The following is a 71282-nucleotide window of genomic DNA, read 5'->3' on the forward strand; positions in this document are numbered from 1 at the left end:
AGCCACACTGACAATTGTTGTTGTTCAGTCGTTCAGTCGTGTCCGACTCTTCGTGACCCCATGGACCAGAGTACGCCAGGCACGCCTATCCTTCACTGCCTCTCGCAGTTTGGCCAAACTCATGTTAGTCGCTTCGAGAACACTGTCCAACCATCTCATCCTCTGTCGTCCCCTTCTCCTTGTGCCCTCCATCTTTCCCAACATCAGGGTCTTTTCCAGGGAGTCTTCTCTTCTCATGAGGTGGCCAAAGTACTGGAGCCTCAACTTCAGGATCTGTCCTTCTAGTGAGTACTCAGGGCTGATTTCTTTGAGAATGGATAGGTTTGATCTTCTTGCAGTCCATGGGACTCTCAAGAGTCTCCTCCAGCACCATAATTCAAAAGCATCAATTCTTCGGCGATCAGCCTTCTTGATGGTCCAGCTCTCACTTCCGTGCATTACTACTGGGAAAACCATAGCTTTAACTATACGGACCTTTGTCGGCAAGGTGATGTCTTTGCTTTTTAAGATGCTGTCTAGGTTTGTCATTGCTTTTCTCCCAAGAAGCAGGCGTCTTCTGATTTCGTGACTGCTGTCACCATCTGCAGTGATCATGGAACCCAAGAAAGTGAAATCTCTCACTGCCTCCATTTCTTCCCCTTCTATTTGCCAGGAGGTGATGGGACCAGTGGCCATGATCTTAGTTTTTTTGATGTTGAGCTTCAGACCATATTTTGCGCTCTCTTCTTTCACCCTCATTAAAAGGTTCTTCAATTCTTCCTCACTTTCTGCCATCAAGGTAGTATCATCAGCATATCTGAGGTTGTTGATATTTTTTCCGGCAATCTTAATTCCGGTTGGGGATTCATCCAGTCCAGCCTTTCGCATGATGTATTCTGCATATAAGTTAAATAAGCAGGGAGACAATATACAGCCTTGTCGTACTCCTTTCCCAATTTTGAACCAATCAGTTGTTCCATATCCAGTTCTAACTGTAGCTTCTTGTCCCACATACAGATTTCTCAGGAGGCAAATGAGGTGATCCGGCACTCCCATTTCTTTAAGAACTTGCCATAGTTTGCTGTGGTCGACACAGTCAAATGCTTTTGCATAATCAATGAAGCAGAAGTAGATGTTTTTCTGGAACTCTCTGGCTTTCTCCATAATCCAGCGCATGTTTGCAATTTGGTCTCTGGTTCCTCTGCCCCTTCGAAATCCAGCTTGCACTTCTGGGAGTTCTCGGTCCACATACTGACAATATCATAATACAAAAAGTATACATAGATATTTCCTCAGAGGCAAAGCCTATATATGCTTTAAAACATCAAAGTGCTGATTCAAAGTGCAATATACAAAGTGCAATATAAGGTTAAATATGGTTATGCAAAAGTCTATAAGACGTATGGGTCTATCTTCCCAATGTTGAGTACATGAATCTTTATTAAGCCTTTTTATTGTATAATTGAACTCATATCTCTAGTAAAGTTGATGGTTTGTACTGTTGTTATCAAAGATAAAGTCCAGACCTTGACGAAACTGCTGGTGAAATGGGAAGATTTGAAGCTGGCCACCCATTTTGAGGACATACCCACATGTCTGAATGGCGCTCTTTCGCCCAGGAGGCAGTGCATGTCCCCCGCTTGGATGGCTTTAAAAGAGGGTGAGAAAGGTTCCTGGGGGAGAGGGCTATTGAGAGCTACTAGCCATGAGGTCTATGCTTTGCCTCCTGAGTTTCTGGAAACTGCAGAAGGGCGGGGAGGTCTTGTGAATTTCCCACAGGCATCTTTATGGCCCCTGTGAGAACACGATGCTGGACTCCATATTCCCATGGCCTGATCCAGCCAGGCTCTTCTGTTGTTCTTATATTCTTACGAAGCTAAGTTTAATAAACATTCCTCATGCTGAGTAAGAGGGCAAGGCAGGACAAAGAATAATGAAAGGAGGGGAGTGTTGTGTATTAAGGGAGGAGGTTCAGTCTTGCTCAGTTGGCTTCAAACCAAGTACTGCAATAACAATTCCAGGAAATCAGTTCCATTCCAGGAAATCCAGGAAATTTAGGAGCAGCTGCTGCCAACGAGCCTGTATAAGGAAATTTGGCGCCAGCTAAAAACATTTTTTTATATAAGTCTACCAGTAGCTCAGAAAGATTAAATAATTATAATCTGCTTTATTGTTTTAACTTTTATATGTTTTAAATGAGGGCTGTTTCCCGCACCCTGGTTTTATTATTTTATCTTTTTGTAAACTGCTCCGAGGGTTGTTGTTTTTTTTTACAATCAAACAGTGTTCAACCCCTCTGTGTTTTGCTTCCACACTTTTGGGACATTGGGAGACCTGGTCCCGACCCCCTAAAAATATTTAGGGGGCCCAAAAGGGTTTGGCTCCCAGGAGCAGCACTCATGCCAAGCCAGAGGAGAGGGGAGGAGGGAAATTCCACCCCTTTTTGTTCTGGCTTGCCCTGTTGGTTTCAAAGAAACGAGCAGCAGTTCCAGGAAATCAGAATACAGTCATACCTCTGGTTGTGAACGGGATCCGTTCCGGAGCCCCGTTCGCAACATGAGCAGCGCGTATCCTAAAGCACCGTGTCTGCGATGCGCTTCTCCGCTTCTGTGCATGCGCAAAGCGCGATTCGGCGCTTCTGCGCATGTGCAAACTGCCGAACCCGGAAGTAACCATTTCCGTACTTCCGGGTTCAGTGCTTTCGTATCTGGTGACGAACGCAACCTGAAGCAATCGTAACCAGAGGTATGACTGTAAACATTTTGCTTGCTGCAAGCAGGGCCGGATTCAGGTTTGATGAGCCCCTAAGCTACTGAAGGTAATGAATGGGGCATAAGGCACATATGCCACGAGGCATAAGGCATATATGCCACGAGCATAAGGCATATATGCCACGAGGCATAAGGCACATATGCCACGAGGCATAAGGCATATATGCCACGAGGCATAAGGCATATATGCCATAAGCAGGGCCGGATTTGGTTTGATGAGGTCCTAAGCTACTGAAGGTAACAGGGCCCTTTATATGTCCAGCTGTCCTTTGTTCAACAACAATTTGTCACACTTTTTCTTGTTGAATATATGCTATATGGTAATTTATGGACCTAATAGGTATCTAAAGCCATTTGTACATAACAAAATATTATCTTATTAAAGTACATCCAGGTTTTTCCTTTTAATTTTTTGGGGGGCCCCCAAGAGAGTGGGGCCTTAAGCCAAAGCCCTAATGCCGCGGTGAGTGCCGCCTGGCATTTTGTCACTCCCCTCAGTGGTGACACCCGGGGCATCCTGCACCCACCACACACCCCTTACTCCACCCCTGCTAGTAGGCTGGAAATTAGGCTGTACTAAAATGCTAAGAGTTTTGAAGAGACCAAGGACTCAACGTTTTGAATGCGTTGTAAACATGCAACACCAGATGGTGCCAGAGAGCAAAAAGAATTTCTATGCGATTTTTACATAGCGGTTTTGTTTTGTTTTTGGGAGAAAAGGCAATTAAGAATAGACGTTAGAGATGTTTATAAAATTAAAGTCTTTGTGCCAAGTTTGAACGATTAGCATTAATAATTGTATTATAAATTGGTATTGTTATAATGAGGCTATTATTGGTCTGTAATTGAAAACTAATAAAAATTTATAATTAAAAATAATAATCACATTATGGATTCAAAACTACATGATGCGTTCATAAGGCTGCTGAGAAACTAGTCCTACTTATCGTAATCAGTTATAAGACTGGTTTCTCAGTATTACTAGATGGTGGTATCATTATCACACAATGATCGGAATCAGGAAGGGAGTTAATGTCAGGAGGGGTGTTAAATGTTAATCAGGAAGGGTGAGCAATATTTTCCCTTCATTATCCCCCCAGCAACATGGGGTTGGGGGATGGTTGGTTGAGTATTCATTCTCTCCTGTGTCTTACATATGATGCATTAACAAACTGAGTGTATTGATACAAAGCTGGTTTATGTTTCCATGTTAGCGTTGGCAAGACTACCCACATCAAAATTAAACAGATGTCTGACAACAAAGAGATCAAAACTAATATTGATGTAGTCCAGGTGGTGCATATAATCTGCTCAGCCCAGCTGAAAGAGAAGGATGAAAATGGAAACATGATTTCAGAACCAGTTTATGCAGTGATGTGTGATTTCCTTCCTGGGCTTGGATTGCAGGTGTTGAGCTGCAAAAACCCAGACGCATTCGGGGCATCCCCCTCCCCCTCCTGCATCTCTGTCCCCCTCCCCCTCCCTGCCCCACCTAACCTACCTTTCTCCAATTATCCTCCTTCACAGGCCTCTTGGAGTGTCGGAAGAAGCAGTACGGCATGGTCTCCACCTGGCAGAAGCGGCACAGGCTGGGCAATTTGGTGGCTTGGCGCTTGGTGCTGGTGGTGGGGTGGCGCCGTGGTGGCACTGGCGGTGGTGTTGTTGCAGACCCCATTGTGGCACTTCCGGGTGGCGCATGAAGGAGGCAGAGATTGTCTGACCCTGAAGAGCACCTGCCCTGTCCCACCCTTCAGTGGCATGTGTGCCCCTCAAAAGAACCCATATATCCACCCAGACGGGCAGGTTGGGCCCCCCAAAAGAAGACATGTCCAGGAAATCCAGGACATATGGCAACCCTAACCTATGTCTGAAAAGAATAAATAATAATAACTTATTATTTATACCCCGCCCATCTGGCTGGGTTTCTCCAGCCACTCTGGGCGGCTCCCAACAGAATACTAAAAACACAATAAAATATCAAACATTAAAAACTTCCCTAAACAGGGCTGCCTCCAGATGCCAACTAAAAGTCAGAAAGTGGATTATTTCCTTGACATATGATGGGAGGGCATTCCACAGGGCGGGCACCACTAAGACAGGATGTTGTCCTATGGAAAGAAATGGTGTCTTTGAATGGAGAAAGGAAGCAGAGCAGGAAGAAGAGGAGCCTACCTGTCCCAACCCTACCATTAGGCAGAGTGGTAGGAGGTCCATCTTGAACCTCTTGGAGAGCTGGGATTTGGTGTTTCCCAGAACCAGGTGGTTCCTGGATAAATCAATTAAATTTATGTACCGCACTCTATCTGCAGGTCTCAGGGTAGTTCACAGGATAAAATCACGATATAAGAACACAGAATATATAATCAAAATTAAAAATAACAACTCAATAACCCCCACCCATCATCATCATCTGCTCACTCATTCTATGTAAACTTCTGTTCCTTCTTAATAATACAGAATGAGTCAAATTTCCTTCATTTATTCATTGTTTCCCTTCTGAGGAAGAACAACTTATCCCAACTGCCTCATAAACCATTGCAGAAAAACCATGAAAAATGGTGCGATCCCATGAAGTGGGGGGTCTAATCGGTGGCCCACCCAATCCAAGGTGACCCTCCAAGTGTTCCTATTTTCCATGGACGTTCCTGATTAAGAGAAGCTGATTCAATCCTGGAATATCCCACTTTTCCTTTGGATGTCCCTATTTTCATTGGAGAAATATTGGAGGGTATGCAGTTATCCGACCCCCGAGGCATCTGAAGGCAATCCTGTATAGGGAGGGGTTTTTTTAATGTTTAATGTTTCATTGTGGGTTTCTTGTTTTTGTTTTGTTTTTTTATGTTGGAAGCTGCCCAGAGTGGCTGGGGCAACTCAGTAAGATGTGTGGGTTATAAACAGTAAAATTCTCATTATGGAATGGGGTGTCCCTATTTTCATCGGAGAAATGTTGGAGGGTATGGAAACCCCCCCCCCAAATTTGGTTGTAGTTAAAAAATAAAAACAAATTGCCCAGAAAGTAGCAGAGTTGAGTGTCACTGCTGCAGAGAGGTCTCAGCCAATCTGAAGACCAGAGAGGTCTCAGCCCACCTGTAACCCAATCTGAAGAGCAAGGGAAGGGACTTAAGTCCCTTCTTTTTAAAATACCGTAGATATTTTTCCTTCTGCATGTACCCCATGCCCCCCCTCCAAATCAGCTCTGGGGTGTCAAGAGAACACCTAGAGCATTGTGCATGGGGGAGGAGAGGGGAGATATTTACATCTGGGGAGAAAATTCCATCTGAAAATGTTTGTGCTGATGGAATAATCACCTTGACACATACCAAATTCTACCCACTGTGATTCACCTGTTCAGGGCAGTGCTGAGCCAGAATAACTACTCGGGTGCTACTCAAGCAAAAATGCTGTTGAGTAAGTACGCTTATGAGGGATGCGGGTGGCGCTGTGGTCTAAACCACTGAGCCTTGGGCTTGCCGATTGGAAGGTTGGCGGTTCAAATCCCCGTGACAGAGTGAGCTCCTGTTACTCGGTCCTGCCAACCTAGCAGTTCGAAAGCACGTCAAAGTGCAAGTAGATAAATAGGTACCGCTCTGGCGGGAAGGTAAATGGCGTTTCCGTGTGCTGCTCTGGTTTCGCCGAAAGCGGCTTAGTCATGCTGGCCACATGACCCTGAAAAACTGCCTGCAGACAAACGTCGGCACCCTCGGCCAATAAAGCAAGATGAGTACCGCAACCCGAGAGTTGTTCACAACTGGGCTTAACTGCCAGGGGTCATTTACCTTTTAAGTATGCTTATGAGCAGTGCTTTGTTTCTTTAAAAAATGTTCAAGGGTACTCTCACTTTCCTACTCATATTGAAATACTGCCCCGCAATGAGGCCAAACTTAGATTCACAAAATGTTTAGGGGTATGCGTACCCCTGCGTCTTGGGCCATCTTAGGGAGATCAGCCGCCGTGGCGCGGCGATCCCTCCGGCGCCCCCCGCATGCCGCCTCTCCGCTGCCCCCGCGCTTGCCGCCCCTCAGGGGTGGGCGAGAGGGAGGTGGGCGAGAGGGGGGTGAGGGGTGTGGCGCTGGAGCGCTGTGGGGCTCTGCGCGCCCTTCCAGTGCACCCGGGACGGGAGGAGAGGGCGGCCGGCTCGCAGCCAAAGCCCGGGACTGGCATGGGCGGCAGCGGCTGCGCTGCCGGTGCGCGAGCTCCCGGCGGGTTGGGGAGGGGGGCGCCAGGTATGCTGGTGGGCTCGCGGGGGCGCCCCTGGGGGGCGGCGCCCTGGCGCGGCGCGCCACTAGCCCCTATGGATGAGCCGGCCCTGCCTGTGTCCCCCCAGGGGAAAAAAACACTGCTTATGAGTGTCCTGGAGAGTTTCCTGCATGGAAAAACCCTAGCAGTTTTATACTGACTTAAACTGTATTTTGGGTTCAAACCTTGATGTTTACTGGTCAAATATTTGCTAAGATTATCAATTTCAAAATAGCATTTTCAGGCTCCTGGCCAAGTTGATCTTTAGGCTTTTTGTTCCATGTTGAGGCAGAACTCAAGGATTCCACTCAGCAGAATGAGCAGAAGCAATAAGATAGTACACACTGCCATTTAAGAGTTGTTGTTGTTGTTGTTCAGTCGTTCAGTCGTGTCCGACTCTTCATGACCCCATGGACCAGAGCATGCCAGGCATGTCTATCCTTCACTGCCTCTCGCAGTTTGGCCAAACTCATATTAGTCGTCCCCTTCTCCTTGTGCCCTCCATCTTTCCCAACATCAGGGTCTTTTCTAGGGAGTCTTCTCTTCTCATGAGGTGGCCAAAGTACTGGAGCCTCAACTTCAGGATCTGTCCTTCTAGTGAGCACTCAGGGCTGATTTCTTTGAGAATGGATAGGTTTGATCTTCTTGCAGTCCATGGGACTCTCAAGAGTCTCCTCCAGCACCACAATTCAAAAGCATCAATTCTTCGGCGATCAGCCTTCTTTATGGTCCAGCTCTCACTTCCATACATTACTACTGGGAAAACCATAGCTTTAACTATACGGACCTTTGTCGGCAAGGTGATGTCTTTGCATTTTAAGATGCTGTCTAAGTTTGTCATTGCTTCAAGTCCAAAGGCAATAATCTCCTAACTGCATCACTGTTCTACCTTTTACGATCTTCCGTGTTCTTGTTAATGTTCAGTCTTATCAGCTCACCTTCAGACTGTGAAGGAAATAGATGACTGATTGTTGTAGGGTCAGTTCCCCTTGTGGGTGGGGAGGTGATAGCAGAGAAGCAGGAGGAGGATGGAGGTGAACGCAGCGACCGCAAGGCTTCAATGGCCAGCTCCTCCTCCTGCGCCATCATGGCCGGGAGGCTGCTTTCCCCCTCCTTCCCCTCCATGGCAGGAAGAAGAGAAGGAGAGCCAGCCAGAGAGCAAAAATAATTTCTATGCAATTTTTGCATAGCTTCATTTTCTTTTGAAGAAAAGGCAAGTAAGAATAGACATAAGAGGTGTTCATAAAATTACAGTCTTTGTGCCAAACCAGAGGGGAAGGCAGGAGAAAGAAGAATGAAAGGCGAGAGGAGGAGGGAGGAGGGAACTGCCACTCCATTTTGTTCTGACTTGCCCTGTTGGCTTCAAACCAGCTAACAGCAGTTCCAGAAAATCGGTTTTAGTAGCAGCTGCTGACAGTAGGTCTGTGTAAACAAGTCCGGCGCCTGCTCTTGTGTAGATAAGCCTTGTTGTTGTTCAGTCGTTCAGTCGTGTCCGACTCTTCGTGACCCCATGGACCAGAGCACGCCAGGCACGCCTATCCTCCACTGCCTCCCGCAGCTTGGCCAAACTCATGCCCGTCGCTTCGAGAATACTGTCCAACCATCTCATCCTTTGTCGTCCCCTTCTCCTTGTGCCCTCCATCTTTCCCAACATCAGGGTCTACCAGTAGATAAGCCTACCAGTTGCTTAGAAAGTTGAGGTAATTATAATCTGCTTTAATATTTTTCCTTTTGTATGTTTTAAATTAGGGTTGTGTTTTTTCTCAATTTTATTTTTTTATCTTTTTGTAAACCGCTCTGGGGTTTTTTTTACAATCTAATGGTGTACGAATTATATGTTTCCCAGGTTGCGGGAGGCAGAAACAGGGACTATCCTGTAAATGAGTAGGTTAGGTTTGTTACTAAAAAGAAAAAAGAAAAAAAGAATTCTTACTGCATTCTGCTACTTAACCATTTTTTATGAAGCAGATTTTGGGCACCTAAACGCTTGCCATCTTTTGCAAGACCTTGCATTGGCTGCCTCGAAAATATCAAGATCTTTCATTACTTTTTAAATCTCATTGTCTTTTGCATTCCTCCCTCAAGAGGCTCCATAAAATTATAGAAACCAATGCTCTTTTCAGCTTTCCGCAGGCATTTTCCTGCCACCACTAGAACACTTTTTATTTTCTTTTACTACAATACCTACTTTGCTTCAAGTAGGCCTGTCATTTGTTAGTCTCCTACTCAGCAATAGCCAAGTTGCCAACTGGCATCAGGACTTCAGCAGCTGTTTCTCCTTCTGCACATTGAGGGTGATCACATTCCCCACTGGGGGGTTCTGCCCTTTGTTTGTGGGGGTTGAATCATGCTAAAAATTCTTTTACACTTTGTGCCCAAGAATGCCTTCAGCCCCTGACAGGGTTGCGCTGTTCTCTGAAGCAAGGCAGAAGACCTTGGGGAATTGAAACCATCTCTAGATTCAGGCTGGGAGGAGGTGACATAAAAGGCTGGGTGGAGCTGGACTCAGAAACTGTTTACCAGGACTTTGCTGACGAGAATGGGGAAGCGGGGAAGGGGGGGGGGAGCGAGAGATACGGTAAATAGCAGCGTGGTGAGCCGCAGATACTTGTTCCTGCACTGCAGAACATAGCTGCTAGATTGATTCTGCCAGAAGGTAAAAATAATTCTACAATATATTGGGGGAGGGAGAAATATTGGGAGGGGGAAGAAAGGGAGAGGGTGAGATGGGGAGGGAGACTGGGAAAAGGAGAAGGAGAGGAGGAAGGGGGAGAGGGTTCTGGACTGAAGAAAAAACCTTTCTAAAATAATTTAAGCAGTGCTCTTTTTCTAAAAATATATTTACGGGGACTCATTTTGACTCAAGAAAATCACCAATTTATTGTTCAAATCGAGAAAAATAAATACAGTAACTGGAAAGGGCACAGAAGACTTATTCCAAAAGGTGGCTTTTAATTTAATTTAATTTAATTTTTAAAGGAGACACAGAGGGGAAAACACAAATCCTCAGATCAAAATTTGTGGTTCTGCCAAAAAAGAAAAAAAAATTCTACAATGTATAGGAGGGAGGGAGGGAATATGGGGAGGGGAGGAAAGGGAGAGGGTGAGGTGGGGAGAGGGAGATTGGGCAAAGGAGGAGGGGAGGAGGAAGAGTTGATGGCCGAAGAAAAAACATTTCTAAAATATTATAAGGACAGCTTTGTTTGATTGAGGAAACTCCTAGGCTACATTTGGGGATCGTGAGGGAGGAGAGGGGGAGAATGTTCCCTTGTGCAAGGAGAAACCCTTCTGCTGACAGAATGTTCTCTTGGCACTGCTAGGAACACAACCCAAAGTTCTCACCCCCTCATTCAATACAATGGGGAATCTAAGAATGGCTATACTGTTGTTCAGGCTTCAGAGAAAAGTGGAAGAAATTTGCAGAAATATCAGCCTCTCTGGATTAAGCCTGCCAAATTTTAGGCAGATCCATTCAGAGGTTTTTTGTGCCTGACACCTTTATTAAAGTGGGTCAGACCTCACCTGGAGTAGTGTCTCCATTTCTGGGCACCACCATTTACGGAGGATGTTGACAAGCTGGAACGTGTGCAGAGGAGAGAGACTTTTCTTCATAAGGCTTGGAAAAATGAGGAGGAGGAGCTGGGTATGTTTAGCCTGGGAAAGAGGAGACTGAGGGGAGATAGGACAGCCATCTTCAAATATCTCAGGGGCTGCTCTCTTTCACTTTTTCTCAATGCCAGGCCAGTAGGGTGGTCCTATATTTCCATTTTCTTGTTCAGTCGTTCAGTCGTGTCCGACTCTTCGTGACCCCATGGACCAGAGCATGCCAGGCACGCCTATCTTTCACTGCCTCCCGCATTTCGGTAGTAGTTTCCCAATTAGATATTGTTGTAAGTTTAGCAGAGGAGATTGGGGGGGGGGGTAGGCTGCATGCCAGAGACCCTGCTAATTCCTAGATACAGCAAGGGCTAAAATCTTGGTAAAGGTAAAGGTACCCCTGACCGTTAGGTCCAGTCGCGAATGACTCTGGGTTTGCGGTGCTCATCTTGCTCTATAGGCTGAGGGAGCTGGCGTTTGTCTGCAGACAGCTTCTGGGTCATGTGGCCAGCATGACTAAGCCGCTTCTGGCGAACCAGAGCAGCACACGGAAACACCGTTTACCTTCCCGCTGGAGTGGTACCTATTTATCTACCTGCACTTTGACGTGCTTTCGAACTGTTAGCTTGGCAGGAATTGCATAGTAGTTTCCCAATTAGATATTGTTGTGAGTTTAGCGGGGGACTGGGATTGGACATCATGTATTAAATCAGAACATAGGAGCTCAGAATCCTTAGTCCAGACTCAAGTTCAGGTAAACACAGACCCCTGAATGCATAACATGCCTGATTTCTGCTGGGATCCAAGGCTGTGGCTATGGGAGAAGCAGGTCCTTCTTGGGGTGTTAATGATGAGAGCCCCTCCATTGTTGACTCAGGTTGTATATCTGTGTAAATAAACGAGATATCCTAAAGACACCAGAGTCTCCACTGTTCCTCATTCAGAAGAAGCCGATTTCTGGATAAGCCCCTGGACCCCTTAGAATCTCATTCTGCTTAGAGATTGCGGCAGCCTGCAACAATATTAAAATGTTTAAACATAAATTCAGAGTTTTCTGTAACATAAGTACATTGTGTGTGTGTGTGTGTGTGTGTGTGTGTGTGTGTTCTGTAGGTGGGGTTGTTGTGTTGGGTGTTTCCTTGCTTGCTTTTTGTTTTGTTTTTGAAACACTCTCATTTTCATATCTGACTTTGGGAACGAACTGTTCCTTCCCAGAACAAATATTTGGCTTGCTACAAGAGATTTTTTAATAAAATAACAGTCTTTGTGCCAAGCCAGAGGGGAAGGTAGAAGGAGGGAACTACCACTCCTTTTAGTTCTGACTTGCCCTGTTGCTTTCAAACCAACTAACTGCAGTTCCAGACAAACGGTTGTAGTTGCAGCTGCTGACAATAGGTCTATATAAACAAGTTTGGCACCAGCTAAAAACATTCTTGTGTAGATAAGCCTACCAGTTGCTTAGAAAGTTGAGGTAATTATAATCTGCTTTAGTATTTTTCCTTTTGTATGTTTTAAATTAGGGTTGTGGTTTGTTTCTCAATTTTATTTTTTTAATCTTTTTGCAAATCTCTCTGAGGCTTTTTTTTTTTTACAATCAAATGGTGTATGAATTATATGTTTCCCAGGTTGCGGGAGGCAGAAACAGAGACTCTCCTGTACATGAGTAGGTTAGGTTTGTTACTTTCAAAAAAATATATGAATTCTTACTGCATTCTGGTACTTAACCATTTTTATGAAGTAGATTTTGGGCACCTAAACACTCGCCATCTTTTGTGAGACCTTGCATCGGCTGCCTCGAAAATATCATTTCATTACTTTTTAAATCTCATTGTCTTTTGCATTCCTCCCTCAAGAGGCTCCATAAAATTATAGAAACCAATGCTCTTTTCAACTTCCCACAGGCATTTTCCTGGCACTATAACACTTATAATTTTCTTTTGCTATAATACCTACCTTGCTTCAAGTAAGCTTGTCATTTGTTAGTCTCCTACTCAGCAATAGCCAAGTTGCCAACTGGCACCAGGACTTCAGCAGCTGTTTCTCCTTCTCCACATTGAGGGTGATCACATTCCCCACTGGGACATTCTGCCCTCTGTTTGTGGGTTTGATTTTAAATCATGCTACAAATAAATTTACACTTGGTGCCCAAGAATGCCTACAGCCTCTGACAGGGTTGCAAAATAATTGGGCAATTGATGGTTGGGCAATTGAAACCATCTCTAGATTCAGGCCAGGAGGAGGTGACATTAAAAGCTGGGGGGAGCTGGAGTCAGAAACTGTTGACTAGGACTTTGCTGGCGAGAAGGAGGAGGCGGGGAAAGGGGAGTAAGATGAAGAGGAGGATATAAAAAGCTGGAAGTAATGAAACTCTTTGTGTTCTGCTTCTTGAGGGCTTGGTCAGCTTTAGATACTTGTTTCTGCACTGCAGAAGCTGGCGCTGGATTGATTCAGCCAGGAGGTAAAAAGAAGAATTCTACAATATATAGGAGGAGGGAGAAATAGGGGGAGGGGGAGGAAAGGGAGAGGAACAGTTGGGGAGAGAGAGATTGGGCAAAGGAGAAGGGGGAGAGGAAGGGGGAGAGGGTTGAGGACTGAAGAAAAAAACATTTCTAAAATATTATAAGGACGGCTTTCTTTGATTGGCGGAACGCCTAGAATCCCTTTGGGGGTCGTGAGGGAGGAGGAGGGGGAGAATGTTCCCTTGTGCAAGGAGAAACCCTTGTGCTGACAGAACTTTCTCCTCGCACTGCTAGGAACACAACCCAAAGTTCTCACCCCCTCATTCAATACAATGGGGAATCTAAGAATGGCTATACTGTTGTTCAGGCTTCAGAGAAAAGTGGAAGAAATTTGCAGAAATATCAGCCTCTCTGGATTAAGCCTGCCAAATTTTAGGCAGATCCATTCAGAGGTTTTTTGTGCCTGACACCTTTATTAAAGTGGGTCAGACCTCACCTGGAGTAGTGTCTCCATTTCTGGGCACCACCATTTACGGAGGATGTTGACAAGCTGGAACGTGTGCAGAGGAGAGAGACTTTTCTTCATAAGGCTTGGAAAAATGAGGAGGAGGAGCTGGGTATGTTTAGCCTGGGAAAGAGGAGACTGAGGGGAGATAGGACAGCCATCTTCAAATATCTCAGGGGCTGCTCTCTTTCACTTTTTCTCAATGCCAAGCCAGTGGGGTGGTCCTATATTTTCATAGTAGTTTCCCAATTAGATATTGTTGTAAGTTTAGCGGAGGAGATGGGGGGGTAGGCTGCATGCCTGAGACCCTGCTAATTCCTAGATCCAGCAAGGGCTAAAATCTTGGTAAAGGTAAAGGTACCCCTGACCGTTCGGTCCAGTCATGGACGACTCTGGGGTTGCGGCACTCATCTCGCTTTAGATTCGAACCGGCAACCTTCCAATCGGCAAGCCCTAGGCTCTGTGGTTTAGACCACAGCGCCACCCGCATCTTGGTAATGTTGGTAATCTTGGTAATGGCCCCTTAGGTATGGGTCAGGAGAGTGGAGGAGACAGAGGAGGAAGGAGATGGAAGAAAGACAAGCTCTGAATCTGAATCTGACAGTCTGCAGGAGGAAGCAGACCCAGCCCCCCCTTTCCTACCAAGATCATGGGTTACTGAGAAAGTTAGAGCAAGCACAGACAGTTTCCAAAGAGGGGGCATAGATGCTAGACAACCAGATAGGCAGAGGATTTATAGCTCTTCTCTGGAAACGTAGAATTTCCCAACCCTCAATTCTGAAGAGCTGAAATGGTGAGATTGCAAAGGAAGTGTAAAGGGGGGAAACAGGTTTTCCTGTTGTGACCTCAATGATGACTCCGAGTAACCAACTGTGTCCATTTCTGGACACCATAATTTAAGGAGGATGTTGGCAAATGGGGATGTTTGCAGAGGAGAGTGACATTTCCTCATAAGGCTTGAAAACCAAGCTTCATGAGGAGGAGGAGCTGGTTAAGAGGAGACTGAGGGGAAATATACAGTGGTTAAGAACTTAATTAATTCGTTCTGGAGGTCCGTTCTTAACCTGAAACTGTTCTTAACCTGAAGCACCACTTTAGCACTGCCGCTGCACGATTTCTGTTGTCATCCTGAAGCAAAGTTCTTAATCTGAGGTACTATTTCTGGGTTAGCAGAGTCTGTAACCTGAAGCGCCTGTAACCTGAGGTACCACTGTAATACAATAGCCATCTTCAACTGAAGGGCTGCTCCTTTCTCAATGCTTTCATTTCATCAAGTAGATGTAGAAATATTACTGTAATCATTTAGACTAAAAAAGAAGCAATATTTCATATATGAATTTTCCAGCTCTGTAAATTAGTATATGTAAGACCACCTTTAGGGCTTTTTGGGGGGGGGGAACTATACTAGTATGGAAGCAAAACTGCACCTTTTAAAGACTTCAAGAAGAGATAATTTATTTCTCTGCTCTGTAATTTTGTCTCCACAGAGAAATCCTCGGACATCGATGCTATGGCAAAAACTGATGTTGTGATGAATTTTTTTCTGGCAAAAGCACAGAATTGATGCTTCAGACTCTGAAGAGGCTTTTGTTTCATTGGGAATAAAAGGAGTCACGAAGAAAAAACAGGGAAGTGGAAAACATATTAAGTACAGCTTGGCTGGACAAAGCATCCGATTAAAGCACACGATTAAGTGGTATTTAAAAGGGGTGTTTTCTCACCACATCACCTAGTCCAAACTGTGCTTGAATCTGCAATCCAGTGATCTGATTTGAACATATCTCAATAAATTGCAAAACTCAGTGTAACTAGAGCTGAGTGGCATTTACTGTGAGATCTGTGGATCCTCCTGGGAGAAAGAAAAGATGGGTTTCTCTGAAACTGAAAAGGGAGAGCAAAAGCTCGCCATGAATCTACATGCAGCAGAGAATGGGGAATGTTGTGGAATCCTAAGTAATGGAAGCACCAAACAAGCAAGAGAAGTCTTCTCTCCGAAACCGGGCCATTTTCCGTATGGTAAGTGAGTTCTGATGAGAGAGGCATGAGTTTGTCAGAAAAGTTATGGATTTGCTGCTGGGATGAGAGCTGCAGAATGCAGGCCAACTAATCAAATTCATGAAGACTTCCTTTATTCAGGCAATTAAAAGCCATAGAAAAGGATAGGTACATAGACACTCGTGTGAAAATCAAGGAAGGCTTCTCAGGCTCTTCTTAGTTCCTCTCTCAGATGGAACAATCCTTACTCACGCAGGCATGCATAAGGATAAGGGTATGAGGCTGCCCTTGAGGAGATAGATTCCTAGCTGTTCTTCCAGTTCACCAAGAATGGAGAGTTTGTGACTCGCCAGATGTTGCTGGATTCCAACTCCCTCCCATCACTCCCTGCCAGCATGGCCAATGTAGACCAAAAACATCTGGAGGACCACATGGTCCCCATTCCTGCTGCACAGAAACCTAGAGAGTCTCAGATAAGCAAAGAGACCAGGAATATGCAAGTTGCAGGTGTATGGTCCACAGCATTTACTAGCACAGTGGCACTTTAATGTTTTGTTGTTGTTTTATGGTGCCCAACTGATTGGATTGAATGGTCTACATTACAGTAGATCATACTGACATATTTGAGTAGGTGATATATATATATGTGTGTGTGTTAAAAAAAAAATTCTCAGCAAATCGAGAAGCAAACGATACTGTGCAAATCCCCTGGCAGAGAACCCCTGCTCGATTGACTTCACAACTTTGCGTTATGCAACACTATTTCAAAACATATCGTTCAGAACATATTGGTTCCTCTTTCTTCCAGGAACCCAATCTGACCAACCAACCGTTGGCATGTTTACATGCTGGTGACTTGGCATTAACTGGGGAAAAAATTATCTGCTGAAAGCAGACACTCAGAGCTGCATATCGCTGACGAACCATTTTGCTGGCAGTCCTTACATTTGGACCTGGTTTTCTTTAACTGTCGGTTATGCCATCCTCAGCATATAATTAATATAGCAACCTTAGTACATCTGCTAATCCTGGTCTGTGAACTACGAATGCTATTTTGACATATTTGAATGAGGCAAGCTTGAAAATTCACTATTCAGTACTGAATGAATAAAGCTTCTTCCAGCACAGAAAATGTTGTTTGGTTGAACAATTCATTTTAATGCATTGTGTTTTGCACATGAATGGATCTACCCGTGACGTGTTGGAACCAACCCTAAGTTATACAGAAATGTGCAAGAGCTCAAACTGTATCCCCTTAATGGTTTGTTTTACAATAAAGATTAAAATGGTTTCAGGTTATTCGCTCGAGGTTGCTGCACCAGCCTGAGATACGTGAACAAAATATCCCATTCTGTTTCTACATAGGACAGAGATCTCCTTCTGTCACTTCCATGCTGCCAGCAACAATCTTTGCAGCCTGTGGATTTAACAAGGCTGCCACGATTAGGCAATTTACACTGACAGGACAGATGTTACAACAGCTGCATTGCCAGGAGATAGGCTACTTATCTGTTCTGGATGGGATTACAATCCTTCTAAAAGATTAAGTGCTCAGCTTGGGGTATACAAACAGTTTAATTTCAAATTTCCCTCCTTGCACATGCGTACATACATTGGCTAACCGTTAATGATTCACACAATGGGTTGTGCTGCCCTCTCTCTTCTTGCATTGCCTAGTGGCATTTGGCATGTATCACATTCCATTCAATTCATGCATTCCATTCCACTTTTGCTCTTAAAAAGAAACTGGATTCTATGTGGGGCTGCCCCCCAGCCTAGCTGTGAAGCTCCAGATTTTGCAGAATGCCTAGACCTCTGGTGGAGGCAGATGGTTGACAGTACATGGCACCTCTGCTAAAATCTTTGCAGCGGATGCACATACATTGCTAAGCCAGGTTCAAGGTCTACATCAGGCATAGTTCCAGTTACAGGTAGGTAGCCATGTTGGTCTGCCATCGTCAAAACAAAATAATAATAATAATAATAATAATAATAATAATAATAATAATAATTCCTTCCAGTAGCACCTTAGAGACCAACTAAGTTTGTTCTTGGAAAGCTCATACCAAGAACAAACTTAGTTGGTCTCTAAGGTGCTACAGGAATGAATAATAATAATAATAATAATAATAATAATAATAATTATTATTATTATTATATCAGGCATAGGCAAACTTGGCCCTCCAGCTGTTTTGGAACTACAATCCCCATCATCCCTGACCACTGGTCCTGTTAGCTAGGGATGATGGGAGTTGTAGTCCCAAAACAGCTGGAGGGCTGGAGTTTGTCTATGCCTGGTCTACATATACAAAGACCAGAAGAACTTTGGTCCAGGATACCTTAATGGCCAACTGAGCCCTTATATCCCAGCTTCATCATTAAGATCACTCACAGGAACACATTGGTTATCCCTGTGTCTCAGAAGCCCAAATGACCTCATCTAGAAGTTGGACATTTAGCGCCACCAGTTCAAGCAGTGAAAGGCTCTTCCAGCAGAGATACATCAGGCATCTTCACTTCTGACTTCCAGGCATCTCTTGAAGACCTTTTCTTATGCCAACAAGCCTATACATCTGTTTAAAATGTTGTTGATTTTCCAGTTATATTAATTTTCCTTTTTTTACTATTTCTACTGGTGATTTTTGTTTTATTGTATACCGTATTGGCCCAAATATAAGTGCACCCGAATATAAGCCACACCTTTAAAATTAAAGGGGGAAGAGGGAAAATGCCCGCTCCAAGCCCATTTTTGTAAGGTCGTGAATATAAGCTGCACTTTAACTTTTCACAGTCAGAATTTGGTGAGAAAGTGAGGCTTATATTCAGGCCAATACGGTAAATATTATTGTGCAGCACCTAGATAGTTTAGGAGATAGTGGCATGTAAGTACTTTTTATTAAAATAAATAGCTGGTGACTCACCAGCCATGCACCAAGGTCTACCTGTTGGCTGATTTTGTGGTGGGAGGCACCAAACCTATGAGCTTTATGATGCCACAGGTGAACTTGGTTCATCTCATGCCCTTCCAACATCCTGCTGACCAAAAGTGGTATGTTTCTTTTTTGGTCTCCAGCTGACTTGCACCAGAGCACAGGACCAAAAAATGGGACATTTTTGGATACAATCAGAAAGCCAGGATTGGCTTCTGTAATTCCAGGATGTCCTGCATAAATCAGGACTGATTATCTTGGTGTGATGCAAGCTTGAACTCACACCTTCAGCGTGAGTGGACTACCCAAGACTTGGTAGACTTGGAGCCCTCCAGATACTTTGGAGTTTCTAGAAGGACTTGCCCGGCATCTTGCTGAAACCAAGCAAACATTAACACTTTATTTCCCTCTGCAGGTTTGTGCAATAAGGGAAAAGAGAAACTCGCTTTTGATGTAAAAAATGCGAGCTTGGTGCTTAATGTCATTCTGATCATTATCATCATTGTCATCAGCATCACTACTTTATTAGGTAAGTGATTAACCATTTTGCTATGACTTCTGCCATTTTACCTACAGGCCACCTGCTCTCACAAATCTCCTCTCCTCGGCAGCTAAAATAGCTTTATTGGTATTCAACTGAGGTATCCTGGAAGCAGTTGTGGATGGGGGCCCACATTCAGTCAAGGTACCCTTCGTGTACTGCAATAATAGACCAATATACTCACACGATATATGCACACAATTTCAAGTGATTTAAATTGTAAGATACAATTCTAATCAAAGGCCTATCTCAGGGAGAGTCAACTAGACCCTGGCTGTGTATTTCATGGATAGTCAATTGAGGTCAACTATCTATGGCTGAGCCACAAGAGAAGCTGCAACCTCCTAAGTTTGTGGCCAGAGATGGGCACTGGGCTTTCTGCCCTCCCTCCTGCCCTCATTTCCCCACCCTTATCCAGCCCCACCTGGAAATGATGGGGGTTGAGCAGAGACCTCCTGCACACAGTTTTTGTGTGTGATGTATTTGCAATTATGTTGTTATACTATATTTTTATGTGATTGTTCTTATGGTGCTTGAGATGTGTTCCCATTTTCTTTGTTGCAAGCTGCTTTGAGCATGATTCCTTTTGTGGAAAGGCAGCACACAAATAAAATGATGAGTGGAGTACGTTGCCTGACTTTTATTTTTGGTAGGACTATTTATAAGATAGGGATAGTGATCTGTCTCACTTTCTGATACCTTTCTTATCACTAGGGAGAAGCTGTGAGGTATTGCCAACAGCGCAACCTTCTCCTTCCACTCCTTCCACTGAGTGCTGTCCAGACGGCTGGATTGGCTACCAAAGGAAATGCTACTATTTTTCAGAGAGTGAAGCAAACTGGACTAATAGCCAGAATAACTGTGCCTCTTTCAATGCCTCTTTGGTCGTGATTGACTCTCAAGAAGAGATGGTGAGTGGAATGATACAGAGAACAGTCTGAAGCCCCAAATGGAGTTGATTCTCCACTTGGATGAGGGTTGAAAATGTATTCACTCTTCTTTTCTTTATTAAGAGTTTCTTGAGACGATACAAAGGTCCTGCTGACCACTGGATTGGTCTCCAAAGGATGGATGACCAGGAGCCTTGGAGATGGATTGATGGCACCATTTTCAATAACTGGTGAGCATCCACATTGAAAATGTGTAATAAACAAGCCCCTTAAAACAGTGTAACAGTTAAAATAGTTCGAGTCAAAAGATCAAGAGAATGCTTGCCCAAACAGGTGTGTTTTGAGGAGCCACATATGCGGTGCTTTTTAATAAAGAAAATAAGGTGCCAGTATTCACCACGAAGTTCTTACAGTAAGTGCCACACTTTTAATACTTGGAAAAGGGGAAAAAATGGTGAGGTACCGAGTACCACCTGAAAAAAGTACTGCATATATTCCATTAGGGCTCCTGGTCCTAGCCCAGTGACCTGCAGTCAGCGGACTAGAGGCATTAGGCTAGTCCCCTAAATGTTCCCAGTTAAATTAGAGTATTAAAACCTGGCACCTGCTTTCCAAAGCCCACAAAGCTGCCTGGGTTAGAGAGAGAGACCTGATGCTCACGCTGGACATCACAGTGTCACAACATCACTTGCGAGGTGTACCCCACCCCTACCCCAGTCGCAAGCTGGAGCCACTTGCCCTAACTGTTCCCCTATGAAAAAATTCACTGCACAGCACTGTCAAAGGCACATTTGTGGTTTCACAATTGTTACTAGTAGTCTGCCTGAAGGTTGAGGAACTGACTAGAAGCCTTCTCACTTATTATACTCCGAGCTCCACCTTGTGGTGAGCAGCACACACAGAAGTTCATTTTCAGTCACAGTGCAGCGAGAGTTTGATGTTTCCTTTCTAGGCCAGATTCTAAAGAAAAGCTGCCTAGAAATATGAATATTTGTATTATATGAATATGAATGCAACTGCCTTCTTCAGGTGAAAATTTGCTTCAAGGCCTTCCTGCACCTATGCTTGGCGTTTCTTCTGCTGCTTGGTCATATGCTAGTTCCCAGGGATATTTCTATGGATATTTTCTATGGAATGTGGTTAATGGGTTGATGTTGAATTCCAACAACACAGAAGTACAGTTTCTTGGGGATGGGACAGGCATGTTTGGCGGATTCCCTTGTCCTGAGTGAAGTAACTGTGCCCCTAAGGGACCAGTTGTACAGCCTTGGGGTCATCTTGAACTCATAGCTGTCCATGGAGACGCAGGTCAATTTTGCTGGCTCCATCTGGTACACCGGTTGAGACCCTACCTGCCTACTCACTGTCTCACCAGAGTGCTGCATGCTCTGGTTATCTCCCACTTGGACCTGCCTCATATAACTGATCACAAGATACAACACATGTGCACCATTTGAGTGGCAATACTCATTAACTTTGGGGGGCAGCCCCCTCAAATATTTTATTAGGGGGCCGAAGGGATCTTGGCACCTAGGAGTTGGCTCCTGTTATGCTAACCTTTAAAGCTCTAAATGGCCTTGGCCCTGTATACCTGAAGGAGCACCTCCACCCCAATCGTTCAGCCCGGACACTGAGGTCCTGCTTTGAGGGCCTTCTGGCAGTTCCCTCACTGCGAGAAGTGAGGTTACAAGGAACCAGGCAGAGGGGCCTTCTCAGTAGTGGTGCCCGCCCTGTGGAACATCCTCCCATCAGATGTCAAGGAGATGAAGAATTGTACAACCTTTAGAAGACTTCTGAAGGCAGTCCTGTATTTTGAGTTTTTAATGTTTGATGTTTTATTATGTTTTTAATATTTTGTTGGGAGCCGGCCAGAGTGGCTGGAACAACCCATGGTGACATATTAACAATAAAAATCTTGTTATTATTATTTCAACATATGTTCTGTTTGATATTTTAGGTTTGAAATTCGGGGAGGAGGAAAATCTGCTTACATAAACCATCAAGGTGTTGCCAGCTCTAGCGGCCGACATGTAGAACCCTGGATCTGCAGCAAACAAGTTCACAAATCAGAAAGGACAGTGAATGCAAGGCTGTAGCTGTTGTTGTTCAGTCGTTCAGTCGTGTCCGACTCTTCGTGACCCCATGGACCAGAGCACGCCAGGCACGCCTATCCTTCACTGCCTCCCGCAGTTTGGCCAAACTCATGCCAGTCGCAAGGCTGTAGCTAGGGTGATTTATATTATTTCATTTTTAAAAAATATATATATACAGTGGACACTCAGGTTGCAATTCAGCACTTCTTGTGAATAAGAACTTGTAACGTGTGACTTGTGAATAGTTTTCTTACTTTATATCAACCAAATAACCTGGATATTGCGAAAGTAGTGCCATTTTACATCATATAGTATTATAATGTAAAGTTATAATTGTGGAACAAATCAGTATGATATTGTTTGTATGTTTCATTTAGGCCTATCTGTGTATTGTTTTACAACTGAATTACGGTATATATATTTTTTAAAACCCTGTCAACTCACATAAAAATGTAATTTTTTTTGCTGAAACCTTTTATTAAGAAATAATAAATTAAATATTGGATTTTCTGTGAAAGAATTTGATACTAGGTTCATGAGGAATTGAATGGGTAGAGGGAGGGGATTGGAGGAGAGGCGGAAAGAAGAGCTAATTTGTCCATGTCTAGGGGGCACAATCTGGATAGTTCTGCCAGGGGCACAAGATCACCTAGTTACGGCTTTGACTGTACAGTGGTACCTCGGGTTAAGATAAGAACTTAATTCGTTCTGGAGGTCTGTTCTTAACCTGAAACTGTTCTTAACCTGAAGCACCATTTTAGCTAATGGGGCCTCCCGCTGCCACTGCGCCGCCAGAGCACGATTTCTGTTCTGATCCTGAAGCAAAGTTCTTAACCTGAAGCGTTATTATTTCTGGGTTAGTGGAGTCTGTAACCTGAAGCGTCTGTAACCTGAGGTACCACTGTATGTGCACTGAACAAACCTCTAACACCTACTGATCACACCTGTGGCACAAAACAGGTCGAATCCATCAAACACATTTTATTTTATTGCCCATTTTATGCAAAAATGTGTGATAAGTATTTGGCCCCCTTCTTGCGGGGGGGGAAATTATCACACTGATTCTTCCAGGGTGTCTTATCTGCTGAACAATTGTAGGAATGACATTGTGGAAAATGTGGCACGATTTCTGAGTGACGCTATGAGGTTACATCACCATAGGTCCTATGAGATCCGTACAGAACCACAGCCAGAAATCTGGCTGCTACATGTTGGACCAACAGAAGTTTCTGAGTCGTCTTCAAAGGCAGCCCCACATACAGTGCATTGCAATAATCCATTCTGGAAGCTATCAGAGCATGGAGTACAGTGGCCAAGTCATCACCGTCCAAAAGGGCTCATAGCTAGCCTACCAAGGACAGATTGCCTCCCCACCTCCTAGACCTGAGACCTGGGACACATATCTTTTCAGGATTTAGCTTCAGTTTATTGGCCCACATCCAGCCCATCACCACCTTCAAGCGCTAGTCTAACATATCAACTGCTTCTCCTCATTCAGATGGAACAGAGACAGATCTGGGTGTCATCTGCATATAGATATGCAACTTCCTGGACTCAGCCTTGTGCCTAGATGTCCAGGTCTCTGGCCTGGCCAGAAGTGCATTTGCACAGTTAAATCTAGTGCACCAGCTTGCCAGGGACTGTGCTGAGGAGGGCTGCACTGTGGAGGAATGGTGGGTTTCCCCTCGCCCCCTGCTCCTGAAACCTCCCAGGAGTAGGAGGACTGCATAGATTTGGAACAGCAGTTTGCAGAGGGACATACTGGATGGATGGAACAGCTAGGAGAAGAAGCACTGGGAGAAAGAGAGTTAACAGACTCACTGTCTGTTGAAAGCATTCATTCGCTCAGCCCAAGGTCAAGTAGAGCAGATAAGGTCAGTGGCGGTGTTTCATGCTCCAGCACCGGGGGTGGAGAGCAGGCTGTGTGGGGCTAGCGCGTGTCCCGGGGGCGTGGCGCACGTCCCAGGGGCATGCTGCGCCGCCCGCAGGGGCGTGATGTGCGTTCTGGGGGCGGGGCTCACCGCGATGGAACCCCACTGGGTTCGCGCTGTTGGGGGCGGTGCACTCCCATTGCCCCCCTCTTCCTCCGCCCCTCGATTAGGTGGCAGTACAGAAAGAACAGTGGTTGCGAGATCAGGTTGCAAGACATGGTAGTGACATGGGTGAATAGGAGGAAGTGGGTTGAACCCTTAAATAGGAGCACCTTCATTCCTAAGAATGGATTCTTTGTTCTCTCACTGTGATCATTAAAGTTTCTAACTGCTAAGAGACTCCTTTCTCTTTTTGTTCTGCTTATCTACTGCCAAGTGGGGGGGGGGAGCCGATTCCCTGAAGTCTGACACAGTTGCACCCATTCCTTGAGATGTCTCCACCCCCATCGTTCAGCCCAGACACTGAGATTCAGCTCCGAGGGCCTTCTGCCGGTTCCCTATCTGCAAGAAGTGAAGTTACAGGGAACCAGCCAGAGGTCTTTCTCAGCAGTGGCACCCTCCCTGTTTATTATTATTTTGCACTGTCAAATTCTACAGCTGATGCTCAATCGTGACTTAAAACTAATCTTTTAGTAACCAAAATAAATTGACTTAGAATTCCATTTTAGGTGTGCTAACTCTGGAATTCACAAAGCAGATCAAAAGCACATCAAGTGCAAGTAGATAAATATGTAACACTCCGGAGGGAAGGTAAACAGCGTTTCCGCGCACTGCTCTGGTTCACCAGAAGCGGCTTTGTCATGCTGGCCACATGACTTGGAAGCTGTCTGCAGACAAACGCCGGCTCCCTTGGCCTATAGAGCAAGATGAGCGTGCAACCCCAGAGTTGTCTGCAACTGGACCTAACGGTCAGGGGTACCTTTACCTTTACCTCTGGATTACACAAAGAGGTATCTTGATGAAAATGGGATAATACCTTTACATAATCTTCTCAGTCACTCAATGACATTTTTATTGTGCGTTCCTGGCAAATAACAAAACCCCACATAATTATTGCATTTCTCAAACTAAAATATCAGAGTAGGAGAGGGTCTTTCTGGCAAATCCACCTAAATGCAGTACTGCAGCGTTCAGACGTGACTTTATATTTTATTGCAGCACAAGAGTTTCCTTCAGCATAGTCTGCTTCTAGAAATCTGAGGAAGAAAAGGGTACATCTGAATATCAGGACAGAAGTCTGTTAGAACTATTTTTTCATGTTCTTAACAGAAAGCATGAGTGCTCCCAAAATGTACAATAAGCTGGTTGCAGTGCATCTGAATCCTCCAAACATGCATAAGTAGCATCAAAATGGAGAGTGTGAAGAAAATCATGTTTAGCTTGATAGTGGGAACAGCGCCATCTCCCTCTTTTCCTGCCCCAAGACTTTGGGGGCTGGGAGGGAGGACTGCAGCAGTGGGGGGTGCTCCACCAGGGACCGGGGCATACTTTACACCCCAGGAAGTCAAAACAGCGGCAGAGCATATGCCCGTGCGGTGCCCTCCCAAGCAACACAGTTCAGGGTTGAGGAGGGTTCTGGAAGCTGCTGCCCACTCGCCTCCTGCTCTCCCCCACTGGGTCAGGCCTGAGCTGGCAGCAGAAGTGGAGCTGCTGTGGCTGGGTACGCCTCACCAAGGCAGAGGAGGGCTGCTCTCCGCGGCCACGTCAGTAGTGACCCGGTGGCAAACTGCTGCCGCCGGGCACAAGATGTGCCGCAGCCAAGGAGTGTGGGTGGCAGCACTGCTGCCCACTCGCCTGCCGCTCACTCGCCTGCTCTCCTCCCCTGGGTCTGGCCTGACTGGGGGGGGGGGTTGCGGAGCTGCACCAGGCACATGTGCCGCTACCAAGGCACCACTCCTGGCGTGAAACCAGGCTCCGATGAAGAAGTCTGCTGTGAGGGCGCCTGTCTGCAACCCCTCTCAAAACTGCGCACGGGGCCACAGCACCCCCACACTACGCCTCTGAATCAAAACGACCTACCAATTTGCCACCTAGGAAGAATTGGTGAGTTGGGGGCAATGGGGCAGATATAGGAACTTGAGAGCAGGAATTGGCTTGCTTACCCGTATTTGGACCTCAGCATGTTCCCAGAGACAATAGTTTTGCAACATTCCCTATTAGACTGTGACTCACCCCAGCGACATTAAACAAACCCAAACCGGTCAGTTGCCCACCCCAAATTAAATGGGATGCTGCCAGGGGGGGGGCACCCATCATTAACTGCCAGTAACCTTCCAGTTCCCCCTTTCTTCTCTCTCCTCTGATTTTCCTCTAGGGACAAGCCAATATTTTTGGCCAGCTCTTTTTGACCATTTGTGTGTGTTAAGAGTGAAGCAGGGCCTGAAAATAGAAACAGGGTGAGATTTTTTAAAAGAATTCCATGGAGAAGGATGTTGTCTCTGGTTATGGCAAGGAGCGCAAGGATTTTCTACTATACTGTACTTTCACTTTGCATTTTTTTTCAAAAACTTTGCCAGCTGCTCTGTGCAAGACTCTCCACAACAGCCTCCTCCTCTCCCGGCCACTGTGGTTCCATGCAGCACTTATAAAAAGGGGGAAATGTTCCATTCATGCCCCTAAGGATTTTTCCTTCCCCCCAAGAACCAGTGCTCTGGAGCAAGGGGGGCACTTCAATTGAGACCATGAGTGGGGAGCGAGGCGGCCAGTGAATAAAAATAAAAATAGAACTACTCCCATGTCTTCATGGAATGGAAACTTGCCACCCCAGATCTTTCCCGATTTATGAAGAGTCAACTGAGGGAATCTTCTTGGCAGCCAACAGAAGAAGCAAAAATATATATTTTACAAACTTTGCGTTAGCCTACTAAAACTTTAGCTTTTAAACAAGCAAGAGAAGCACTTGCTTAAATGTTCAGTGCAAATTAAATGTGGAATTTGGCAACATTTCTAATATCAGTCCCTAGCTACCCCTCTCTCTGCATGAGAATGCTGGCAACTTCATTGGAACCTGTGCAAAAACCAATGCCTCAATTGCACAATGAGATAATCTTGGCTCTAAAAATTGTGCGGATTTTTTTGCTTTGATTAAAAACAATAACAACTCACAGACTCTGATCAAGCTGGGAGCCTGTAATCCACATCCATTTCTTCTCCAATTTTAATAGTGAGAGCCCAATCCAGTAATTTGATTTATTTGTAATGTTTTTTATGAAATCCTGTATGAGAGATAATGTATTTTAAAAATTATTTTCAAGTTGATAACTTCAGAATGAAGCTTACATAAAAAAATAAAGTAGTAAAATGTGAAAGTTGATATTAATTGTAACAAAACATTCACCAAGAACAGTAATCAAAGCAGCATTAAGCATTTATAATACAGGATACGTTGCAAGGAAGTGTGCATTTAAGTGAAATTCTTTATACAGTATTGGGAACACTGTTGAAAAAGCCTCCCAACACGTTTTAAAGCATCCATGGGGAAAAGCCGCTGAAAGGCCGTGTGGAATTTGGGGGGGGGGGGCAAGTGGAACACCAGCTCCTCCTCTGCCACTGCTCCACCACCAACCTCACCTTCCTAAAGAGTCTTTCTCAATAAAAAGAGGACTTGGGCTACAGTTACAGGGATTTGCTTGCAACCGGTACTTTGGTTCTCACTAGTCAAGCTCCCCAAGGCCTTCTCTAGACACTGATGAACTGGCCATGGGTGGGAATGGGATGAGGCACTAAGCAAGACTCCACACTCCACATGCTTCTCAAGTCACCAGCCGTGATATCATTGTAGAGCTGCTAAGCTAGAGTTAAACTCAGCTGAACTAAGGCGTCCTTCAGAATTAACCTGCATGGGAATGCATTGCCAGAAATATGCAATTGTCCCCTTACCAGCTCCTCCTTGTCTTGGATGACCAGCAGTTGAGAATCCCTTGTTGAACAGTCACGTTTGCTCTCATCCCAGGTTTTAAAATTTTCTGATGTCCAGTAGCACTTGTTCCTGTGGAGCTGCCATTGTTTAGGGCATACTTTGCAAGTGGAATTATCTGTAGAAGGAAAGACACTTAATGATTATGACTGGGCCTCCATTTTGATTGTGAAAAATGTACATGCTCTGCAATGGTAAGGACCCAGTGTCTCTAGGTTGAGTGAAGTTGTCCAGTAAATTGATGGTTTACAAGGTGCTCTTTGAAACTCCTCAAAGTTGGGGTCCAACAACTTTTTATGTTATTAACTTTTTTTTAAAGTGTACCTACATTTTCCACATTTCTTTTGAAGGAAGAGCCCTGATCCAGATTACACTCTCCATTTCCACCAGGTCTCAGTGCTGGCTTCTCACTCAAAAATATGCCCTCTGTTTGAGCCAGAAGGTGCTTTTTAGGGGAGAGTGGGGGGAGGTGAGACAACAGCTGTCAGATGTGGAGGTGATTTTTATGGGAAACAGGCATGTGGCTTGATTTAGATTGGCCCCCTTTAAAGCTTATTTTAAAGTATAGTTGTGATCCAATTCAGTCCTCCCTGCACACTCAAAATGCTTTTGAGTATAAAAAAGATGCAGAGATCAAAGTACAGATCTCTCACATCATGCTTAGTTTAGGCCTTTCAGAAATAGTTTTTGCATCTGAATGAGTTCAGAGACAGGAAACTGGAGCCCTCTAGAGGACAAAGATGGAGATGGGGTTTACAAAGACAAATTGCAGCCTTACATGTCCAAGTTGGTCACCACAGTCTGTCTCATGGTAGCTCCGTGTTGACAATACTGTGGTGAGGTGGGGGTTTTTTTGGGGGGGGGAGCTGTCAGTCTCCATTATACCTGAATCCCTTCTAATTCCTGGGGTCTTGGATCCAGAAAAGGTTAAGATCTAATGGAGGATTCCATTGTTGAACTAGCCAGGTGAGTTAATAGCCTGTCCTTGGTATAACAAAGGAAGTGGCTTTGTGCCAGAGGGCAAATGGGTGGGTCTCCCCTTCCTCACCTGGCTCTTAGTGAGAAAGGCCAGAGTTGTGTGTGAAATTAGCTCTAGAATGAAACTACCAATGCTTGATATTTTAGGACCATAGGGAGCTGCCTTATTCTGAGGGAAACCATTGGGTTCATCTAGCTCAATTTTGTCTACACTGACCAGCAGCAGTTTGAGAGACCAGGGATGGAATATGGGACTTTCTGCATCCCAGATCGGTGCTCTACCACCAAACTATGAGAACACCACCTGGAGTACCGTGTCCAGTTCTAGGTGCCACAATTTCAGAAGGATTTTGACAAGCTGGAATGTGTGCTGCCAAACGGGAGATGGAGCAAGCCTGTTTTTTCCTGCTCAATAGAGTTGGACCTGAAAGCAATGGATTCAAGTTGCAAGGAAAGAGACTCTGACTAAATATCAGGAAAATCTTTCTGATGGTAAGAGCTGTCTGACAGCAGAACGGTCTCCCTTGGGAGGTTGTGGACTCTCCTTCCCTGGATATTTTTAAGCAGAGGTTGAATGGCCATCTGTCATGGATGCTTTAGCTGAGATTCCTGCATTGCAGGGAGACCCTTGGGGTCCCTTCCAAATCTACAATTCTCTAAGTCTATGATTCACCCACAATGAATGAAATGAGTTTCTTTACAGAAGGTTTTAAGCCTCAAAACAACATAGATGTGAACGGAAAGCAAGCTCTTACATACAATTGCTATGCTTGAAAGAGACCGCAATACAATATATCAGTTCTACCTGAGGACCTGTTCTGATTTTGATTGCAGATCCTGTGTCTTAGGGAAGCCCGAAACTTGTCTATCGAGGCATTGCATCCACCATTGTTCAGCACAATTTTTCCCTTTTCAGCTTCCAACTGTAAAGCTGTTTCCGCAAAACACATAAAGTCATTTAAATGAATGGGCATAATGTTAAGGCACAAATTCAAAATATGGAGGCCAAGGCATGGGAGAAGAAGATGGATATGATAAGACAATGAGGGCAAGCTGCAAAAGAGACCAGGGCACTTGTTATATTTACTCATTGTGCAGAGGAGGGAATTTGGGAGGAACATATTATCATGCAGGGATGTATGTAAACAAACCTGCCCAAATTCCTCCTATGCAAACATTAAGGAGTCCCTGCTTTCTTTAGAAGAAAATATGGAGCAATGCGATTGCTAACAGCATTTTTAAGGACAGAAAGGTTTTGAAGCTATTTGCTTTTAAAACAGAATATATTGTTGCAATTGTCCAATTCCTCACAAAACCAGGAAGCATCCAAGAATGAACTGCAAAAAAAAAACCCTCACAGATGCCAAGAAAAAGGATGAGTCCTTTGCAATTTAAGCATGCTGCAGAAATAAATAACCTGTCGTTCTTGGAATCTGTGAGATATTTCTCTTTTTTGCACTGTATTCCTCCAAGCACCGAGAAGGTTCAGTGCTTTCCTAATTTCAGCTTCCTTTGGAAGAAGGTGCCTTCACGCTTACAGCATTTTTGTAATAGTTGCATTTATTTACAAATATACAGGATGAGCAGAGGTGACACACTTCTGCAACTTTTTTCTGTTAAATTCTTTACCTGGGGCAGCAACTTGGCCTAACACAGCCACCAGCTCCCTTCTTCTGATATTCATTAGCAAACCATTATTAACATAATGGGGAAGAACAGCTTATTATTCGGGTACCCATTTTCACCTCAGCTTTGGGATGTGTTTGCCTCACACCTCCCTCCCTCACTGACTTTCCCAACTGGCATTACTTCTCCTCACCTGTCAGTCTACTCCCAATTGACAGCTAATCGGAATGCGCTGCTTCGCTGACATAGTTTAAAATGAAGTTACCTGGTCCAAGCCTTGTCTAAAAGCATTAAAAGAGGCAACACACGTACTTTTGTAAACTAAGAAAACGTTTAATAACAAGCAGTGCTTATATTTAACCACCATTTTATAGTTCAAATCGGGGGAAATAAATAAACGGACAAAAGTACAAAGATTCACAAAATGTTTAGGGGTATGCATACCCCTGCATCCCTCCCCCGAAAAAGCACTGATAATAAGTATTTTTTTTAAAAAAAAAAAACCAGATGTACGATAATCTGTCTGTCTCCTTTCAGAAGCTGTTACCGAGCAGCAGGGGTGGCCCATGCATGAGGCGAGGTGAAGCCATTTGTATCAGGATCTGTCCCCCACCCCACCCCCACCTTTGTGCTCCTCCCAGCCCTGAGGGGTTTCACCCGCACTGCCAATGCAGCCCTGTTGCCCTCACCCTGCCACTGCACCCTCACCACTGCACTCTTGTAGCACGGGTGCAACCCAGGTGAGGGTGCAGTTGTGGTGACAGGGCTAGAGAGGGGACCCGGATCTGGGTGTGGTTGAAGTATTTTGCCTACATTGGCAAGATGTTTTGAGCTGGCCCTGCCAAGTAGCAGGTGCTGAACAGGCCTGCAACGGTAGCCTAAACAGCACAATGCCTCAAATTTTGACAGTTGCTGCACTTTGATATCAGCGTAAGTTGCCGAAATATTGTTCATAGCACAAAACAGAGACACAGAGAGACAGCATACTTCCATGGGTGGGTGGGTGTTTAAGGGTTATCCACAAATAAAGAGCTGGAAACAAGAAGACATAGCCCAGATCAAAACGAGGAATTGGAAATCAGTATCAACACAAAAGAGCTGGTTCAAACCTTTTTACAAAGTCTAATGCACACATGTGGGGACTGCAGTGACTCAGTCTAAAGAAAATTGAGGATTCACACCCAATTTAGAGTAAAATGTAGAGGAGTCCTGAGGTGAGGGAAATGTCATTTCCCCAGCAAGGATCCTGTTACCCCAACGGTTGCTGATAGCAGACCCTCCAATTGCCCCTACAGTGGTACCTCTGGTTACAAACACTTTGGGTTAAAGACTCTGCTAACCTGGAAGTAGTACCGGTACCGCCGGTTAAGAACTTTACCTCAGGATGGGAACGGAAATCACGCTGCGGCAAAATGGCGGCAGTGAGAGGCCCCATTAACTAAAGTGGTACCTCAGGTTAAGATCGGTTTCAGTTTAAGAACAGACCTCCGGAACGAATGAAGTTTGTAACCAGAGGTACCGCTGTATTTCCCAGGGACAGTCCCAGATTTACAGAAGCCGTCCCGGTTTCTGACTTCACCCCGGAATGTCCCACTTTTCCTTAGGACGTCTCTATTTTTCATTGGAGAAATGTTGGAGGGTGTGGAGTTATTCCACCCACCAAGCCAAGGAGATACAACCTTTGGAAGACACCCGAAGGCAGCCCTATATGGGGAAGTTTCTCAATGTTTAATGTTTTATTATATTTTTATATATGTCGGTAGCTGCCCAGGGTGGCTGGGGCAACCCAGTCAGATGGGAGGGGTATAAATAATAAAATGATGATGGTGATGATGATGATGATTGAATATCATGTCCCTATTTTCATCGGAAAAATGATGGGTGGTATGTGATAGCATACCCTCCAACATTCCTCAGATGAAAATGGGGACATTTCTCACTCCCCTGGCACCTCAGATCTGCCAGAGCCTCTCCTCCTCTTCACCTGCTCTCCAGCAGCCTCTATGAGCTGCCCAAGGGAGGAGGCAGCAGTGGTGGCCATGGAGGGGCACACTGGTTCTCCTATATGAATATTAAAAGCTGAGCTGCTCAGAACATCTTGAATTAAACATCTCCTTGAATTAATGGTTAATACACCCGGAGCAGGATTTTGAAACATCTACAACTGTGATTCCCAATGTGGGGCAATTTGATTTCTAAGGGGGGCAATTTGAGAATAAGTTATTAACAGTTAATGGCCTTTTAGGCTTCCTCCACATGAATAGGAGTTCATTCTTTGAATAATAAGAATTATATGCTGGGGGGGGGGGAGATCAGAATTTTAGAGATCCTTAGGTGCGGCATGGCCAAAAAAAGGTTGAGAACCACTGATCTACATCAATTTAGAATTTAAATTTGCATTCTGAATGAAGATTTTGCCAGTGTTGTTAGCCCAAGTGAAAACCACTATTTTTTTTCACAATACCCTTGAATAGAAGCAACTCATAATCTTTCCATTGTTCAATTACTGAGCCCCGAAAACTGTATTTTGGACTCCAAAAAAATTATACATTGTGCCCCGCTTATGATTTTCAATATCCATTCACTTTTCAATGATTTCCCAAAATGTTTCCAGCCACCTTGGTTAAATACCATATGTGGCAAATGTCTTATATTTAAACACACACACACACACACACACACACACACTATGATTCGTCCTACATTCGCGCATAAAATTGGTAAGGTTTTCAAAAGCAAATTAGAATGTGTGCGTAAGGCTTTGAATTTCTCACATCATGTGGTTAGTTAAGCCCACCACAGTTGAAGGCTACTTGGAAATATATTGGTTTTATCAGAGTCAGTTGCAGGGTACATTGACTTCCTGTCACATTAGATCTCAGATACTAGCATGCTGGCATACCAAGAAGTCTATGCCTTCCTTTAATCAGGAACATGATTTCTAACCAACTTCTTGGAAACTGTCTTTTTTTTTTAAATTTTTTTTTATTATTATTATTAAACCGCAAAAACACAAGACATACACAAATAGACAGATACATAGTAAAAAATAAGGAAATAACTTAATAAACACATCAAACCAAAAACACCAAAAGAAAAATTCCTATTAACAAACAACGAAAGAATACCTTGTTCCCCCCTAAATTCCCAAATGACAAAGTAACCAATCCATATCGCCTATACATTTAGATCTTATTCATTGATTTACCAAACCAACTCCATCAAACACAAGATTTTAATAAAATCTGGAACCTTACTTAGTGATTATTTATGTCTCTTTTTCATCCTTCTGTACCTTTTGCCTTTTGCCACCTCCTTTTATATTAGAAGGGGAGAAAGGAGATAAAAAAGAAAGAAAAGGAAAAAGTAAAAAAAAAAAGGGGGGGGGGGGAGAAAGAGGAGAAAATAAACCAAAAGAAAACAATGGGGAAAAAAAGGAAAAGAAAAAGAAAAGAAAAAAGAGGAAAAAAAAAACAGCAAATATACCCACCTACATATACATATATGTATACATACATACCTACATACATACACATATACATACATATACATACCCATACATATGAACCCTTGTGTCCAACTTCCTGGTAAATCCCCTTGCTTTAACTGAGATTCAATTTGAGTGCTTACGACATCGCACTTTATCTTATATTTACTATCCCATGCATTCTCTAAAATCTATTTACTCCACCATCTCCCTTTATCCTACCTCTCTTCCCTTATTCCTCGAAAGCTGGCATACTGACAAAACTTTTGTTATGTTTCAACACATAATTTTTGTAACATTCCCATTTTTCAATGAATCTCTGCTTAGACTTTCCTCTAATATTGCTCGTAAGTAGAGCCATCTCGGCCAGTTCTTGTAGCTTAACTTGCCAGTCAACGACACTTGGTACATCCTGCTGTTTCCAAACCTTTGCCACTACTAAACGGGCCGCTGCAGTTGCATACAAGAAGACTTCCTTAAATTTGTTCGGTATCTCTTTATCTATTATGCTCAATAGAAACATCTCCGGTTTTTTAGGGAAAACAATTTGCATCATTTTTTTCAATTCATCATATATCTCCCCCCAAAATGCTTTAATTTTTCGGCACCTCCACCACATATGTATAAAATCTCCGTTTTCCACTCCACATCTCCAACAAACATTTGCAACACATTTATGCATTTTTGAGAGTCTAGCCGGTGTGAGGTACCACCTATGGGCCATTTTCAACATATTTTCCCTTATAATCTGGTTTGCAGTAAATTTTAGATTGACCTGCCAAAATTTCTCCCAGTCTTCAAACATAATTGGGTGGCCCAGATCCTGCGCCCACTTTGTCATTGAGGCAGTTACCGTCTCCTCCATTACCTCATGTTCCACCAACATCTTATACATATGGGATATTATTTTATAGTTGGTATTTAAACATTCTTTTTCGAATTTTGATGGCTCTTTCCCAAATCCAATCCTCTTGTCTTGTTTGTAAATTTCGTTTATTTGAAAGTAATCCAGCCAACTTGATAAATATTCTTTAATCTCCTCATATTTTTTTACTACCAATTCATCTCCTCTTTCTGTTAGCAACATATTGTATGTAATCCATTCTGCTTTTTCATTATTCTTTCGTTTCATTGCCACTGCCTCAAAGGGGGAGATCCACTTTGGTACCCTTGTCTCAATATATCTTTTATATTTTTCCCACACCGTGTATATCGCATTCCTTATTATGTGGTTACAGAAGCCTCTGTGCACCTTTGTTTTGCCATAGTTTAAATACGCATGCCATCCGAAACGCAAATCGTGGCCCTCCAAATCTAATGTTCTCCAATTACGGAGTATACACCATTCTTTAAGCCACATAAAACAGGCAGCTTCATAATATATCTTAAGGTCCGGAAGGCCCAGTCCTCCTTTTTCTACAGTATTTATCATTATCTTGTGTTTTATTCGAGGTCTTTTGCCATTCCAGATAAATTTGGAGATTTCTTTTTGCCACTTGTCTATATTATTGATTTTTCCTAAAATTGGCATAGTTTGGAATAAAAAGAGAAACTTTGGCAAAACATTCATTTTTATAGCTGCAATGCGTCCCAACAGTGAAAGATTTAGTTTGTTCCATATCTCCAATTGCTTTTTGATTTCGTTCCAATATTCGGAGTAGTTGTCATTGTACAGATTTATGTTTTTTGCTGTTATTGTTAATCCTAAGTATTTTATTTTTGGGTAGATCTTTATCTGTGTTATTTTTTCTAATTCGTCTCTCTGAGCCATTGGAAGATTTTTAACTAATAGTTTAGTCTTATTTAAATTCAACCTCAGGCCTGAAACCTTGCCATACTCTCGAATTAACTCCAGTGCCTTTGTCAGACTCTTAATTGGTTGTTCCGTTGTAATTATGAGATCATCCGCAAAAGCCCTAAGTTTGTAACTACTCTTCCCGAGCGTTATTCCTTTTATTTCCTTCTCTTCCCGAATTTGCTTACATAAAATTTCGAGCGTTAGAATAAAAATTAGTGGGGAGAGTGGGCACCCTTGTCTGACCCCTTTTTTTATTTCGCATTCCTGCGTCAAGTTTCCATTTATTATGATCTTCGCTGTCTGATTTGAATAAATGGCTTCTATTCCTTTTACAAACTGATCTCCAAATTCCATTTGTTCTAGAGCTCTTATCATAAACCTCCAGGAAACCCTATCGAAGGCTTTTTCAGCATCTATCGCCATAAAGGCCGCTTCTTTATTGATTTCTAATTCCAAATATTCCAGCAGGTTGATAATGTTTCTAGTATTCATAAACATATGCCTCCCTGGTAGGAATCCGGCCTGGTCTTCATGTATCACAGACTGCAATATCTTTTTTAATCTTTCTGCTAATACATTTGCGTATAATTTGTAATCATTATTGAGGAGTGCGATCGGTCTGAAGTTACTCATTAATTCAGGGTCCCCACCTTGTTTTGGGATTAATACTATATAGCTGTGTTTCCAAGAGTCCGGCATAGTTCCCTCCTTTAGAATATTATTCATGATGTTCTTTAATGGCTCACTCAAAATATCTTCAAATTTCTTATAATATACTGCTGATAAGCCGTCCGGCCCTGGTGACTTTCCTAATTTCGCCTTTTTAATTGCTATTTGGATTTCATATGGTGTTACTGGGCCATTTAGACTTTCTCTTTGCTCTTTAGTTAATTTTGGCAGGCAGTTTTTTCTTAAATAATCAGTTACTTCTTCACCCGTCTCATTACCTTCCCTATATAAATCTCTATAAAATTGGGCAAATCTCTTTTCTATTTCATTAGGGTTCACTATTATCTCTTCCCCTACTTTTATTCTGCTTACCAATCTCTCTGCCTCTTTCTTTTTTAATTGCCAGGCCAAAAGTTTCCCCGGTTTATTTGCATACTCAAAATATCTTTGCTTTAAATACCTTAATTTCACCTCTATCTCTTCATTTAATAGCATTGAGTATTGAGATTGCAACATCTTTATCTCTTTCTTAACTTGAAAATTATTTGGTTTCTCATATAGTTCAGTCTCCCTCTTCTTAATACTTTCCAGCAAATCTTGCTTCTTTTTCTCTTTTTGTTTCCTTAGGATTATACTTTGTTGAATGAAAAAGCCACGCATGACCGCCTTGCTGGTATCCCAGACCGTATTTGCATCTGTACCCTTGTTTAAATTGAAATCAAAGAACTCTTTTAACGTCACTCTGGCCTTATCAATTATTTTTTCATCTTTCAGTATTAATTCATTTAATCTCCACCTTGTAGTTTTTCTTGACCCGCATGATAAATTTACCTGCACTGGGTTGTGATCAGAGATGGTTTTTGGTTGGATTTCTGTTTTAGATATTTTTGTTATTAAATCTTTTGTTAGCCAAATGGCGTCAATCGTTCCTGCCGAGTTATTTGGGTATGAAAAGTACGTATAGTCTTTATTCCACGGGTTTTTGGTTCTCCATGCATCCTCCAGATTTAATAAATCTATCAACTGAAAAAAAGTTTTTGGTAATTTTAATTGTTTTCTTTTGGCTGTCTTTACAGATCTGTCTAATTCCGGATTCACTACCCCATTTTGATCTCCTAACAAAATAATCTTTTCTCCTATACAAACGTCTAGTTGTTTAGACAGCTTTTGATAGAATTCACTTTTTTTTTCATTTGGTGCGTGGAAACTGTCTTAAAGCAGAAAACAAATGTGCAATTTTGATGTGTTGAGGAGTCCCATTCAGAAGGTCAAAAAATGCTGTGGTCGTTTCATAATAAAAAAAAATTAGGAACGAGAGGCTGGTTGTTGTTTTTAAATGGTATTTTAAATTATGGTGCTGGAGGAGACTCTTGAGAGTCCCATGGACTGCAAGAAGATCAAACCTATACATTCTCAAGGAAATCGGCCCTGAGTGCTCACTAGAAGGACAGATCCTGAAGTTGAGGCTCCAGTACTTTGGCCACCTCATGAGAAGAGAAGACTCCCTGGAAAAGACCCTGATGTTGGGAAAGATGGAGGGCACAAGGAGAAGGTGACGACAGAGGATAAGATGGTTGGACAGTGTTCTCGAAGCTACTAACATGAGTCTGGCCAAACTGCGAGAGGCAGTGAAGGATAGGCGTGCCTGGCGTGGTCTGGTCCATGGGGTCACGAAGAGTCGGACATGACTGAACGACTGAACAACAACAACAACATTCCTCCCCCCCCAATACTTTCTTCCCACTAAAAGCACAGCTGCTTATAAGTATACTTTCATACTCACCCAAGACTATCACGGCTATCACCAGGATGACATTCCCAATGCATGACGCCCACAGAGCGATCTGGATCCAACGGGAATGCTGGGGAGCAGCTATAAAGAGTGACGATTAATTTACGAAATTGGAGGATTTGTTTACGCAGTGTTAAGTTAGATTGCCTCCAACCGATTGCAGAATGAGAGAAAAGGCAGTGATATGATGCGTTGGGAAGCCAAAATTCCCACCCATAAGCAATGCTACCCACACTACACGTTCACCCGTATGAATTTATTATCACACCAATATGCCAAATAGTCACCAAATGTGCAGCTCTATAGATGTAGGCAGAAATATTAGCAGCGCAATTCGCAAATTCACAGACATTTTCAAATCTGTGGGGAGAGGAGGCGAATGATTAATTACTGGGCCACATAGTGGATTTAAAAAACAAAACAAAAAACCTTCCATATTTTGGCATCCCATTTTGGGCCATAATAATAATAATAATAATAATAATAATAATAATGGCAATGATTTGCCAAAGAAACAGCCACTGAATCAAAAACTGAATTATGATCACTAAATCCAGTTCCTGGAGGAGGAGTTGTACAGATCACTGTGCGATACTTAGAATTATAGTTGCTTCTCTTTTTAAAGTTGCTTGGCAGGGGGTTGGACTGGATGGCCCTTGTGGTCTCTTCCAACTCTATGATTCTATGATTCTAAAAATAAGCACACCCCATTTTTATTTCTTCCAGTTTATTTTATTTTATTAGTGCTTATTCAACAGAAAGCCTCTAAGCAGTTCACAAAAACGATCTAAAATATTCATTAAAACACCAGTAAAAGGAAGCATTAAAACACATCTTTTTGACTCAAAATATAAATAAAACAAGCAAATTTAAAACAATTATACGGAGTGAAGTTACACTATAAAACTACATGCCTAGGTACGCTTGCCGAAATAAAAAAAGTTTTTAGCAGGTGCTGAAAACAAGACAGTGGAGGAGCCATAGATTGCCTTAATCTAAAGCAGTTAGATTAGAAGGCATGAGCTCCAAACACTGCTTGTGCGCTGAGTTCCAAGTGTTAAATTGAGATAATTTTTTCAGCATAAATTGATCTATGTTAATAAGCAGATACGTGTGGAATTCTCCCATTTCCCAAGGCAGTTACTAACAAACAGACTGACATTTCACTTGCGCACATCCCAGCCTTTGCACATCATTCATCCTTCCCTCCATCCCACAAAAGTAAAATACAGCTGCATGCATTGCTACTTCAACTGAAGGTGCAGTTCATATAGTAAGTAAGTAAGTAAGAAATTTTTTATTTATACCCTGCCCTCCCCAGCCAAGACTGGGCTCAGGGTGGCTAACATCAAATATCAAACACATTAAAACACAATCAAAGAATTGATTAAAATACAGCTTAAAAATTAGAATCAGGATAAAATTAAAATTAAATGGCGGCTCGCGAATTACAACCCTAGGGGTCGGGAACTTCAAGTATTCATCAGTGCCAGCTATCCATGTTGGTCCCCTTTCATTTCTGTGAGTTGTATCAAATGCTATTTCTGCTCAAAGTAGACCAGTTCATGTTTATGGAAGTCAATAGACATGACTAATTTAGGTTCATTGATTTCAATGAATCTGCCCTAAGCAGAACCTAGAGCAACCTTTCCATTGCTTAGATGCAACCTTTGGTACAGGGTTCTATTTCTCCCATATGCCGGGGCAATTCCTGCACACCTGCACCAACTATTTTCCATGATCGCAGCCATTAAAAAAAATGGCACAGAAACATGGGGGTCCAAGCGGAGCCCAAATGACCATCCTGATGAAAATTTCAAGTGCCTACTTTCTAGTCCCCATGTCCCAAAGACAACCACCAATGTTTAAAAGCAATCAGGTGACACTACCACTCACCAGGTTGCTGAGATGGGCTTTGCAGGCTTGAAGAGTGTGGCTGAGAAGCAAACTTTATATCAGCATAAAATATGTCCTCAGCCATCCTGGAAGCGGCATATGAGTCCGCTAAGCTCTCCGTAACAAGGGGAAATGTCTGCAAGCAGTGGCGTGCGAACCAGCCTGACCAAGGCAATCCAAGATCAGGAAGTGTTAATCACACCTCTGAATGTGGGGCTGACATTTTTTTCATTTGAATTTTCAGAGGGCAACCTTGAGTCTCATGCAAGAGGAACAAGCACGAGCAGGGAGGAGGTGAATCTGGATATGCTGGCATCTTTCTGAGTAGATCGCCAAGGGATCCTGTCTCCCAACTGTTTGGCCAGGACAGAAGCAAAAAAGGATTGTGTGTGTGTGTGTGTGTGTGTGTGTGTGTGTGTGTTCTAAAAATCAGGCTCTGTGGTGAAAAACGTGGGAGAAAAAAACAAATTGTTTTTGTACGTGGAAGGACTTGGAGCTCAGTTCTAGTGCTGAAAGCCCATTTCTGAGCCAAGCATCTTCTTAGAGCAGGCACTGCCAATATGGGGGTGCCCCCTTTTCCGCTGGTGGCCACAAAGCGTCTAAGCCCCCCCCCCACCTTCTTGGACATAAGGTGATGAGGGTGGCTTTTTCTTCAGCTCTGTGTGCTTTTGAAGGCTCAGATTAATTCTACTGGATTCAACTTTTACCCAGATTCCTTGGAAAAGCAAAGTACCGTATATTTGTGTGCATTTTCTATCTTTCTGTCTATGCGTGTGTGAGGGAGGAGCTGATCTAAGGGATCTTGCTCCAAGTGGCATATATGTATAAAAATGCACAATTAGAATTACTGTATGTACTTGCTGCCCAGATAAGCGAAATGGGATAAGGGCATTGCCTATCTGTATACCATATGTCTACACATGCCAAAAAGAATTCAAGTGGTGTTATGTAGGGTATAGATCTCACCTTCTTCTTCTTCTTCTTCTTCTTCTTCTTCTTCTTCTTCTTCTTCTTCTTCTTCTTCTTCTTCTTCCTTCTTCTTCTTCTTCCTTCTTCTTCTTCTGCAAGATTTCAGAACTGAGATTTGGCTTTTCTCCCTAATACCCCACATTTCCTCCAAGGAAATCAAGATGGTGTTCACGATTCTGCCTCTCCCCATTTTATCCTCCTAACAACCTTAGGATACCACTGAATCCAGTTTTCCCTATTACATTTGTCCAATCGCATCTCCCCGACCGCTAATGTGAGCAGGACTTTGTGTGGCACACAATAGTTGGTGGATAAAAGGAATGTGGGGAAATGGACATGGCTGTCTCTCAAGTGCATTTAAAGGTTTAGAAGGGGGTCTGCAGATAACTCTGAGTTGTATTCAGCTACATTCTGCTTAGAGTAGCACCACTGAAATTAATGACTCTATGTCAGTCATGTTTATTTACTTCCATGAGTCTACTCTGAGCAGGATTAGCATTGGCTACAACCCTCTTCTTCTGCTCACATCACATACACATTCAGTCTATCAGCCCACCCATTATGTGAAAATTCAGTTATCCAAACAAAGAATTATACCCAAACTTCACTATACACACCACAGATTCAGATATCCAAACAGGAGTTTGCCTACTTCCTTGCTGGCTTGTGCTTTGTTGGATGACAGCAGCCATTTTGGGACAGGAATCATGGAGGGAAGGAGCAGGGAAAGAGATCGGACAAATCAGGGAGCCGCAAAGATTAGACAAATCAGTTTTTCCATTGTCTCTCTTTTGCTGGTTGGCTGTTGCCATTTTGGGAAGAAAGCATGGGGGGTGGGGGGAAGATCACCGATTAGAAATGTTCTCATAGGAAATAATGGAAATCATCATCTTGTTACATGAACACTTGGCTAATGAACAAATTCCAGGGAATGCATTGTGTTTGGTAAGTGGGACCTCCATGTAGACACAATATCCATAGTCTGACAACTAACCAAATACTGTGGCATTGCTTCCTACTCCCCTTTCTGGTGCCTTCCTGGTCACTGATGTTACACAGTCTCAAATCCCTAGAATTTGTAGGCAGAAAGCTTTTGAAACTCCTGAGCAGCTGGAATGTTTGTAAACATTTCGTAACGCCTCTGCAGTTGAGCCAATTGCAAGGGCTGTCTCATTTCAATATAAATACAGCCAATAGCAATTGGGACGCGGGTGGCGCAGTGGGTTAAACCACAGAGCCTAGGGCTTGCTGATCAGAAGGTCGCCGGTTTGAATCCCCGCAACGGAGTGAGCTCCCATTGCTCAGTCCCACCTCCTGCCAACCTAGCAGTTCGAAAGCACATCAAAGTGAAGGTAGATAAATAGGTACCACTCCAGTGGGAAGGTAAATGGTGTTTCCGTGTGTTGCTCTGGTTCGTCAGAAGCGGCTTAGTCATGCTGGCCACATGACCTGGAAGCTGTACGCCCGGCTCCCTCGGCCAATAAAGTGAGATGAGTGCAGCAACCCCAGAGTCATTCGTGACTGGACCTAATGGTCAGGGGTCCCTTTACCTTTACCTTTACAGCCGATAGCTACTGTGGTCTCAAAGACTGATTTATAACCAATTGAGCCATAAAATGCTGGCTGGCTGAATACAAATAGAGTAAATGGTTAAAGTAATTAAAGTAATATTTTGCAAAAAAAAAAAAAAAAACACTTATAAATAGTGGTTATTTACATGTTAATAACAGACTTAAGAGAATTATGAATATGAGCATTGGCATAATTATTTTGACATTTTAGATTATTTATATGTTGACTTTATATTTCACCCTTCCTCCCAAAGGAGCTAAGGTGACCTAAACTCTGTAATTTCTTGAACATTTTCTTATTTTAAAAATTCAAATAATAAAGCTCATTAGCAGAAAGCTAAACATGAAATGGAAACCTGTGTGATAAACACCTTGGCCACGAAATATGCAAAAGCAGCGGAGATGCTGTTTGCAGTGGAACAAATGAGTCAGACACCTTTGGTGGACAGGCAGAAAGGCCATAGGCCTCAGTGGTTAGCAAATGTTAACAGTGAAATAGACAAGCCCTGTTGTTAATACTTCTACATAATGGTCTTGTTGGGGGAGGATGTGGTTGTAGGTGGAGGGAGAAGGAGGTGTTGATTGGTTTAGATCTGAAGCAAGAACCCTGCAGGCAAGACCTGGAAGAGTGGCAGGCAAGCAGGGGGGGGCAGGGGTGTGACTCTGCACAAGAAACAACAATCAAAGCTCCAAGATACAGCTGCATGCACAGATCTATCACCACCACCACCACCACCACCATCATGTTACACAAAAAAGGTCTCCAAGACACATGTTTTTAAGAGGATAAAGGTTAGACAATTGTCAAGACTTGGTTTGCTGTGCTTAATAAGGTGAGGAAGGGCAGGCAAAGGTTCTATGACTTGTACTCATGGGCCACAGTGGTGATATGAAGTAATCATGACTCAAAACTATCTAATATCCCATTCTTCAGTGTAATAGACAAAATCTGCTCTTATTCCCTTATGGGGTACACAAGAGCCCTTGTAGAGTCCTTTACAGGTTCTCCATCGGTAGGAGTAAAATAACAGAGGCCAACCAGAGAATATTTAGAAGCAAAGCAGCTACCGGTAGTAAAATTGATCTTTATTGTTCTGTTGCAACAGGGTGCTTACCCCACACACAGGAGGGCAGGGAAGAACCCAGAACAAAGGAGCGCCTAGCCTTATATAGAAATTTGAAATTGCCCACACTGGAGTTCAAGACCACCCCCAGAAGCATCACACATACATCACAGAAGAAGGCAGTCTCCAACAGATTTCAACAGAAATCTGAGTGCCCTAGTTTACTTTCTGTCTGCCAGTTTCTGATTGCCCTTCCTGGTATGCGTGGCCATTCCTTTGAAATGGTAATCTTTTTAATTCTCTCACTCCCTCCTTCCTTGCAGAGTTTGGGAGTGAAAATTGGTTTCAGGGCTGTTTCCCTGTGCTACTTCACACATGTGGCCCATACACTTGTGTAGGTGTCTGCTTGGTACATTAAAGAACAATTCATTCATATATATATATATATATATATATATATATATATATTGTATATATATACCTAATTATATTAATATTATTAATTATATATATATATACCTCAATTTATTTCATCAGAAACTAGCAAAAAGTAGGGAAATAAAGCTACTAAAAAGGAAAAAAAAACCACTGTACTTTTCCGTGTGTAACACGCCCCTGTGTATAAGATGCCCCCTACTTTGAGGGACTCAAAATAAAGAAAATGCCTTGCCCCACCCTCCAGTCTCTGCTTCTCAATTTGTATTGTATTATTTTATGCCCTGTATCTTGCCGTTGCTTTATTGATTGTGGTTTTGAAATTATTTATTGTAATTGTTAAGAGTAGATTTGGGTTTAATTTTTATATGCTGATATTTAATATTATTCTATACTGTTCTAATGATTGTTAAATGTTACTTTATTTGATGTAGGTTGCTTATTTTAAAGTTATGTTTTAGTATCACATTTTTGTATTGCATTAGATTGTTACATTTTTTTTGCTTCTTCTGCTTGTAAACCACCTTGGGTAGAAAGACGCATACAAATTAAAAGTGGGGATGATGATTATGAAAATGGGGGGGGGATTGCCCAGAGTTGTTGAGCTTTTTGGGGGGAGGATTGCCCAGAGTTGTTGAGCAAAATATTGTGAAGAAAGAGATCTTGCAGAGCGGGGGATTCCAAACCAAGCAACAAACTTCGCTTCCGTTCTCTTCCTTGGTTGCTTGGAGAGTGGTCCAAAGGTGTTGACATAGTTTTCTCTGTGAAGTTAAGCAGGCCTCTGATTAGGCTTTACGTATTTAGGAGTCCACTCGGGTAACCCAGTGCTTTGGGGACAAAGTTAATCCAGCTACTTAACTACTGGGGATTAGTCAAGAGTCTTTTAACCTTTGCTTAATGCCAACACATAAAACCAGAGATTTTTTTTTCTGTGTGGTGGTGCTGCCACCTTTTTATTATTAAACAAAGCAACAACAACAACAACAACAACTAATATTATTAGAAGAGTTCAATGAAAAGTGTCAGATACTTAAATAAATGTAACATGCTTTTGCACTTTTTAAAAACCACCGTTTGCAACAAGAGGGGTTTTAAACCACTGAGGCAAGAATCATGAGGCGGCAGTTGGTCCCTCTTAACTGACATTCTTAACTGAACATAACAGAACACGCACTGAAGGGAGGGGCTGATTCCGGAGCAAAACACACACGCCCCGCCCACCAGATACCAAGCACCCTACTATTCAAATTAGGCCCCCAGTGTTTTTCTTACACATATGACCCCCCTCATGTGTTATTTCAAGAAGGGGTGTGTGGGCATCCCGCTACTCTTTCTTACTTTAAGGAAAACGGGTTATACCTGAGCAACAATATATAAAGATATTAAAACACAGAATAAAAGCATTTAATCATTGTGTCCAGGAGAACACAAAAGTTTTTGGCCAGGAACAAGTCAGACTCCTTACGGAGCATATTCCAGACAGGGAGCTACCGCAGAAAATTAGATATGTAGTGTGTGTGTAGTAGTAGTAGTAGTAGTAGTAGTAGTAATAGTAATAATTTTTATTTATACCCCACCCTCCCCAGCCAGGTTTGCTGTGGTTAATAAGGTGAGGAAGAGATAAAGAATGGATGAAAAGAAGAAGAAGAGAGAAGGAATGTCCTTGCCTACTTTAGACTTTGGTTCTGCTCTTCTGGTTTGGAATCATTGCCAAAACTGCACAAAAAACCCACATTCACCTGTTTCTATAAACACCTTTCTAACATTCATATTAGAGAGTTTTTTGGTCCCTACGTATTAATGACCTGCCCCTAAGCCTTAAAGTCACAATTTGAGACCAGCACTGGCAAGTTCAAACCACAAGATGGCAACTGTTCTTTGAAGCAACGGACAAAAAAGGGAAATGTCTTTCTATCGCTAGCTTGGAGTAATGTTTCCTCTGCAAGAAAGTGATAAGGCCTGAACGTGCTTACTTGGAAAGTAAATCGCACTGCGATAAGGAATGTGAAAAGTCAAATGGTGGTGAAGGGAATAAACAAGACTGTCTTGCATTCAGCTTGTTGGAATGTTTACTAGGCAGCAATCCTGAAGTGCAGATGGAGCAATGAGTTGGTCCTACAAATCAGATGTTCAGCAGTGGCCGCTTACCTGCCCCAGAGGTGGGCAGCGGTTGCAACCCAGCACAAATAAGATCACGTCACCAGGTCGCTTTGCCTTTTTGTGTTAGAATGCCTTCAAGGTAACATCACGTTCTCAGCTAAATTTGTTCCTGGTCTTAACAATGAGATTGCAGGTGCTTTATCTCGCTTCCAGATGGAACGTTTCCACGACCTGGTGCCTGAGGCTGCCCAGCTACCAGATACCTTCCCAGAAGAGCTATGGGCAACTGGACAAGATAAGGGCCTACAGGTGAAATTCGAAAAATTCAAATATCGTGGAAAGGTTCATTTCTTTCAGTAATTCAACTTAAAAGGTGAAACTAATATATGAGATAGACTCATGACATGCAAAGCAAGATATGTTAAGCCTTTATTTGTTATAATTCTGATGATTATGGCGTACAGCTGATGAAAACCCCAAATTAACAACTTCAACTTGGGGGTTTTCATCAGCTGTACACCATAATCATCACAATTATAACAAACAAAGGCTTGACATATCTCGCTTTGCATGTCATGAGTCTATCTCATACATTAAACTCCAGTGGCTAATGAAAACAATTGCTTACATAAATGGACTTTTCCACAATATTCTAATTTTTCGAGTTTCACCTGTATATAAGGGCTTGGTCCGCATTTGAACCATTCAGGGCCAGGCCTGGCTCAGCAGCCGAGTCTGATGTCCTACAATACTTGATCTTCCTCAAGCAGAAAGGGTTGGCCATTAAGATCATGACCCTTCACAGGGCTGCTATTTCATATTTCAGCAAATGTTTTCTTCGGCTGCCCGACCCTTATAATAGTTTTCACATGAAAAAGCTCATTGAGGGATGGCGCCGTAGCCACCACTCCCATTGCCAGATGCTAGAAAGCCTATTACTTTTCGAGACACTGCGGCTTATTTGTTGCAAGTTGCACGGTGTATGCTGGTCCAGTTTTGAGGTGAAGTTATTCTGGGCCGCATATGCTCTGGCATTCTTCAGGGCCCTGCGCATTGGTGAGCACACTGGGGGGTGCAGCCCATTATACCATGCAGGCTTTTTGCTTAATGGCATGACCTTCTATGAGGGCTCCCTGCAGCTCAGAATACGTTCCTAGATCAGTTGTGTCGAGGCACCTTTATGATTCTGGACCCTTCCCCCAACAGCGGCCTTCGCCCAGTCTATGACACAAGAAGGTTCCTGAAGGTCAGCCCAGCCCACTGGGGGCCCCTCTTTATTCAAGCTAACACACAACCGGTGTCCAAGTGCCAATTCACTGCAGCTTTGAGAAAGGTTATTTTTGCGTGTGGGGGCAACCCCAATCACTTATCTGGTCACTTGTTCCACATTGGGGCTGTCACAACCGCTGCTGCCTGCGGCACGGACCCTGAGCACATCAAGACCATGGGCCGGTGGTGATTCAAGGCTTGCAGGGACTACATTCATCCAGGTCAGCAATCATTTACATGTCTCCTGTAATTCTTCCTTTTCAGGTAGGTTCGGCAAGCATGTTTGGGTCCTTGGCCAAAGCATTGTGTAATGGGCAACCATCCACATAGCCTCAAATTGCTGGGTGTTCTGCTCACAGTTTATTCTTCAGACAAGATGGAGGGCAGCTTCTCAGCTGGTGATTGACTTAGGAAGTGTGCCTTTAAGGCCTCAGTTCCTCCATACAACAAGCTTTGGGTGTTTTGGACTACAACTCCCATAATCCCATGCCACTGTTCATGCTGGCAGAGGCTGATGGAGTCCAACAGCCCGTGGCCGATAAGGCAATGGTAGTCTGAGGCCATCTTGTGAGTTGATGGCATAGCTGAGGTTCAAACACAGTGACAAGACAGTCGCCGCTATTCTTGATCAATCTCTCTTATGGGCTGATGACGAAAAGCAGGATTATCTCTGGAACAAGCTGCTGAAAGTGTGGTTCTTCCAGTGACACTTGCATCTCTAAAGAGCCGACAGTGCTCGCCTTACACAAATGAGGATCACAAGGTATCCCTTTTGTTGATGTTTTGTTTCCTCTTGGTGCAAGCATCTGCTAGGCTGCAGAGGAAGTTCTTCAACACAGCGCATTTGGTACTGCTGACCCCAAGGTCATTTATGTAAGCGCAAAAGCCTTCTCCTCGCACTGTAAATCTGGAATAGACAACAACAACAACAACAACAAGTGGGTATTGTTCTCCGCATTACAGCAACATCTTCAGGGCTGGAGTTAAACATGACAAGCAAATATTTATTCAACTTACTACAGTGGTACCTCGGGTTATGAACTTAAATCATTCCGGAGGTCCGTTCTTAACCCGAAACCATTCTTAACCTGAGGCGCGCTTTCGCTAATGGGGCCTCCTGCTGCCACCGCACCACCAGCGTGCGATTTCTGTTCTCATCCTGAGGTAAAGTTCTTAACCCAAGGTACTACTTTCGGGTTAGCGGAGTTTATAACCCAAAGTGTTTGTAACCTGAAGCGTTTGTAACCCGAGGAACCACTGTAGTTGCTTATCACTCAAAGGTCTCCAAGTGACACTAAAGAAAAATATATACATGTACATTATACCACAGGGGGGTGGGAGGATCGTATAATATGTCAATATTTCACATAACTTACAACTCATGGGGAGGAAACAAGACACTGGCTGCATAAACAGCAGCAGGGAATATTAGCAAAACTCTAACCAATAACCAAAGCAATACCCTCACCCACTAATTATCATTTAAACAAAACCTCATCCCTGCTCCCAAGTCCACATATTCCCTATTTCTGCACTATGGTATTTCAGAATAAAACGATGTCTCCAGCTACAGCTCCACACAGTGAGTTGTGGGTACTGTATATAAGCTCTGGAAACTGATGCAAAAGACAACTTTTACAATCCAAACCCAAAGCAGGCACGTATTAACAGGCAAAGGAGGGGGTGGAAATCATTCACAGGTTTCCAAACTCTGTCCCATTGGGCCATTTCCAGGGCTGACCTGCTTCTCTTGAAAGACCGATCCAATAATGAGAGGGACGAGTAAAGTTCCATAAAAAATCCTAGGAGGAAAGGAATGTCAAGCAGTGGTTTATTGACTCAATACTTAAATCTCATCTTTATCAGCATCATAATATCTGGAATACTGCAAAAAGGGGGCCTTCTGCTCCGGAGTGGCTCGTCTGGTGGGACAGAACCAGTGTCCGCTTCCCGGGATGTGTGCCCTTGCCATTTATCGAGAGGGTGAGGGCCGAGGCAGCAGGGAGGCTGGCAGGGTGCAAGGGCAGCAACGGGGGTGCCAGACTGGCTCTGCTGGGGCAGCTACACATTGCTCTCTCCACCACCATGCCCCTCCCTCCCTCCTGTTCCTGACATCATCTCTTACTCCCATTCATCACTCCTTGCACCCTTTCTTCCCCTCCTTTTGCAGTCTTTCCCACTGCTGCAGAGTTAAGATTGCAAATTCCTTGGGGCACTTTGCTTATGTTGCTCTGCAAAGTGTTGTGAACCCTGTTGAAAATTTAGTATTTTATTTTATTTTATTGTTTATAAACCCGGAATATAAGTTACAGTGAAGCTGTACTTGTTTGCTTCCAGCGATGAGCCCACGGGTGAAGATACATACTTGTTCCTTACCAGATCCGGCTTGGTGTCAATCACAGCCAAAGAGGCACCAAGGAAGGAACATCTAGATTCACTGTCGCTCCAATTCCTTTTGTCTTCCGATGTATAATAGCATTTTCCTAGGTACCCAACCCAGCGATCTGGGCAGGCGGCATCAACAGGGGGTGGACACAGCGGACAGGGCTGCGGTTTTTCAACTGGGAATGAAACAATTTGCCCAAGTGTAAGTGGTCACAATGATACTGTAACACTGAGGACAGATGCTGGGAAACATTGGGAATTCTAGTATGGATAGCAGTAAACTATAATTCCCAGGATTCTGTTGGAAAAGCCATGATCTTTTTCTTTTAACAACAACAACTACTACTACTATGTATGTTTATGGTGCAGGGAGATTTCGTGCCCGTACTAAAAGATTATATATTTGTATTGCTGTGGTTCACATTGCTTAGTGCAAATATAAATTTATGAGTGGAAAAATAGGATAAAAAATATCACAGGAAGCTGCCTGGTACCGAGTCAGACCATCTAGCTCAGTATTCTCAGTTAAGATTTAATCTTTCAAGTGCGTAGCATGTCTTGCTATCAACAGTTCTCAATATGCCTCTGAGAAAGGCAGCCAGTCTCTCAGCTCAGCAGACCCCTCGTTTATAATTTTAGTCTTAACTCGTTTTTAATCAATTTGTTTTAAACTAATTTTTGCTATGTTGTGGAGAGCAGAGCTCGAAAAAAATGTGGAGTTCATCTGTTGCCTGTTTTAATGAATTTTATGGAGCTGGATGTTTCAGTGTTTTGGAGACAGCACGTAAATCTCAAAGAACATCGAATCAGATATAATTAGGGAGCCATTTTTCTCTCTTTTACTTCCTCGACTTTGCGATGGGGGGGGGGGGGGTTAGTGTTTTTCATCAAAATTTCCAGAACTCAGCTGAATACCCTGTTCAGGGCTGTATTTAGGTTTGATGAGGCTCTAAGCTACTGAAGGTAATGGGGCCCTTTATATGTCCAGCTGTCATTTGTCAACAACAAATTGTTGCTGTTTTTCGTTTTGAATATATGCTATATATATGCTATATGGTAATTTATGGACCTAATAGGTCCATATACAACACAAAACACTGTTGCTGTATGTAGGTTTTATTTGATTCGTTTTTTATCTTATATTTTGGAAATGTACACCCAGTTCCCCCCCCCCTTTAAATTTTCTGGGGGCCCCCAACAGAGTGTGAACCTAAGCAATAGCTTCTTTAGCTTATATGTAAATCCGGCACTGAAGGGTTTTTTAAATAAATAAATAACTGCACATAAGGGCTGGGGAATCCATTCTCACGATGGTGCTTACTGAAGTGCAGACACGAAGGGCCCGCCTCAATTCAACTGCAGCCTGAGAATGTACTCTAAAGCAGAAATCTATATTGGATTATTATGAGGCAGGAAATGCAGTTCGGCGGGGGAAGGAATCTACAAGTCAAAGGCAGAAAGAAGCAATAAATCATAAATAATTATGTCAGGGTTAAAGCACAAGGTTTTCTCCACTCACCAGCCAAGGCGATTATAGTGATGACCAAAGCTGTGATGACAGCAACAGCTGCTAATGTGTATTTTTTGTCTTTAATGCACTTTGGGATGAAAACTGAAAAAACAGAAGGGAAAGGGTCTGAGGGAATGATGATCAACGAAAGCAAACAAATCAGTATGCTTGTTGCTACCGTTTTGCAAGAATTTGACATTCAAGACAAGGCACTGCAAATCCATTCCAAACCACAACTTTAGGGTATGGCTGCCTTAGCTGCCAGCTTTCCATGAGATGTATTCTAAGACAGCCATCCCAAAACATAATGTGCTCTGGTGGTTGTTGGACTCCAAATCCCATCAGACCTAACCACATGGCCAAAGGTCAGGGATGATGGGATTTGTAGTCCAAGAACATTACTGTCCTAGAACACTGGACTACAAATGATGAGATTGTTTAAAAAAGAAGTAAATTATAAGTATTTGATGGATGCACTGAGATACAACAAAATCCCCTAATGTTGGGAATACCCAGAGGGAGTATCTTTTATGTATAAAGGGAGAAAACAAAGGTGTCAGGATCCAGAGAAGCAGATAAATTCTGGAGAAAATTTGGGGAAAAGCTAGTAGGAGAAAGGGTGTTTGGACTGGAAGCAGAACAGGAAGAGGTAGACTCAACGGAGGTCAAAGTGGAAGAAAAATAAATGAAAACAAGATGGCATTAAAAATCTTAATTTGGAATGCAAATGGACTTAATAACAAAACAAAAAAGAATAAGATTGAGCATGTAGTGAAGAAGTTAAATTTGGACGTAATCTGCTTCCAAGAAACACATATTGCCAAGAAACATAGAAGGATTTTAATTAAGACTGGGGAAGGACTTTGTAACCTCTGACGTAAGAGGAAGAAAAAAAGGAGGAGGAGTAATGTACATAAAAACAGAGTTGGACCCCAAATAACTATTTAAAGACAAACAAGGAAGAATACTAATAACGCAGATACCATCACAGGGACAAAAAAAATTGTTAATTGGCCAAATGATAAAAAACATATTTTTTATAGGAGACTAGTTAATTGGGATATGCAGAAGAAGAAAAAGACGGTAAATTTATAGAACCACTGAAAGAGGGGGAGGAAAATTGAGGTTTGATATGTGAGAATTGTTTATTTTTTGTTTAAATGTTTATTTGTTATAAATGAAAATATAAGCAAACAAACAAACAAACAAATAAATGTTAATGCTTTCAAGGAGTGCAGAAGGCCATCCTTATTTGGGTAGCTTTTCCTCTCAGGCTTGTCCCTAGGGGGAGAAATCAATAGCGGGTCATGCAATTATGGAGGCTCAGGCAATCCATCTTCCTCCCTCCCCCCTTTGCTTTCATCTGTTGGGAAAGAGGTGATTCCCAGAAGAGGATTTCCCGAAAGACTGACACAGGTCACATGCATAGCTTTCATTTAAAACACGTGGGTTCCCCTAAATAATCCCGGGAACTGTAGCATGATGCAGGTGCTGGGAATTGCAGCTCTACGAGAGGGTTAATTACAGTTTCCAGGATTCTTTGGAGAAAAGCATTTGATTTTAAAATGCTTCACCTTATTTTTCGCTCCATAAGACACACTTTTTCCCTCCTAAAAAGGAAGGGGAAATGTCTGTGCGTCTTATGGAGAGAATGCATGGTCCCTGGAGCTGAATTGCCCAGGGACCAAAAGAAGATTGAACTTTTTCTTTTACAAAGAGAGAAGGGGGGTGTTGAAAGGCTGCCGCTTTACAGCTGATCAGCAAGAGATCGGGGAGAGAGATAAGGTCGCTGGCTCCCTTTCTGCAGAGGAGGCTGTTGGTTTCCCCAGCTACATGTGACTGGCTGATTAGATTATCTGTCTGAAAACTGTAGAAAGGGCTTTGAGCTGATCCTTTTGCAAATGGGGCTTTTCTTCTTCCAAAAGAAGATGCACAACTTTGAACTGATCCTCAAAAAGGGGGGCTTTCCCCCTTTCCTCCTCAAAAAAACTAGGTGCGTCTTATGGTCAGGTGCGTCTTATGGGGCGAAAAAGACAGTGAATATCAGGGGTGGAGGCAGAATTCACCCAACAAGTTCTGTCAGCAGAAGCCCTGCGCAAGGACGGAGCGACATCGGTGTCAGATGAGAAGCTCTGCAGCTCCAACGCAACCCAATGCACCACTAATGAATTCTGCCTGTTCTTCTCTTCTGCTACTTTTTAGCAACCGTGAGTTGTCACCCCCACATTTCTCTGTTGACTGCTGGACCACAGTTCCATTTAAGCTGGTATAGTCTCTGCAGACTGGCAGGGACTCTCCCGCATGTCAAGCAAGAGGACTTTCCTTCAGCCCCCTGCTGAAGAAAGCAGACCAGGCCTCTTCAGAGGAAAAGCACAACATATATACAATCAGAAAACACATCTACCAGCATTCCCTGCTTCCCTTGCAGCAGGTATCTCAGGAGTCATCAGTTCACTGTTGACAGTGGCTCTATCTGTAAAAGTAAGCATAAGTGGTCAAGAACCACTGTTATCTTCTGATCTGTGGCACCATATATGAAATCCCCCTCACCTTTTGTAATTGAATTAGGACAAAACTCCAGGTGCCAGTTGGGATGGGAGCATTTCTAGAAAGGGACAAAAATTCAGTATACTGTGGAAGGTTTGGGGCCAGTTCAGAAAATGACCAGGTGCAATCTTGGGGAGTTTCTATACAATATACAGTTGTTGTTTGGCAAATATCCCGCCTGGGGTCAGTTGTGAGATTGCCCCAAGACTGGAACAAAGCCTTGTGCACATTCCCGGCTACGTGAGACCGGTGGCACAATCAATATGTGATTGCTCCCCAGTGTGAAGAACAACACACACAAGCCATTGATTAGGCTAAACTATTTATTAAAGGTAAATGCAGAATATGTCTCTGCTTAGCCAGCTCAGATAGTCAGAGCTGTGCATAACAGTGCCTAGCATCTCTAGAGCCAGAACTGAAAGTAAAGTACAATAACATCACATGTGTGAGAAAGCAGATAAGACTACTGGCTTTCTCATGGGATAAAAACAGACACATGTCACACCGACCTCACTGCAGCTTTTGCAACTCGGCCTGTACAAATATCCCAACAGTTGTACCTTGGAAGCTGAGCAGAATCCGTTCCGGAAGTCTATTCGACTTCCAAAACATTCGAAAACCAAAGCACGACTTCAGATTGGCTGCAGGAAGCTCCTGCAGCCAATCAGAAGCCGTGCCAGACGTTTGACTACCAAAAATCGTTCTAAAGCCTGAACACTCACATCCAGTTTTCGATCGTTCAGGAGCCGAAACGTAGGAGTTCCAAGGCGTTCGGCAACCAAGGTATGACTGTAAATATATTGTAACACAGAGATACTGGGGTATCAAATGTATCTGAATGGAAGTATCTGTTTCACCACAACCAGAATTAATCCTCTCTCCGAGAAAACATTTTGGGATAGAAAGAGTTTAATCCCTGGAGTCAGTGAGAGAGGTTTGCCCTCAAGATTTTGCCCTGCCACCTCTAGTTCTCCACTGTGTCAAACAAACAAGATTATTATGCCTCACCTGTGGTATCTTCTGCCATCTTGGGATCTTTCCATGCTGAGTACAACAGCTCTCAACCTTCAGGGAAGACAAAGAGATCCATGTTACCAGCAATGAGTTAATTGGTCTAAGCAGACATCTTTATTGAAAACTAAAAAGTTCATAATTATACGTGCACTAAACATGGCGAGACGTAAATAAAAGAGAGAAAAAGAAAGAGAGAAACAGAATCCATGTAGAAAGGAAAGTAAAGGGGGGAGGGGGGGACCCAAAACTGTATACTTTACAAAGTTGTTATTGTACTTCACCAGATCTTAACCTATTACAGTATTTGTAAGAATGGATTTCAAATATCATTGAATTTGTCCATGGCAAGTATGCGTTTATATGCAAGTTGTTCATATGTTGCAAGTTTGTAAGTGTTCAATCCAATCGTAGAAGGGAGACACATTTTTATTTTTCCAATTCATCAGTATCAGTCTTTTTGCTGTGGTAAGGGCACGGAGAGTCCACTTGTATTGTCCTTTTGTAAGGTACCACGTGCTGGGCATATAATTCAAAAGGATATTTTGCTCTGTAAATGTAAGGTGGTTCCGTACAGTTCTGTTGATCGTTACCTTCTACCAAAATCTTTCAATATAGGACAATGAAAAAACATGTGTTAGAGAAGCATTATCCCTATTGCATCTCCAACAGTTAGGTACTTTAGATAGCCCTTTTTTAAACAAATGTAATGGGGTCCAGTATATTCTAAATATTTTTTTTTATGAGCCTCAATTTAAGGTCCAGAGACACCCTTGTTGTAGCAGGGTGACTTTAGAGACTTAAGGTGAATGAAGTTATTTAACTAGAATTCTCAGGCACATCCTGTATTTCAAACAACCTCACTCATTATGAGCTCCTAATGTTTCCAGTGTTGCAACACAGCTTTTAAGACCCACCCAGGTAGTTTTGGATGCCACCATGAAGGTAATTTTCAGCATCCTGGCACAATCCCCCTGCCAGTTTTGGTTTATCCCAGTTTCTCACTTTTCTACTCTTCAGTTCTCCAAGTCAGTTTGTGACTTAAAAAATAAATAAATTTATTGCTGATTTCTCCTACTGTACAACAAAATACGCCATTTTGCCTAATGTGCATTTTTGCTAAGCAATTTCCCCTAGTATAAAACATTATAAGCTATATTCATTAATATATGCATTTTAATGCACACTTTACCCTTTATATATGCATTTCTGTATACATTACTTGGCTGGAGACCTGCGCTGCAAAATTCAAAAACATGCACATTTTGAAAGATGGCTGTGCTTCAGTTCTTGCATTATTGCTTCAGAAAGTACAGATTTGCTAGGTTTTCCTTTAAACGTGAACGGAGTGAAGTTTCTCCCCCATCCCTGCATGTCACTGATAATGCCAAGTTCAATTCCCGTATGGGACGGCTTCATATTCCTGCATCGCAGGGGGTTGGACTAGATGATCCTTAGGATCCCTTCCAATTCTACAGTTCTATGATTCTGCATGCTTAAAAATGTCTTTGACATGTTCTTGCAAAGAGGACAGCTCCTGGACCAAGGTCTGCATTTCTGCAGGTAGAAAAGAGAAGGAAAAAGAGGACAGAGAGAGGGAAAGGAGTGCTTGCCCCAACAGATGACCACTGACAGAATGTGGCCATAGAGACAGATTTGAAAAGTTGCCTATCCTTGCCTTTGACTGTAGAAGACTGTATGTTGCCTTTGGTCCTTGCACTCCAGTTCTGCAGGATCTAACTGGCAGCAGCTCACCGAGGTATCGCAGGCAGGTCTTTCCCAGCACCGCCCTAAGTCTTTTTGACTGGAGATGCCATGGTTTGAACCAGGTTCATCGTGCATACAAAAGCTACAATGAAAGAAGAAGAAGAAGAAGAGTTTGGATTTGATATCCCGCTTTATCACTACCCAAAGGAGTCTCAAAGCGGCTAACATTCTCCTTTCTCTTCCTCCCCCACAACAAACACTCTGCGAGGTGAGTGGGGCTGAGAGACTTCAGAGAAGTGTGACTAGCCCAAGGTCACCCAGCAGCTGCATGTGGAGGAGCGGAGACGCGAACCCGGTTCACCAGATTACGAGTCCACCGCTCTTAACCACTACACCACACTGGTGAAAACACCGAAAACGGTCTTGAAAACACCGAAGAACAATTGAAAGCATCTAAAAACAGTTAACATACTTTCCACCCTTTTTGGAAACAGGTTGGAAAGGAATAAATCAATCATTTTGTATGTCTAGAATCCAAAATGGTTGTGCAGAGGCGGGGGGGGGGGTTCAAAAACCACTCCCTACATCAGGCATAGGCAAACTCGGCACTCCAGATGTTTTGGGACTACAATTCCCATCATCCCTGACCACTGGTCCTGTTAGCTAGGGGTCATGGGAGTTGTAGTCCCAAAACATCTGGAGGGCCAAGTTTGCCTATGCCTGCCCTACATGAAAAAGTTACTGATGAGGTGGGGAGTGAAAGGCCCTGAGATGTGGGCAGAAATCCTTGCATGCTTACAGGCTTTTATTGTTTTCTTAAAGCTCTTGGCCATTGTGCATGAAGAAATACCCTTTCTAGAATACATTTCATTCCATTCCCTCCTGCACTTTACTTACTGGCGCAGAAGTCATTATCTTTTATCAACAGTGCTTTTCTTTATTGGGTAAACAGTCTCCTTTTGTGTGGTCACAGAAAACAATACGCTGGCAATGAAAAAACTGAAGTATCTTCTCCAAAGGCTTTTGTAGTGACAGCAGCTGTTGAGAGTAGGCCTAGGAGTTGGCTTCTAAGCCCACATGTAATAAATACATTCCAGCTCCCTCCAGGCTGTCAGGATGTTGAAGGGGGGTTCAAGTTAGACGAGCGATTTTAAAGTGAATTAAAGCCTTCTGTTGGGCTGCCAGAACAAACCCACTTCTTAAAAATGGAATTTTTGCAGTTAGGAAAGTGACAGTGAACTGAGCTGAAACGTGTAAAGTGAACGAAGTGTGGGGAGACAATTAAACACTCCACAATCATATCAGGAGGAATGCAAGAGGAATCCTTCTGCTGGTGTAAAGGTAAAGGTAAAGGTACCCCTGACCGTTAGGTCCAGTCACAGATGACTCTGGGGTTGCGGAGCACATCTCACTCTATAGGCCAAGGGAGCCAGCGTTTGTCTGCAGACAGCTTCCAGGTCATGTGGCCAGCATGACTAAGCCACTTCTGGTGAACCAGAGCAGCGCACGGAAACGCTGTTTACCTTCCTGCCGGAGCAGTACCTATTTATCTACTTGCACTTTGACGTGCTTTCGAACTGCTAGGTTGACAGGAGCTGGGACCTAACAACGGGAGCTCACCCCGTGGCGGGGATTCAAACCGTCGACCTTCTGATTGGCAAGCCCTAGGCGCCACCCACGCCCCTTCTGCCGGTGTAACCACCCCATAAGTAAATCAGAACAAATGCTCAGTAAAGACCAGATGTAATCTAACTACCGGTACCTCTTGAAGCTCTGTGGAAGCAGATCAGGATGAATGCTCATTAAACAGGTTGTTTGGGGGAACCCTCAACGATTGATTCCTGAACTGCAACCCTTGGTTGTCTAGCCTGTCTTTGCCCCGTCCCTGCACAGAATCCAGGCTTAGACTGTCAGATTTTATTTTCCTAAAGGGAATCTCTAGCGCCCTCAGTACTTTAAGATCAAAAGGCAAAGAGCTTTTCCAGAATATGTGCTAGCAGTTTCTGGCAAAAGCAAGTGTCCAGATCACATGGAATGCCTAAACGCAATTCCAAAAAAAACAACGAGAGGGGGCAGAGAGCAGCTATTGCCAATTGCCACCAGTCTTGGGCAGCTGAGCAGCACCCGGAACCACCACCCCCCATCATCCAGGAAAGGGCAGGTGGCAGCTATTGCTCCTGCCTCCCATTGCTGCCAATGGCAGCCAGGACAGAGGCAATGGGACTCCCAGAGCTGGTTAGGGAAAGCTGCAGAACAGGTAAACATTGACCCCTCTCATCTTGCTCTCTCAGCAAGGTGAGGAGAGCCACCAGATCATATCTGGAGGAAAAGCACCACCACCCCACACATAGATTTGCAGCAGTGGGCCTTGTGGTGGGGTGGGGGTGGGGGATTAAGACTTCTGGGTGGGAGCATCATTTTGCTTTATTGTTTGGATACAGTTTTATACTGCATCACTGTTATTGGAGGATGGGATACTAATACTGTATGGAATGTTAACATTTAACATAATTTTTCTCATTTTGCTTTTTCCCAGTGGTTTAATGTATATATGTAGATGTTCTTCGATGTGAGTTGCTTATGTTTTTAGGGAACAAGAGACTAATAAAGTGACTTAAAGGGTAAAGTGACCCCTGAACGTTAAGTCCAGTCGCGGACGACTCTGGGGTTGCTCATCTCGCTTTACTGGCCGAGGGAGCCGGTGTACAGCTTCCGGGTCATGTGGCCAGCATGACAAAGCCGCTTCTGGCGAAGCAGAGCAGCACACGGAAACGCCGTTTACCTTCCCGACGGAGCAGTACCTATTTATCTACTTGCACTTTGTGCTTTTGAACTGCTAGGTTGGGAGGATCAGGGACCAAGCAACGGGAGCTCACCCTGTCGCAGGGATTCGAACTACCAACCTTCTGATCTGCAAGCCCTAGGCTCTGTGGTTTAACCCACAGCGCCACCCGCTAGGTAATAATAAATCACGGTTTCTGGGCACACCAGCTGGAAATCAACACCCATGCAGGACTAGAGCTGCTATTTTTTGCAGGATGGATGGACCAGATGGCAGGAAGCTTCCCTCTGCCCTTTCGGTAGTGGTGCCTGTTGTTCCCCCATCTAATCAGCTGGTGTTCCTTGCAAGACTGGCAGGAAGTAGAAACACCTGCATCTATCTAGATTAGGGCAGAGATGCAGAAGAAATGCTAACCTCGGATGTGCACTCTCCCCTCACTGCTGCCTGCAACTGTAAGGCACCTCTAGGTTGTCAGTACTATATTTTGTGGAAGGCATTCAAGAATTCATGGGGGGAAGTTGGGTTTGTGCAATTAAACGGAGCACCAAATGCACTTTAGAAAAGAAACCAGAAGACATATAAACACCCCACAACCAAATGCTTGTTGTCACAAAGCCCGCCCACCGACAAATCAGAGCACACGGGTGAGCTTTGTGCCAGTAAATCAGGATGAAAGCTCAAGAAATAGGTCCTCCGGAAGAGCAAGCAGATTCTACAGAATCTACAGGTTCTGGATTCCACCTGATCCCTCTTCCTTCCTTCATGCGCAGCCCCCTCCCCCGACACACCCCTTTTCTTTGTCTCCAGCTCCCTATAGGGCAGGGCGCGCCTCGGACGTCTGCTGAATAGTGAAATATGATACCCCGAAGAAGGGATCTGAGAGCCTGAGGCTAGTGATCTCAGCAGGCAAACACGACCGAGCGAGGAGGACTGGAGGGAAAGTGCCAGCAGCAGCAGCTTACCCCGGAGGAATCTCTTTTGAGTACACCTCGCCTGAGCGCTGAAGGATGACAGGCAGGACCGTGTGACGAGTCACCTAAATTCAGTGGCTCTCCAGGGTTCCAGCTGCCATGTTGGATCCGTTAACAGCAACACGGCGACACCGAAACCCCGTGAGAAGCGTCATGGCAAAAACACTTACCATGACGAAGCAGGAGGCAGAAAATGATCTAGCCCACGTGACGCTTTCTCCGGCGCCCGGAGCAAAACAGCAGGCAAACAAGCAGCAGATACGCCGATAGGAGGCAACTTCTGCCGCAGCTCTTTCCTTTGCTCCTCCCCAGGATGGGAGCAGCCCGTCCCCTCCAGATGTTTGGCACTAGCAGGCCATTCAATCTCCAAAGAGACCGGGTTCTCGTGCTTACTTGCTAACATACCAACTAGGCAAGGCATTTAGGAAGCTCCTATTCCACGCCTAGCTAGCTTTCCTCCAGTTTCCACGCCTACTTAAACAGCCTGCTTCTGTTCTGAGGAAAGGAGCTGAAACGCGCAAAAAGCTCACGTCTGCAAAAATGCCTTGTTAATTTTGACTCCCATAAATGCTTCGAATTCTTTGTATCTGCTGTCTGCGATTCCACGTCGTGGGGAAGGCGTTGCTATGTCCTTTTTGCTTGTCTATTGAGATCGGATGCTCAGAAATGAGTGAAGCGGGTGCAGAAACCCAGTGCTTTTTTTCCCAAAAGAAAAGAAAAGTTTAGCGGTACTGTGATTTTCCTACTCATATTGAAATACTGCCCCTCAATGGTGTTTCCTGCTTGGCAGGGGTGTTTCCTGCTTGGCAGGGGGTTGGACTGGATGGCCCTTGTGGTCTCTTCCAACTCTATGATTCTATGATTCTAATGAGGCCAAGCTTAGATCCACAAAATGTTTAGGGGTATGCGTAACCCCCCCCCAAAAAAAAGCACTGCAGAAACCCATCAGCTCATATGGCTTCAAAGGAGTTTAGAAACTTAATATGGCTGTGATTGCTACTGGACAATTTTCTTTTTATTTATTTATTTATTTATTTCAACTGCGTCAGTCAGACCAACACCGGCTAGCTACCTGAATCTTACGTGGCTGTGTTTCAGTTTCCACTGCAGCCTCTGAATGCCAGTTTCTGGAAATCACAAGGCTTGCCATTGTGAGAACAGGATGCTGGACTAGATGAGCTATTATTGGCCTGATACAGCGGGAGTTTTAAAAAAATTCTTAAGGAAGATTTAAGGGAGAGAGGGGCTTTCTTTTGTCCTTCTCTAAAGCTGTGTTTACCTTACCTTGAGGCTGCAGGTTCAAAGCAGAAAATTGTTTGAATTTCCTGACCATTCCCACCCCATCTTTCCATGAGAGCCAGTGTGGTGTAGTGGTTAAGAGCGGTAGACTCCTAATCTGGTGAACCGGGTTCGCGTCTCCGCTCCTCCACATGCAGCTGCTGGGTGACCTTGGGCTAGTCACACTTCTCTGAAGTCTCTCAGCCCCACTCACCTCACAGAGTGTTTGTTGTGGGGGAGGAAGGGAAAGGAGAACTTTAGCCGCTTTGAGACTCCTTTGGGTAGTGAAAAGCGGGATATCAAATCCAAATTCTTCTTCTTCTTCCATTGGAAATAGCAAACATTAATAACAAGAGTACCGGTAATTAAAAGAAAACAAAATAAGGCAACAGGGAAGGAAGAATCTGTCCAATACTTCCAAATAGCCATTATACACTCCAGCCAAATATTTTACAGCATTACTACTTACAGGACCACAGTCATGGCTCTCCCCACTTCTGATTCTCAACAAATGGCATTTAGAGGTATACTGTCTCTGGCAGCAGAACGAGACTAAACCCATCATGGGCAGGAGCCACTGGTAGCTGTCTCCTCCATGAATTTGTGTAATCCTCTTTTAAAACCATCCAATTTGGTGGTCTTTGCCACATCCTCTGGGAGTGATTCCCACAGCTTCCCTATCCACTGCTTGAAAAAATGTTTCCTTTTTTCTCCCCTGAATCTCCAAACGTTCATCTTCATTGGATTGCTCCAATTTCTAGCCTTAAGAGTGAGGGGTGCGGGAAACCTTTCTCTGGGCGGTGTTTTCACATCTTTCATTATCTTAGACACCCCTCTCGTGTTCCCGCCTTAACTTTGTTTCCCAAACTAAAAAAGCTCCAAACATCATAACTTTTCCTCAGAAGGAACTTGGCTTCAGCCCCTTGATCATTTTTTGTTCTTGTCTCTGAATATTTACATCTCTACAATATCCTTTGTGAGATGGGGCAAGCAGAACTGTGTAGTATTCCAGGTGCGGCCACAACAAAGAGTTGAATAAAGGTGTTATGGTACGGGCAATTTTATTTTCAATTCCTTTCCTAATGTTCCCAGGGAGGAATTTGATTTCCCCCCCCCCCACAACTGTTGCACACATTTGCATGTAACTGCTCACTGCAAACCCAAGGTCTTATTCCTGGTGAGTCACCCCCAGACCCCATTCATGTATATGTGAAAAACAAATATATACATTTTGCCCCAACATGCATTGCTTATACACTTGCACACATACAATTGCTGTCCACATGACCCGGAAGCTGTATGCTGGCTCCCTCGGCCAGTAAAGCGAGATGAGTACCACAACCCCAGAGTCGGACACGACTGGACCTAACGGTCAGGGGTCCCTTTACCTTTACCTTTAGACATCGTTCCAAAAGCCAAACCCCATTCTAAAAGCTGGACAATACAAACTGAACAACTCACACGTTTTTTAAAACAACAACAACAACCCTGCCCTCCACCTCCTACCCTAACCACCTAATAATGCTGCGAATGTGTGACTGGTATTGTGGTTGAAGAGAAGAGCTGCTCCGGAAAGAGATGTTTTGCCATCAATTCAGGCTATAGCAGCAAACCTTCACTGCTCCTTCCACAGCCCTGCAGCTCTGAATGCCTTCTCTGCAGCCTTTGCTTGCCAATGGAGAGTGAAGATGGTTATACTGCTTTGAACTTCCAGTCTAGGAAGGTTGCATCAGGAACGGCCGCTGTAGCTCAGAAACAAGGTACTCAGTTCAGACCCCCCCCCCATATCTTCCAGTTTTTGTCTGACTCCACTGTAATATATAAGTTGATAGACGGACATGATTTTCCTTTTCCTTTAGATTTACCCTGATCGTAGAATGTTCGTTTGTACCTTTATAAGCAGTATTTTTGTTTGAATAATGAGACGGAAATACAGAAGGGTGCATGGCACCTAGGGATGGGGAAGAATTTCTGGGTTGTTTGTTTGTTTTGCATTTTCATGAGAAACTACCCAAATTGCACTATTCAAAACAAAACAAAACTGTCGTTGAAAATTGGCACTTGTGTTTGAATTTTGCAAATCAGTTCTTCAGCCACAAAATATGCACAAATATGCATATATGGGTGTCAATAAAAGTGCACTTATTTAAATGAATATACAAAAATTCAGAGGAAATCGCTTGCAAAAATATGTATACATGAAAACATTTGTTGAGAATCAGATATAAAAATGTTTCTTCCTTGTAAAGAAATCTGGAGTTATTTCTGATCATCAACAAGTGCATTTATGTACCCAGTAATACCTCTATGATACCCAGTAAGCCCCTCTACGTGGGGCTACCTTTGAAGGTGACCCGGAAACTGCAATTAATCCAGAATGCAGCAGCTGGGATTGGTGACTGGGAGTGGCCGCCGGGACCACATAACACTGGTCCTGAGAGATCTGCATTGGCTCCCAGTACGTTTCCGAGCACAATTCAAAGTGTTGGTGTTGACCTTTAAAGCCCTAAACGGCCTCGGTCCTGTATACCTGAAGGAGCGTTTCCCCCCCATCATTCAGCCCCGACACTGAGATCCAGCACCGAGGGCCTTCTGGCGGTTCCCTCACCGCGAGAAGCAAAGCTACAGGGAACCAGACAGAGGGCCTTCTCGGTAGTGGCGCCTGCCCTGTGGAACACCCTCCCATCAGGGGTCAGAGAAATAAACAACTACCTGTCATTTAGAAAATACCTGATGGCAGCCCTGTTTAGGGAAGTTTTTAATTTATGACTTTGTATTGTATTTTGGTATTTGTTGGAGGCCGCCCAGAGTGGCTGGGGAGACCCGGCCAGATGGGCGGGGTATAAATAATAAATTATTATTATTATTATGATTCTCAGCACAATTTCCTTCTATGTGGTATTTGCTTGCTGATCAGAAGGTTGGCAGTTCGAATCCCCGCGACGGAGTGAGCTCCTGTTGCTCGGTCCCAGCTCCTGCCCACCTAGCAGTTCGAAAGCACATCAAAAGTGCAAGTAGATAAATAGGTACCACTATGGCAGGAAGGTAAATGGCGTTTCCATGCACTGCTCTGGTTTGCCAGAAGCGGCCTTGTCATGCTGGCCACATGACCCAGAAGCTGTATGCCAGCTCCCTCGGCCAATAACGCGAGATTTACGCCGCAACCCCAGAGTCGGACACGACTGGACCTATGGTCAGGGGTCCTTTACCTATCCCCAAAAAACAAAAAACAAAAAAGCAGAAACAGGACCAAGGATTTCATTTGTTCTTTTATAACAAGTTTGTTGTCTTGATTTATTATTATTCCGGTAAGTTTTGCCATTTCTGCATAATCCATGAATTTATGTAGCCAGTCTGCTTTCTTCTGGACTTCTTCTTTTCATTTGAGGGCAAATAACGTTCTTGCAGCTGTAGTTGCATACATAAATAAATTTCTATACTGTTTAGGTAATTCTAATCCTATGATTCCCAAAAGAAAAGCTTCTTGGTTTGTTTTTTTAAGCAATGTGTTATCTTAAAGATTTTTGGAAAGGAATGGAAATGGTTAAATGAATATTTACAAATAAATTGTAAGCAGACATTAAGACATGGGCAGGATTATTGTTAATACCTGCAGGTTGAGATCTATAAAAGTCAGCATGGGTTTCTGAAAAATAAGTCATGTCAGACCAATCTGATCTCATTTTTTGACAGAATTACAAGCCTGGTAGATGAAGGGAACGCTGTGGATGTAGCCCATCTTGATTTCAGCAAGGCCTTTGACAAGGTGCCCCATGATATTCTCGTAAAGAAGCTGGTAAAATGCGGGCTAGACAATGCTACCATTCAGTGGATTTGTAACTGGCTGACTGACCAAACCCAAAGGGTGCTCATCAATGGCTCCTCTTCATCCTGGAGAGAAGTGACTAGTGGGGTGCCACAGGGTTCTGTCTTGGGCCCAGTCTTATTCAACATCTTCATCAATGACTTGGATGATGGGCTTGAGGGCATCCTGATCAAGTTTGCAGATGACACCAAATTGGGAGGGGTGGCTAATACCCCAGATGACAGGATCACACGTCAAAATGACTTTAACAGATTAGAGAACTGGGCTAAAGCAAACAAGATGAATGTTAACAGGGAGAAATGTAAAGTACTACACTTGGGCAAAAAAAAATAAAAAATGAAAGGCACAAATACAGGATGGGTGACACCTGGTTTGAGAGCAGTACAGTGGTGCCCCGCTAGACGAATGCCTCGCTAGACGAAAAACTCGCTAGACGAAGGCATTCGTCTAGCGGAAGGCTGTCCCGCTAGACGAAAAAGTCTATGGGGCTGCCTCGCAAGACGAAAAATTTTCGTCTTTTTTTTTTTTCATTTTGCGGAACGCGGCTGCCATTGCTGCTCCGCAAGACGAAAAACCCGCTAGACGAAAATTTTCGCAGAACGAATTATTTTCGTCTAGCGGGGCACCACTGTACATGTGAAAAGGATCTAGGAGTCTTGGTAGACCATAAACTTGACATGAGTCAACAGTGTGATGTAGCAGCTAAAAAAGCCAATACAATTCTGGGCTGCATCAATAGGAGTATAGCATCTAGATCAAGGGAAGTAATAGTACCACTGTATTCCGCTCTGGTCAGACCTCACCTCAAATACTGTGTCCAGTTCTGGGCACCACAGTTCAAGAAGGATACTGACAAGCTGGAACGTGTCCAGAGGAGGGCAACCAAAATGGTCAAAGACCTAGAAACGATGCCTTATGAGGAACGGCTTAGGGAGCTGGGTATGTTTAGCCTGGAGAAGAGAAGGTTAAGGGGTGATATGATAGCCATGTTTAAATATATAAAAGGATGTCATATAGAGGAGGGAGAAAGGTTGTTTTCTGCTGCTCCACAGAAGCGGACACGGAGCAATGGATTCAAACTACAAGAAAGAAGATTCCACCTAAACATTAGGAAGAACTTTCTGACAGTAAGAGCTGTTCGACAGTGGAATTTGCTGCCAAGGAGTGTGATGGAGTCTCCTTCTTTGGAGGTCTTTAAGCGGAGGCTTGACAGCCACCTGTCAGGAATGCTTTGATGGTGTTTCCTGCTTGGCAGGGGGTTGGACTGGATGGCCCTTGTGGTCTCTTCCAACTCTATGATTCTATATATATATATGATATATATGAGCATAAAAGAATAAGTAAGGATAATTTGGAGTATGCAGGAAATGATGAAAATTTATGTAAGGAACCGCAGAAAGAGGGGGAAGGAAGTCGAGGTTTGATATGTTAGAATAATTGTGGATCTATTGTTGTAACGTATATAAATGAAAATTATAAATAAGATTATTATTTTTAAAGGATGCAGAATTGAGGACAATACAAATAAAATTAGATATGCTAGTTAGCTTGGAAAATAAGATATTGTGTTTTTATTCAAATTCAAAGTATGCATGTAGCATGAAGCGTGCACATAGATGGGTTTTTGCTTGTTGCTTCTTCTGCAACATTTCACACTCCTTCCCCCCAGCCTAGTGAATAAAAACACTTCTATAGATGCTGTACCTAATGTCCTGGCCAAGGCACGGTCTGAAGGTGTGAACATGTTGCCTGACCACCTGCTCCACCCACATCCTTTTCCTATGTACCTCCTGAGCAACGGAGGCAACCCATGGTGAAAACTACAGCGCCTGCCTGTCCTTTTCTCTGCTAACACCTGTTCACCACTGAGCCTGCCCAACAGGGTGCAAAGATTATCAGAAGATTGGTATCATGAGTTCTGGCATGTGGAGTGGTAGATCAGCTTTTCTCATTATCGTGCGAGCTCCATCATAGCTCACTCTTATTTTTGTCTTTTGTGAACTTCTTCACAAGCCTTTCTAAATTAGACAAGTTTAGACTGGCAGATCTCCACATTCCTACATCACTTCCACACACCCCTTTAAACTCTTCCTGAAAATTCAACATTTTAGTGTGCATTTCTCCGAATGGCACCTGCCCTGTGGAACTCCCTCCCTTCAGATGTCGAAGAGATAGACAGCTACCAGACATTCAGAGGACATCTGAAGGCAGCCCTGTTTAGGGAAGCTTTTAATGTGTGATATTTTAATGTATTTGATTTTTGTTGGAAGCCGCCCAGAGTGTCTGGGGAAATCTAGCCAGATGGGAGGGGTACAAATAATAAATATTATTATTATTATTATTATTATTATTATTATTATTATTATTATTATGCACATTTTTTGTTTGCAATTTTGCTTAGCACACAATTTTTGGGGGGAGCCATCCCCTAATACGATGCATTTTGCTATGTTGGCAGTTTACTAAATGTATACCATTTGCCTGTTGCCTCCTGAAGGGATTTTTTCCCTTTTTTCTTTGTTCAAAAAACAAAACCAAAACCAAATCACCCAGCCTTCTCCCTGCGGTGTTTGTCAGCCTGCAATGAGTTGCGGGAGACTCTAGTCTAGGCACTGCTGACTCGCATCATTCAAGTTTCCCCTCTCCTCACAGATGCTTCTGGGCTTCCCTGTTGGTACCAGATCACCCTCTGGGCAGGAGGCTTTGTGATCATCATCCTGGGTGTGGCTGTGACAGTCTTGGGTGAGTATTATTTATTATTTCATTTATGAATTGCTTCCCAAAAGTTTTTAATCTGTGGCCATTCCCACAGATATGTATAAGCCTTCCATCATCCCCAGGCAAAGATTTTGACAGAAAAAAGTGGCAGAAGTGTGTCACCTCTGCTCATCCTGTATATTTGTAAATAAATGCAACTATTGCAAAAACGTTGTAAGCCTGAAGGCACCTTCTTCCAAAGGAAGCTGAAATTAGGGAAGCAATTCAGTGCTTGAAGGAATACAGTGCAAAAAAGAAAAATATCACACAGATGCCAAGAACAAGGATGGGTTATTAATTTTTTGCAGTATGCTTAAATTTCAAAGGACTCATCTTTTTCTTTGCATCTGTGAGGTATTTTTTTGCACCTCATTCTTGGATGCTTCCTGGTTTTGTGGTTTTCGGACACAATAGGACAATTGCAACAATATATTTTGTTTTGAAAGCAAATAGCATCAAAACCGTTTTGTCCTTAAAAATGCTGATAGCAATCCCATTGCTACATTTTTTTTTCTAAAGAAAGCAGGGACTCCCTAATGTTTGCATAGGAGGAATTTGGGCAGTTGTGTTTACTTACATCCCTGCATGATAATATGTTCTTCCCAAATTCCCTCCTCTGCACAATAAGTAAATATACAAGTTCCCTGGTCTCTTTTGCAGCTTATATAATAATAATAATGATTTATTATTTATACCCCGCCCATCTGGCTGGGTTTCCCCAGCCACTCTGGGCGGCTTCCAACAGAACATTAAAATGCAATAATCTAATAAACATTTGGAATTTGTGCCAACATTATGCCCATTCATTTGAATGACTTTATTTGTTTTGCGGAAACAGCTTTACAGTTGGAAGATGAAAAGGGAAAAAATGTGCTGAACAATGGTAGATGCAATGCCTCAACAGAAAAGTTTCAGGCTTTCCTAAGACACAACTTCTGCAATCAAAATCAGAACAGGTCCTCAGGTAGAACTGATATATTGTACTGTGGTCTCTTTCAAGCATAGCAATTGTATGTAAGAGCTTGCTTTCACTTCACAGCTATTCATTGTGGGTGAATCATAGGGAACTGTAGATTTGCAAGGGACCCCAAGGGTCTCCCTGCAATGCAGAAACCTCAGCTAAAGCATCCATGACCGTTGGCCATCCAACCTCTGCTTTAAAATCTCCAGGGAAGGAGAGTCCACAACTTCCCAAGGGAGACTGTTCTGCTGTCAGACAGCTCTTACCATCAGAAAGATTTTCCTGATATTTAGTCATCCCCGGTCTCTCAAACTGCTGATGGTCAGTGTAGACAAAACTGAGCTAGATGAACCCCATGGTCAACAGCGTATGGAGCCACTTTGCCACCCGGGGTGGCAAACACGGGGGCACCCCCCTGGGGGCAGGGCGCCACTCCCTAGCACGCACGCACCCTGACGTCACAACGCATGCATTGTGACGTTATGACACGTGCACAGCAGCCTGGGTGGACTGCGCATGTGCAGACATGCGCAGTCCACCCAGGATGGCGGGCACGAGTGGCCGGCACCACTTCCGACTGGCGCTGCAACTTTTAAGGCTGCAGCGCGTGAACAGCAGCACAGGCGCTGTGCTGCTGTTTGCACGTTGCAGCCTTTAAAAACTTTCCGCGCTGCACGTGTCAGCGCCGTTTGCAAGGGCGGCCCTGCCCCCAAGAGTGTCACCTCCCAAGGCGGTACCTGGGGCGACCTGCCCCCTTGCTCCGCCCCTGCCCATGGTTTCCCTCAGAATCAGGCAGCTGCATATGGTCCTAAATTATCAAGCATTGGTGGTTTCATTCTAGAGCTAACTTCAGACTCAGCTCTGGCCATTGCCTTTCTCATTGAGCCAGGTGAGGAAGGGGGACCCACCCATTTGCCCTCTGGCACAAAGCCACTTCCTTTCTTATACCAAGGACAGTATTTTAGGCTATTAACTCACCTGGCTAGTTCAACAGTGGAATCCTCCATTAGATCTTAACCTTTTCTGGATTCAAGACCCCAGGAATTAGAAGGGACTCAGGTATAATGTAGACTGACAGCACACACACACCCCTCCCACCTCAGCACAGTATTGTCAACACGGAGTTACCATGAGACAGACTGTGAAGACCATCTTGAACATGTAAGGCTGCAATTTGTCTTGTAAACTCCATCTCCATCTTTGTCCTCTAGAGGGCTCCAGTTTCCTCTCTCTGAACTCATTCAGATGCAAAAACTATTTGTGAAAGGCCCAAAGTAAGCATGATGTGAGAGATCTGTGCTTTGTTGTTGTTTTTTATATCATATTTATTGATTTTCCAATACAAATCTCCAATTACCAATCAAATTACAATCCAAATTAATTATACAATTCCCAATTAAAACAATTCCAATTATGCCAAATTTTTACGATTTTTTTGGACTCCCCATGTCTCGGACTCCGGAGCGATCTTCACCTCTCTTTCAGTTGCATTCATAGTCCTAATACTTTCACAGCCTCTGATATATGCCAGCAAGCAGACGAGATTATAATGAATAATGTCTCTGTATGGATAAGGTCACTCTTCTTCCAATTGCCACATTCCGGCCGTCGCCATCTTCTCCTTCTGTTGCAAACCGAACTTCTTCGCACAGCCACTCTCCCCCGCTTGCATTACGTCCACTCCTTTCCAGGAGAGCCAGACTCCATAAAATCCAATATCAATCGTCCGTCAAGGCTGGCTTCTCCCTTTGAAGTGGTGTTCAGCTTCACGAGCTCTCCACAACAATCAATTTTTGCTGCGTCATTACCAGCCGGAAGTCCTCCATTACTATTAAATCATTCCAAATCTTGTTTCAAGTCCATACAGTTTGTATATATGACGTCCAATTCTGCCTAATTCACTCTCAGTCTTTAAAGTCTGCTTGCTATTTCCCCGTGAAAGTGGATTTTCTGGGGGTGGTTTCGCCCGTGTTAAGTAAAATATTGAGGCAAAATAAACATAGAGTCCAGGGCTTCCCCCCACTTCCATTCCCTCTTTCACATACCAGTG

At 43.6% G+C, this 71282-nt stretch overlaps 4 protein-coding genes and 1 long non-coding RNA gene across 7 annotated transcripts in view; 3 read left to right on the top strand and 2 right to left on the bottom strand.

Annotated features, from left to right (window-relative positions):
- The first annotated feature begins 9543 nt into the window (after positions 1-9543).
- On the top strand, positions 9544-18980 carry LOC117042104. Its single transcript, XR_004426047.1, has 3 exons — positions 9544-9642; positions 15035-15563; positions 18888-18980. It is a non-coding gene; the product is annotated as an uncharacterized LOC117042104 (long non-coding RNA).
- A 154-nt stretch (positions 18981-19134) lies between these two features.
- On the top strand, positions 19135-21999 carry LOC117042381 (C-type lectin domain family 2 member E-like). The gene is made up of 4 exons (XM_033141928.1): positions 19135-19168; positions 19728-19924; positions 20027-20133; positions 21861-21999. The coding sequence occupies exons 1-4, from the start codon at positions 19135-19137 to the stop codon at positions 21997-21999; spliced, it is 477 nt and encodes a 158-aa protein (XP_032997819.1).
- Positions 22000-27713: 5714 nt separating this feature from the next.
- LOC117042382 (killer cell lectin-like receptor subfamily B member 1) lies at positions 27714-38284 on the bottom strand (the record flags this gene model as incomplete). The annotated part of the gene is made up of 3 exons (XM_033141929.1): positions 27714-27961; positions 29627-29752; positions 38185-38284. Coding segments are annotated over 3 exons (474 nt in total), but the record flags the coding sequence as incomplete, so codon positions are not given.
- Positions 38285-46872: 8588 nt separating this feature from the next.
- Positions 46873-60686, bottom strand: LOC117042105 (C-type lectin domain family 2 member D-like). Of its 3 annotated transcripts, none has more exons than XM_033141582.1 (8): positions 60581-60686; positions 56629-56799; positions 54948-55004; positions 53797-53865; positions 51402-51494; positions 49874-50058; positions 49196-49299; positions 46873-48404 (listed from the first exon to the last, which is right to left on the bottom strand). In XM_033141582.1, exons 3-8 carry the CDS (start codon positions 54964-54966, stop codon positions 48254-48256), a joined length of 621 nt encoding a protein of 206 aa, XP_032997473.1. In that variant the 5' UTR covers positions 54967-55004; positions 56629-56799; positions 60581-60686; the 3' UTR covers positions 46873-48253. The 3 variants fall into 3 exon arrangements, with proteins under 3 accessions (XP_032997473.1, XP_032997474.1, XP_032997475.1); XM_033141583.1 differs by lacking the exon at positions 60581-60686 and adding an exon at positions 60402-60545; XM_033141584.1 differs by having other exon boundaries at positions 48288-48404; positions 49863-50058.
- Positions 60687-70361: 9675 nt separating this feature from the next.
- LOC117042384 (killer cell lectin-like receptor subfamily B member 1) overlaps positions 70362-71282 on the top strand; it is an 8479-nt gene continuing 7558 nt past the window's right edge. Inside the window, exon 1 of the mRNA XM_033141930.1 lies at positions 70362-70393. Within this exon, the coding sequence (XP_032997821.1) occupies positions 70362-70393 (32 nt within the window). The remainder of the gene's footprint in view (positions 70394-71282) is intronic.

This window comes from Lacerta agilis, chromosome 2 (genome assembly GCF_009819535.1).
Source record: "Lacerta agilis isolate rLacAgi1 chromosome 2, rLacAgi1.pri, whole genome shotgun sequence".
Classification (NCBI taxonomy): domain Eukaryota; kingdom Metazoa; phylum Chordata; class Lepidosauria; order Squamata; family Lacertidae; genus Lacerta; species Lacerta agilis.

Coding starts and splice junctions, on each gene's coding strand:
- LOC117042381 (XM_033141928.1), top strand. CDS start 19,135: ATGGGGGCCCACATTCAGTCAAGGTACCCTTCGT. Junction 19,169..19,727: donor TCAGTCAAGGTACCCTTCGT/GTACTGCAATAA, acceptor TCTTATCACTAG/GGAGAAGCTGTGAGGTATTG. Junction 20,134..21,860: donor GGCACCATTTTCAATAACTG/GTGAGCATCCAC, acceptor TTGATATTTTAG/GTTTGAAATTCGGGGAGGAG.
- LOC117042105 (XM_033141582.1), bottom strand. Junction 50,059..51,401: donor CACTATAATCGCCTTGGCTG/GTGAGTGGAGAA, acceptor TTTCATTCCCAG/TTGAAAAACCGCAGCCCTGT. Junction 48,405..49,195: donor GGGACAGAGTTTGGAAACCT/GTGAATGATTTC, acceptor TGTCTATTCCAG/ATTTACAGTGCGAGGAGAAG.